General features: G+C 41.0%; 2 protein-coding genes and 2 pseudogenes across 2 annotated transcripts in view; all 4 read left to right on the forward strand.

The window, feature by feature from the left end:
* HPSE (heparanase) overlaps positions 1–7544 on the forward strand; it is a 47714-nt gene extending 40170 nt beyond the window's left edge. Inside the window, exon 12 of the mRNA XM_027854449.1 lies at positions 7131–7544. Coding sequence (XP_027710250.1) covers positions 7131–7290 — 160 coding nt within the window. The 3' untranslated portion in view covers positions 7291–7544. The remainder of the gene's footprint in view (positions 1–7130) is intronic.
* A 10010-nt stretch (positions 7545–17554) lies between these two features.
* On the forward strand, positions 17555–55096 carry COQ2 (coenzyme Q2, polyprenyltransferase). Its single transcript, XM_027854639.1, has 7 exons — positions 17555–17786; positions 32893–33059; positions 37903–38024; positions 42788–42873; positions 47531–47664; positions 51313–51501; positions 54540–55096. The coding sequence occupies exons 1-7, from the start codon at positions 17555–17557 to the stop codon at positions 54702–54704; spliced, it is 1095 nt and encodes a 364-aa protein (XP_027710440.1). The 3' UTR covers positions 54705–55096.
* Positions 55097–61066: 5970 nt separating this feature from the next.
* LOC114037581 lies at positions 61067–61469 on the forward strand (annotated as a pseudogene).
* A 6808-nt stretch (positions 61470–68277) lies between these two features.
* Positions 68278–70498, forward strand: LOC114037635 (annotated as a pseudogene).
* The last annotated feature ends 1591 nt before the right edge of the window (positions 70499–72089 follow it).

The following is a 72089-nucleotide window of genomic DNA, read 5'->3' on the forward strand; positions in this document are numbered from 1 at the left end:
TAGCTCTGGAACGCAGGGTGTCTCCTAAAATCTTGACACATTCATATTCCTCAGCCTGTTTAGAGCCACCCCCTTTAATGGTAACCCATTTTGTTGATTTTTTAAATACATTTTATTGATGCCTTTTGTTTTGACATCAGTCATTTCCAGATATACCTGCCTACCAACAACTAGTCCTCCTTTGTAACAAAGAAAAACAATCAAGGAAAACTATACTTCGTAGTGACTGCATCTGAGAATGTGTGGGATGCTCTGGATCCATCCCCACTGTCTAAATCACATTCACTGATGGACCAAGACTTTTGTAAACTTGCTTTTCCCTCCACCGTTTCTTGCCACTTTTGTGAGTTCATGGTCACTTCCACAGACCAATGAGACATTGAGGTGGACTTTTGTAAAGATTCTGATACTTCGGATTTAACTTTAAATAACAAAAATACTTTATTGAAATCATGTTGCCAGGAAATCCCAATTTCATCTGCTTCTCATAATGGGTCGAGTCAGCAAGCATTTATCATAACAAATAGACACACTCAGTGTGTGCCAGGCACTGGACTAATGTATAATAGAAAATGTCATAAGAGTATGGTGGAAATGGATATATGTATCTTGAACAGATGAGTATACTCATATTTGAAAGTTGGAAAGAATTTTTTTCTATTTTATTCTTATATATTAGGCCATGAAAAATTTAAGCAGCCCACAAGATTCTCTCTAACTTTCCCCTTACCTGAAAATACAGTACCCTAAGTTGACAAGTGGGATGGTAGAGTCACTGTTTCAGATTCTGATCAAGAGTTAGAAAAAAATGTGGCATAGAATTCACTATGCTGCATTTCTTCTTTCTCTCAAAATTCTTGGGAGTATCTTTGGTTTGCTCCTCATGAGGGGCAGTCCCCTAGGTTTTGCTATATATTCCCCACTGTTGGAGAAAAGATACCCAAACTGATCTGTGATCTCCTCTCTGTGCGTAGATTCCCTCAAGCAGTGTTGATCCCAACCCCTTCCTTTTCCCCATCCTATATGATTCTTATTTATTTCTGTCAGTCTTCCCTTGTGGATCCATCCAATGTATTAGAGCCCTTCCTCTATTTTTTTTTTCAATACTTGGAGGTCACCGATGGTGAAGACAATATGACTTCAGTACCTCTGTCCTTTCTTAAATCAAGGAAGCACGTATTCCAGCCCCAGCCCCCAACTTGCTGCCTAGTTTTTGTATCCCCAAATGGTCTTCTCTCACGTCCAGCAAGACGCCGTGCAGCTAAGCCAGACTAATCTACATTACCCCTGGGTAACCCTTAAGTAAACGTCCTTGCCTCAGTCTTGGTTTTATGACAGGATGAATAAATTCTGATACTTTTGTACTTAATGTTCTCTCTTCCTTTAAGAGATGGGAGCCTCTTCTTGAAGACGCACTGTCTCCTACTTGGTTAGCTATTTGTTTCTTTGCTTGCTTTTAAATAACTCTTTGCACAGTCTTCAGGATAAAACAACAAAATGGCTCTTACTCCATTACTCCTTGTTGTCTTTAGGTGGTTCATCTAGTAATTCTCAGTAGTGTTACACAACAGGTTCACCTCCTTTTCCAGCCAAACAGGATCATGGAATCCTAGAGCCAGGGCTGGACGTGGCCTCAGATGTCACCTAGGCCAGGCCCCTCCAACAGATCTTTGATGGTTTCTCCCCCACCCCCATTTCTGGTTTGCATGTCACAGTGGGTAATATGCTACAGCCCACTTAACTTCAACAGGAGCCAATCTGCTGTCCTTCGAGTCACCTGTATTCTGATTCGTCCTAGGTCATGGTGGTTCATGGGACACAGGCATGTACTCACCTTAGGAGAATGAAAGATGGTCTTTTGCAGCAATAGTTAGCTTGGGATCCTCGAAAGCATTGCAGTTTCTGAAATGTCACCCAAGCTGATCTCCTACTCAGTTTTAGACCTGGCTCATTGTCCAGTTGCAGTGTGCCTGTCCAGGACACACATTGATGAACATTGAGATGTGCGTGATAATCTGCCCACTGTGCATTTGTCATCTAGGCTGCAAGCTGCGGCAATAAATAGAGCACTGGACCTGGAGTCAGGAAGACCCAAGTTCAAATCTAGCCTCAGACATTTACCAGCTCTATGACCCTAGACAAGTCACTTAACCACTGTCTGCCTCAATTTCCTCACTTGTAAAATAGGGATAATTAGAGCATCTACTTTCCAGGATTCTTGTGAGGATAAAATAAGACACTTTGCACACCTTCAAGTGCTATATAAATGCTAGCTATGCGTCTACTTTGTTTTTTCCAGTGTGGCAGAGACTGAAACAATATATTGCAACTAGTTATGGATTTAACCAAAGACCCTGAATGAACTGATGAAAGAAATACTTTTTTAAAATATTTTTATGGAATTTTAGAGATGTCTTATAGATTAATTCTTTTTACTATTTTCATCCTCAAGAATCCTTAATGGACTTAAAAGCCTCTGCTTTAGCACCCCATTTAATTGGTAGGCCAATAATTCACAAGGCAAGAATTCTTTTTTTTTTTTTTAAATATACTGAGCCAAATCTTTCTAACTTTGGTTTTTACCTCCAGAGTTTGGTTCTTTCAGGGCAACAAAGAACCAAATTCACTCTCTCTGCTCCGTGACAACCTTTTAAAGACATCCATCATATATCCCCCACCTTCAGGCTAAACATTCCTCCTTCTTACAACTTTCTTCATGTGCAGTATTCTAGACTTTGGTATGCTATGTTCAGTGCACTGTGGTTTTCCAGTTTCATTTTTAAAATGTGACATTCAGAATGAAACTCAGCCCATGGGGTGTGGTCCAACCATGGCCAGGTATGACAGAACTATTATCTGTACCCTGTTTCCGTTAAAGGAGCCTAAGTCTACGCTAGCCTTTTATTTTGTTTTATTTTATTTCTTTTTTCTTTTTTATATTAATTTCTTTTTAGTTTTCAATGATCAGTTCCATATGCTTTTGAGTTTTAAATTTTTCTCCTTCTCCCTCCCCAAAATGGTGTGCAATCTGATATATAGCCTTTTCTTTTTAAAAATATATATATTTTTTCTTTGTTTTTTTGGAGTCAGTTGTGGTTAAGTGACTTGCCCATGGTCACATGGCTGGTAAGTATCCAAGGCTGGACTTGAACTCAAGTCCTTCTGACTTCAGGGCTGGGGCTCTACCCACCGTGTCACCTAGCTGCCTGACTACCAAAAACAAACAAAAATATTTTGTCCATGTCTTCTGCTTTTACGTCACATTTATTTCTGAATACATTCCTCCCTATTACTCAACAAGCCAAAGAGCCCTCCCTTGTAATAAAGATTAAAAAAGAAAGCGGGAGAGGGTAGGGAGCAATTTAGCAAATCAACCCTGTTCTGATTTCATTAGAGGTGTATTCTCCTCCAACCCTGAGGCCCTTGTCCACTGGTCTTTCTTTCATTCCTAGCCTTTTAACTCTAAACTGGAGGCAACCAGGTGGTGCGATAGATCCAAACCAGACCTAGAGTCAGGAAGAAAGATGTGAGTTCAAACCCAGCCTCAAACACTTACTAGCTGCGAGACCCAGGGCAAGTCACTTAACCTCTGTCTGCCTCAGTTTCATCATCTGCAAAATGGAGAGCATAATAGCGACCACCTTCCAGGATTATTGGGAGGATGAGATGTGACGGTATTTGTGCAGACCTTAAGCTACAGATTAATGCTAGCTATTAGGAATAATAATAACAATAACAACTTGAGTAGATAGCATGGTGCAGTGGGTGAAGTATGGCTTTTGCATCAGGTAGCCTAGGGCCTGAATCCCACTTTGGATACTTTCTCTGTGCCCCTAAGGAAGTCACAACTTCTCCAAGCCTGTTTCATTTTATAAATGAGGACATTAATATAATAGCACCTGCTTCAGGTTTGTTGTGAGGAGCAAGTGAGGTGAGATGTGTGAAGTGCTTTACAAGCCTTAAAGAACAATATAAAGGTGAGCGGGTATTATTAGGGGACTGCCATGTGCCTCCCCCGCTCCTCCTCCATAGGAGTAGACCATTGTTGAAGAAAGTTACTGGGTTCACTCAAAATGGATGCTCTTTGATCTCAGCTGAGCAAACCCTGCTACACAATAATCCTTTTATTCATCTCTTATGGACTCTATCACATCCCCCACAGCAGCTATTATTGTTATTATTATTATATGTATTGTAGATACAGTTCTTCACCCAGATGGAAACGCATCTAACTACACTGAGCCCAAATGCTTCAAGTCTTATTGTTTAATTCACCTTTACTGGAAAACTACACAGAAAAATTATGTTTGCCTCTCTGAAATGGAAACTTTTAGCAAAATGCTTTTATCAAGCATTTCTTCTGTGAAGCCACAGGCTGTCATTTCTTTTATAGTGAGATGACATTTAGTACTTGTGGTTTCCTGATGGTGGTCACAGTATTTGCTTTTGCACCTGACCAATAACTAATGGGGTGTAAGTGCTAAAAGCAAACATGGTATCATGGCAGAATTACCATGTCAACCTCAGGATCCCATCTTGGGTCTCGCATGCCACGTAACTGCCATGTCATGTCTTGAAGAGATACTTTTGGATATGGATTCCAAGTTAAACCAGGATTTGTACCAGGAAAGAGCAGGTTTGAGGATTTTCTGTTTACAATGTCAGTCAGAATTTTAAAAATTCTTCCCAAAGAACATACAATTTTTAATTTTACTTCTTACAAAAAAAAAATTGAGGGAGAACATATTCTATTGATTCTTTTAAATACATTTTTTCTAGATCTTGTTAACCTACTCTGTTTCATTGGTCAAGTTTTCTATTTCTTTTTTTTTTATATTTAAACAGCTTTCTTAACAGTCAAGCCGTGATTAACATTCACATCTATTACGTCACATCATACAAATGTAAATACAAAATTACTACAGTACAATATATATTCTCTGCATGATCCAAAATATTTGGTGGTCCCAAAAAGCTTTCTTGAAAATTCAGCAGCTTATCAAAAATTAAAACCACATTCTATTTAAAATGAAGTTCTGTTAGCACAGAGTCAGACTTCAAGGTATATCAATTTAGTACAGGTTGAGAAGTTGCAGGAGGATGTTAGAAGGAAACATTTTAACATTGTGTGGCAGACACAAGAAACATTAGATTTAAAGCTTTTAAGCGTAACTCATACAATCTAAGTTGTCAGCAGAAAGATTCTATTTCTTTAACCAGTGCTTTAATCATGTAGAATTATAAACTAATGAGCTCTGGCTTTATTCTCTTATCCTTTCTAAATGTTTTATTTAAATGTCTTTTTTAAAAAACACTACAATCAACTCCCACTGACTCTACTCCTAACTCCCTCCCTCTCATTTCCAAGAAAATCCTCCATGGTTAGTGACTCTAGGAGGGAAGGAGAAATGAAAGAGCTACATTTGGAAATAAAGATAATATTAAAAAAAAAAAGGATATCAATACATTTTTAAAAGAATCCTTCCATGTAACAAAGAAACATAGTCAAGAAAAACAAACCAAAACATCGGCCAGGCCTGAAAATGTGTACCTCATTCTCCATCTGTAGTGCACCACCTCTCCTCTGAGAGGTGGGGGGCCTGTTTCAGCATCAGTACTCAGAAGTCCCAATAGGCCACTGCATTGATTCAAGTTCTAGGCTTCCAGCGCAGTCCTGATCTTCTGGTGCTCCTCGTGTAAATCGTTCTCCTGGTTCCCCTTACAGTATGTGGCTCTGGATGGATTTTGTTTGGGGTGAAGAATGATACCCACAGCGCATGTTAACCAGCACGGCAGCCCTTTATGTCACATCCTAGGGTTCGACATTTCCATCAGTGATTTTGATGAAGATGTAGAAAGCCGCTGATCAAATTTGCAATTCCACAGATCAATAATTAAAACAGTGGTTATCTATAAAGTATGGAACACAAGAAAAGTTCCTCGAGGTGTCATTGAATCAGGCTCAGGGTAACATGCTGTATTTCGAGTCACTTCAATATAGCAAATATTTATTGAGCATCTGTTTTGTTTGAGGTGGGAGGGAATACTGCATATTGGATAACCTCAGGGTCAGCAAGACCCGGCCTCAGGTCCAAATAAAAATTCCTCTTTTCCCAACCTGAAATAAACTTCCATTATGTTCACATCCCACAGTGTTCAGCCATTTGCTAATCAATGGGCACCCACCTTCCTTCCAATTATTTGCTACTACAAAAAGGGGTTTTCCACATTTTCCCCACCATAGCACCTTTCCTCTCTCTTTGACCTCTGTGGGGATATATGCCCAAAAGCACTAACATTGGGTCAACAAATTACATTATAGCAGCCGCAGCAACAATTGTATAGCATTCACTATGTATCAGGCTAGGTGGTGTGGTGGATAGAGTACCTGGCCTGGAGTCAGGAAGACCTGAGTTCAAATGTGGTCTCAGACACTTACTAGCTGAATGACACTGGGCAAGTGACTTAACCCTGTTTGCCTCAATTTCCTCATCTGTAAAATGGGCTTGAAAAGGAAATGACAAACCACTCCAGTATCTTTGACAAGAAAACCCCAAATGGTGTCAGCCACGACTAAACAAAATGTGTCAGGCATTATGCAAAGTGCTTTACAACAAAAGCTGTCTTATTTGATCCTTACAATCAACCTTGGAGGAAGGTGCTATTATCATCTCCATATTACACATGAGGAAACTAAGGCAAACAGAGATCAACTAATTTATACAGAATCACATCAGGCCATATTTGAACTCAGGTCTTCTTGACTCCCGGCTCAGGTGTGTTATTCATTACCCCACCTAGCTGCCAATATCTGATTTACTATTGATTTGCATTCTTTAGAATTGAATTTGACTTAGAAAATAAAATCAGCTAGATTTTCTTTCCCTATCAATAACAGAAATAACAAACAACTTGATAAAACAACAATCCAGGAATGATAACTAACAATTATATGTGGTTTTTAACATAAAATGCAATGTAGCACATACGTAATTAGATGATATTCATATAATACTTGCTTTCAGAAATATTAATTTGTTGAAGAGAAACCTCCAGATAAAACCTGTTGTGAGTAGATGAAACATAAATTACTTGACTAAATCAGCATCTTTCCCTCCATTTACTTTCAGATCTGTGAAACTGAATGGCCACGTTCTCAAGATGGTGGATAACCAAACATTGCCAGCACTGATTGGCAAACCCCTCTGTCTAGGCTGTCCTTTGACTTTGCCACCTTTCTCATATGGATTTTTTGTTATACTAAATGCTAAAGTTGTCGCTTGCATCTAAAAGGTGAAGACTGATCAATTTAATCCTATGGATGAACTTCAGGAGTAATGACCGAAGGAAAGTACAACTTGAAACGTTATGAAGTCAGGCAAATATATCATCATGTGTCATTGAGTGAAAGCTTCCAAGCAACAAAGACTGGGTCTGAGTGAATACATACCAAAACACGATTCCAATTTCAAAGCTACAAAGAGCCTAAATTTTGTATGTTTTATATTTTCATATTTTTAATAAAGTAATTTATGGACCCTTAATGTTATGATATTGTTATTCTCAAAAAATGAAGCCTTAATTAATTTTATAAAATGCTTATACAAGAAAAGCCTCCAATGGACTAGAGCCTAGATGGCAGAGTAGTAAGAAGTCCAGTGAGTTCTCCCCACCACCACCACCAAAAAAAAAAATTCCTCCAGAAGAGCTAGAAAATGCACCAGACTTAATAATGACCAGGAAATCTAAGGGAAAAATCACAGTGAGCCATTTTTCTGGCCTAGGGAGCCAGAGAGAAGGACCCTGGGGATGGGATGTAGCTGGAGGTACACAATGCAGAGTGTGCCAGTACATGGAAAGGTGATGCACCAGGGCAATCTGAGGTCCCAGATCCAACGTGAAAAAGTTTAAACTTTGTGTAGGGTTCAAGGACAAGTGCCAACTGGCAGCTTTGTTGCTCACTACCCAGTGACAAGGCACAGGTTCAGGGTGAACTAAGAAGATCTCTACCGAGGTACTAAGCAAGCAACAACGTCAAGGAACAAACACAAGTAGCATCTGTGTGGCTTGGACCCCAAGAGCAGAATGGAGTCTGGGTTCCAGCCTCCAGCCCAGACCAAAGCCTGAAAAGCAATAACTAGGTCAGGAATCCTAGACCAAAGGGAAACCTGCAGTTCTGTGGCTTTGAACCATCAGAACTTTCCAGTTGTGACAGTGATGAGTCTAGCAGCAGAGTACTGCAATTCCAAATAGGCAAACCTATATGCCTGTTGCTCGGACACAAACCCAAATCAGGAAACTATAGAGTGGGATGGGGGAAGCAAGCAGACTTTGTCCTGGATCAGACCACTTTTGGAGCACTAAAATATTACACATCCTAGAGTAACACAGCACTCGGTGCCCTCAAAAATCACAACAGCAAACCAGCCCAGATGTTTCCTCCAGAAGTGCACAGAAGTTGACCTTCAAATAAGTCCAAAGTCAAGAAGCAGGCAAGAAGAATCCCCCCATAAAAGTTATGAAGGTGACAGGGATACTTAAGACACAAACCTAGAAGAAAAGACTGACTCCAAAACAACTACGAGCAAACGCTCAAAGCAAAACCCAGATTGGGCACAGATTCAATTAGATCTGAGAGATGAGGTAAGAATTTTAAAATATTTTTGTAAATGAAAAGAGTAATGAAGGGGGAAAAATGAAAAAGAAACAAGAATTATGGAAGAAAGAATTAGAAAAGGAATTAATGGCTTGGCACAAGAGATTCAAAACCTTGTCCAAGCAACAGACTCCCTGAAAACTAGAATGGACCAAATAGAAGACAATGAGTCCATGAGGCAAGAAATATTAAAACAAAGTCCAAAGACAGAAAAAAAAAAAAGAGAAAGTGTAAGGGATCTCATAACAAAAACAACTGACCTGGAAAAATGATTGAGGAGAAAAAAATTTAAGAATTACTAGATCACCTGAAAGCTATGACCAAAAAAAGAGTCTAGAAATCATATTTCAAGAAATCATAAAAGAAAATTGCCCAGATTGCTTAGAACCAGAGGCCAAAGTAGAAATAGAAAGAATTCATTGGTCACCTCCTGAAAGGAACCCCAGAATGAAAACTCCCAGGCCCATTATAGCAAAAATCCAGAGTTTCCAGGTCAAATAAAAAATATTTCAAGCATCCTGAAAGAAAGAATTCAAATACTAAATAGTCAGGATCATACACCATCATATAGCACATATATCACATAACAGACACCATCATAAAGTAATGGAGAACTTGAAATACAAAATTCCCAAAGAAAAAGGATATGAGTTTACAGCCAAGAATCACTTGCCCAGAAAAACTGAGTATAATCCTACAAGGATTATAAAGAATTATAATTATAAAGGATGGGTCTTTAATGAAATAGAGGACTTTCAAGCATTCCTGTGGATGAAAAGACTAGCACTACATAGAAACTTTGAAATGCAAATATAGGAGTTAAGACAAACCAAAAAGGTAAACTTTAGTGAAACTAAACAAGGTTAAAGTACTTATGTTCTAATATGGGGAAATATTACAGGTGTCCCTTCTGAATCTTATCATCATCAGGGGTCATAGAAGTAGGCTAATTTCATATAAAACCTGGAAGTGGTTCTGTTATGTCTTGATGATCTAAAAAGAAGAATGAGAAGGAAGGGAAAGGGAAATATACTAGGCTGAAGAAGCAAAAGGAAGGGTGGGGGCAATTATCTCACATAATCTGTGGTGTGTAAGTAGAAGTCTATAGCAGGAGTAGGGGTGGGGAATCTATGGCCTTCAGGCCACATTGGCCCTCTAGGTCCTCAAGTGCAGCCCTTTGACTGGATCCAAATTTCACAGAAGAAATCCTTTTATTAAGGATAGACTTTATACAAATAAAGAGGTGAAGGAATAGCTGACACCTGAATTTTACTCTCATTGTAACTGGTCAAAGGAGGGACTCTATACAACTACAGAGTAGGATACAAAAATTCATGTTTCTCAACAAGGAAATAGGAAGAATCGGACAGAAGGCAGATTAAAAGAGTGATTAGTACTAAGCAAAGCAAACTCTAAGGATGTACACAAATACTTATAGAACTTTTCATAGTGGCAAAGAGTAGAAATCTGAGGGGGTACCCATCAATTGGGGAATGGCTGAACAAGTTATGGCATATAAATGTGATAATACTATTGTGCTATAAGAAATGATGAAGGGAATTGTTTCAGTGAAACTTGAGAAGATTCGTATGAACTGAGATTCAGCATAAAACAAGCAGAACCAGAAAAACAATTTACACAATGACAACAATATTATAAAGACAAACAACTTTGAAAGACTTAAGTCTTAATCATTGTAATGACCAACCACAATTACAGAGGACTAATGATGAAACATGCTCCCCACCTCCTGGTACAGAGGCAAAAGACTCAGAGTGCAGAAGGTTTTTTTTTTGTTGTTGTTGTTTTTTTACATAGTCAATGTGGGAATGTATTACTTGACTATACATGTTTGCAAAGGGAGTTTTGCTTTTCTTTGTTTTTTTAATTAGGGTGGAGTGGGAGGGAGAACAGGTATATTTTTGCTGATTAAAAAAAATGAAATAAAAAAACCACAAAGCAAAAAAAAAAAGCAAATTTTTTTTTTATTGAAAAATTTCCAAGATATGTCTCATATCTTGGACAGTCATCTGTTTCTTTTGTTTTAATCAAAACTATTCTAAATAAACTGGTTTCACATTTTTATTACTTCTTTAACCACTTTTATAATTTTTAATGAGTTCACATAATCATTTGAGGAACTTTAATAAACTTAAATAACTTTATTTAAACTACTATTTATTAAATAACTTTAATAAAGTCTAAAACCTCTACAAAACCTCTTCTATTACAACTACTTTTGCAGCTAGGTGGCAGAGTTAGTTAGGATAAGTTTTGAATTTGGAGTCAAAAGAACTAAATCCATCCTCAGATGTTTAAAATAACATTTTAAAATACAAATTAATACGTAATTAAATAATATTTAAAGTGCTAGCTATTAAAAACATCTTATACAGTTTCTTGGTAGGAATCCAGATTTGTATTAAAAGTTATGTTTTAAATTTTATTTAGCAACTAAGGCTGATGCTTGGACTAGTGTTCTTTGGATGGGAAATTATTATTAATAATAATGCGTATAATTTGGGGAGTTTTACGAAGCACTTCACTTGTACTATTTGAACCTCAAAACCACCCTGTGACACAGGTGATGTAAGTACCACCTCCAATTTACAGATGAAGAAGTTAACACTTAGAAACTTAAATGATTTGCTCACACTTACACAGCAGGTGTCTGAGTTCAGAATCTGACTTGGAATCCAACATACTTCACCATAGGCTATAGCTACAAAAATTAAAAATTGCTTTTGTGTCCAGTGAAAACTCAAAAATGAGTACTTGAATTTATTTTTATGAAATCATTTCCATCCCTTTCACTCTTAATCTTAGAACCTTCTCTCTGAGAATCCCACCAAGACTATCTCCCATTTATCCTGTGTTTATCATATTTATATATAGTTGCTTGCATGTTTCCCCCCATCATCCTTAACAACAGAGGATATCTCTTGCCTTTTTTTTTCGTATTCCCAGCATTTAGAACAGTGCCTGACATATAGTAGGTATATAATGAATTCTCATTAACTTGACTTGATTCAGCAAAGGAGAAAATCTAGCTGACAGAATAAACATAAACCTATCTTCACTGCTCCCCACCACCACCGTCAAGTCACTATAGTTCATAACACTCTTAAATCATTTATGAAAATTGTATGTTAACTATAGCAAAGCATTTGAGACTTGGTATATTTGGATATTTTGGATTTCTAAAGTAATTTGAAAATAGACACACTAATCTGAATTCATTCCTGGATTTGTAGAATATAATAATGCTACCACATTACAGAGAAAACCTTGAAAGGCACACTTATTTGAGCAACTGGAAGGGACTGTATGCCTATGCAGTACCAACATTCTAATGGGAAAGATGAAACAATTGTCCCTTCAGAACCTTAATGCCTTGAAAGAGTCTAAATAAGAAAAGCAGATAAGCGGATGGCTCGCTTCTGTTCTGAGCATTTTAAGAGAAATAAGAGAAAGAAGGGTAAATGAAAGAAGAGAATAGTGAAGAAAGGAGGAAGAAAGGGGTGAAACTTGATATTTCTTTTAAGTGAGGTATCCAAGGAGAAAATTATGGAAAAAGGGGGAAGTAGATGTCAAATGAGCCTCACTCTTACCTGAAATGGATGAAAGAGAAAATTGAACTCACATACAAAGAGTTTGGTGTAAAAATATATTAAACTCCATAGGGGAACAGGTGGGGAAGGAAGGAGGGAGATAAGTAAAAGGGAAAATGGCAGGGAGGGAACAGTCTCAAGCAAAACAAAATTTGCTTCTCCTGAAAAGGGAATTAAAAGGGAAAAAAAGAACTGGAAACTAAAGGAGTGCCTGTGTGTCTTAGACTACTGGGGAATGGCTAAACAAATTGTAATATATGAATATAACGGAACAATACTGTGCCATAAAAAAAATGATAAAACAATTTCAGAGAATCCTTAGTAGCGTGAATGACAAAGAATGAAATAAATAGAAGCAGAATAACAATTTATAGAATGACTATAACACTGCAACACAGTAGATAGAGCACTGGGCTCGGAAACAGGAAGACTCATCTTCCTGAGTTCAAGTCCAGCCTCAGACACTTGCTAGCTCTGCGACCCTGGGAAAGTCATTTAACCCTGTTTGCCTCAGTTTCCTCATCTGTAAAATGAGCTGGAGGAGGAAATGGCCAACCACTCCAGTATCTTTGCCAAGAAACCCCCAAAATGGCATCATGGAGAGTCAGACATGGCTGAAATGGATGAATAACAATAACTACATCCATAGATCATAAAAGTAATTTCTTCTTTGCTCCTCTAATTTGCTTATAACCCTTTGTGTCTAAGACATATACCCATTTGGAACTTATTCTGGTATATGGTGTTAGATATTGGTCTACACCTCATTTCTGCCAGATTGCTTTCCAGTTTTCCCAACAATTTTTTTGTTGAATAGGGAGTTGTTGCTCCGATATCTGGGATTTTTGAGATCTTTGAGCTACCGTACTCAATTATATTTGTATTTTGTATGCCTAATCTAGTCCACCAATACACTTCCTTATTTCTTAACCAGCACCAAATTGTTTTCATGATACAGTTCGATATCTGCTACTGATAGGTTCCCTTCCTTCTCCCCAACTCTTTTCAAAATTTCCTTGGTAGTCTTGACCTTTTATTCCTCCAGATGAATTTTGCTATTATTTTTTTCTGCTTCCATAACGTAATCCTTTGGTAGTTTAGTATTGTACCGAATAAGCACAATAAGCAAATTTAAGTCGTACTGTCATTGTTATTACATTGGCTTGGTCTATACAAGAGCAATTAATATTTCTTCAGTTATTTAAATCTGTCTTTATTTGTGTGAAGAGTGTTTTGCAATCATGTTCATACAGTTACTGCGTGTGGAACCGTGGCAGGTAAACTCCCAAGTATTTTATATTATCTGTATTTATTTTAAATGGAATTTCTATCTCTTCCTGATGGATTTTGTTGGTTATATGCTAATGATTTGTGTGGGTTTATTTTATATTCTACTACTTTGCTGAAGTTGTTAATCACATCAATTAATTTTTTATTTGACGCTTTCAGGTTCTCTAAGAAAACCATCATATTATACACAAAAGAGTGATAACTTTGTTTCTTCCGTGTCTATCTTTATTAATTTCTTTTCCTTGCCATTGCTATATCTGATATTTCCAGCATTATAGCACATGGAAATGAGGATAATGGACATTTTTGGAAAGGTCTCTAATTTATTCCCATTACAGATAATTCTGGCTTTTGATTTTAGATATATACTACTTACCATATTAAGGAAAGATCTGTTCATTCCTATGTTTTCTAGTGTTTTTTACCAGGATAGGTATTATATCTTGTTGAAAGCTATTGCTGCATCTATCATCATATATCTGTCATTATTAATATAGTCAATTATATTTATAGTTTTCCTAATATTGAACCAGCCCTGCCTACCCAGTATAACTCAAACTTGGTCATGGTTAATGATCTTTACGATATGTTGGCTGTAGTCTCCTTGCTCCTGTTTTATTTAAATTCTTTGCATTAATTAATATTCACTGGGGATATTGGTCGATAGTTTCCTCCTCTGTTTTCACTCCATCTGGTTTGAATATCAAGATCATATTTATGATATATAAGGAATTTGGTTGTACCCCTTCTTTTCTTGTTTTTTTTTTCAATTTATGTAGTATTAGAATTAATCATTCTTTAAATGTTTGATAGAATTCATTTACAAATCTATTTGGTCCTGGATTTTATTTTTCCTTTGGGAGTTCTTTTATGGTTTCAGTTTTCTCTTGGTCAGAGCCTTCTTGTCAGCTCAGCTCCTACCAGCTTCTATATTCTGTCTGATGAGTTTCTCGTCACCTCTTGTGACTTCTGTCCCCAACTCTTCCTAGGCTCTGATTCTCCTCCTTCTACTTCATCTGGTCACTTTCATACCTCCCCCCACCAAAGCTTTTTTTTTTCAATCAACAACAAGAATTTATTAAAGACTTATTGTGCACCTAGAGCTGCAGGGGATGCAAGAATAAAGAAAAAAAACCAATTTCTGCTTGCCGAAATTATATTCTACTGGAGGAAACCAAAAAAGCAAATGTACTGACAACTTTTGAAAATCAATGTATCATCATAATGTTAGGCAGTACATGGCTTTGCCAAAATTTTGCTCAAGTTCCTTATAAAACAAATATGTCCCATGTACTCACTATGCATAAATAGGGAGAGATGTCATTTTCATATTTGTTCTACAGCAGAGAAATCAGTGTACCACAAGGAAATCTGTACTCCTTCACAGCGTTGCCATAAAGAAGTCTAATCTTTACTGACCAGGGGTCAGTAAGATAAGAAAAATATTAAGATTCAGTAAGATAAGAAAAGATTATCTCCAATCATTGTGCAATTTCCACTCAAGGAAATGATTAAAATAAAATTTATAAAGTGCTTAGCACAGCGCCTGGCCCATGGGCAGGGAACCTGCGGCCTCAAGGCCACAAGTGGTCCTCCAGGCCCTCAAGGGCCACCCTCTGACTGAAAGGATTCCGTCAAAGAGCCTCAGTCTCAAGTCTAATGACTCTAACCAGACCCTCCTCATAACTCAAAAAATTCCACTTTTCTGTCAGATTGTTAAATAATTGTCCCAAAGTCCCCAAACTTCTATTTGATTTATGATTTCTCAGTTATAACCTTCAAACTTTAAAGATAGACATTGACAAATGAAATGTTCAGTCATGTCTGACTCTTCATGACCCCATTTGGGGTTTTCTTGGCAAAGTACTGGAGCAGTTTGCCATTTCCATCTCCAGCTTATTTTACAGGTGAAGAAACTGAGGCAAACAGGGTTAAGTGACTTGCTTAGGGTCACATAGCTAGTAAGTTATCTGTGAGGACAGATATGAACTCAAGTCCTGTTGACCCTAGGCTCAACGCTTTGGCTGCTGCGCCACCTAGCTGCCAAACGGTAGAATACAAATACCTGCAGTCAGTCATCTATAATTCAAATAGTGCTTTACCTTCAAACAGGTCCTGATCTAAGGGACAGTTTATTCTTAGGTCCTCAAGACAGTTTAGACCCCTCAGCATTTTTATCTGAGGGGCTGAATTTCTTTTTAATCTAATTCTATAAGTAATCCATTCACAAATGTTCTTTTTCTGCCCCATTAACCAAAGCGTTAATCACAAATAAAAGGGTCAGTAACTTACAAAAGATAAAGTAGCCTGATGAGGTATTAATTTCCTCTGTAATGGAAGTCTGGTACATGTGAAGACCCCATCAGCTTGCTAATGGTATCTCCATATGGAAGATGCTTCCAGGGAATTTAAGGAACTGCTTCCTGGAGATTGGCAAGCAAAGTGCCTAGGAGAGAACACTCCAAATCTAGTTCACCTAAGAGGATTGGCTGTGAGGTATTCAAAAGACTTATTTACTTCAACTAGGGGCCCTTTGCCTGATTCATTTCTGCAGGCTCTTGGATCTTAGTGACTCTTTTCTTTGCATATGGTGTCCGACGAAGGAAGCAAAGTCTCCAATCTTGGGAACAAGCCACAGGAAGGGCAGAAATCACAGCATCATCCAAGTTTCTCATCCAGCCCAGCGTTGATGAGCCGGGGAACAAGGAGTAATCTTCAGGAGAACCCATGCACGCCTCTAGCCTGGCAGAAGGATCCATCCTTTGGCTATGCAACATCCAGGTGTGAATGTGGTGGGACTGCTGCTATGGAGGAATTGAGCTGTTTTCAGCCCAACCTTCTGTGCCTTACTCTCCTCTATCAGATTGAGGTTTAAAAGAAATGTTTGTGTGTTTGTTCTTGTTATATCTGTGAAGTAAATATTCCTTCAGGTAAAAGCTGATGTTAAGTGGCTAAAGAAAACTGGAGTGCTAGTCACAAGCCCCTAAAATGGGGAGAACACTATTAGACTCAAGTCAGTCGTAGAGAAAAGAGATCTCCCAACCCTCTTAGGGTGTCTAAGAACCTTGAGAAGGTGATATAATGGGCATGAATGAATTAATAAAGCATTCATTAAGTATTTACTATACCCCAAAGCTAGATGGTACAGTGGATAGAGCACCAGGCCTGAATTCAGGTAAGATCTGAGTTCAAATTCAGCCTCAGACACTTATTAGCTGTGTGATCCTGGGCAAGTCACTTACCCCGTTTGCCTCAGTTTCCTCATTTGTAAAATGAGCTGGAGGAGGAAATGGCAAACTGCTCCAGTATCTCTGCCAAGAAAACCCTAAAAGGGTCATGAATAATCAGACAGGACTGAACCGCTATAATTATTTGCATATGCCATAATTTGTCCAGTCATTCCCTAGTCCCTGGGGAATATTTTCATATTTGTTTCTAGCTTTTTAAGTCACAAATAATGCAGCCTCAGTGACCATTTTTGTACAGAGGGGTCTTACTCTATCCTTTCCTTGGAATCTCTTGGTCAAAGGGGGTTGCACAGTTCCAGACTGTTTTTCAGGAGTATTGTGGCCGCCTACAACATCTTTTATAAACGCCCTGGAGGGAAGCTTGGCAGAAGCTGCGGTCCAGGCCATCCGTGCTGGAGTCTTCGAGGACACTGAAGAATAAGTGAGGCGGGGGTGCACTGGCCTGGGGGACAAAGGCTGGGAGGCAGGAGATGACGGCGATGCATGCAGGGCCAGCCTGTTGCAATCCTCCTGGGCACGGATGCCGGGCGGGGGAGGCAGCTTAATGTTCAGACGATCCCTCTGGCCATAGTTGGGGCGGGCCGTGGGCAGCTCCAGCCAAGGCACAGCAAGCGCAGGTCACGATGCCAGAGGACCAAAGGCACGCTGACAGCATCCCCCGCACCCGGCAGCGAAGCCGCGATGCGCACGCGCACCACGCCCGCTGACGTCATGCGCCGCTCAGGCTCCGGGGTGGCTGCGCGCTCGCCATGATGGCCGCGGGCCGCCTCTGGCTGGCCCGGGGCGTCCTGGCGGGGCTGCGGCGGCAGGCGCTGGTCGTGTGCGCGGCCCGCGCCGCCTCGAGCCTCCGCCGCCCTCCCCCGCCCGTCCCCGGGCCCAGCCGCGGGCGCTCACTGACCCTGTCGGCGGCCGCCATCGTGGACGCGGCGCCCCGCCCCCTGCAGCCCTATCTGCGCCTCATGCGGCTGGACAAGCCCATCGGTGAGCCCGGGGAGCGGGGCGGGCGCGCGGGTGGGAGCCATGATTGGGCAATCCCGCCGGAGTGACACCGCGGGACGGAGAGGGCGGGGCAGAGAGGGGAGCAGCCTAGCTGGGAGTGAAAAGCAGTGTGGAACGTGAGCAGCAGAGCGGAGCTGAGGGTTTAGAGATGAAAGGGGAGAACCTGGACCCCCGAGTCCCCTCCCCAGCCGCTGTTTTTACAGATCAGTCAAGGGCCTGCGATGTGTCACGATTTAAAGACGATAGCGAAAAGTCGTGGCATCTCCCCTTCTGAAGTCTACCTTAAAGGAGAGGGATGAGATGCAAAGACAACTGTAGTGGCCAACGTTTTTATGTGATACATGAATTAGAAAATTACCAAATTAAGTGCATTGTACTTGGATGAATTAGGAAAGGTTTCATGGAGGAAGGGTGTGTGGATTAGGAAAGGTCTCCTGGAAGAAATAAGTGACGTTGGCGTTGCGTTTGAAGGGATGCCAAAGGGGCGTGGGAGCATTACAGGCATAGTAACTATGGGGAGTTCTGGTGGGATAGGTGCCAAGAGTGGGGGGCTTCCATTAGCTCGAGAGGCATTTCAGTGATGCCACAAAAGTGGATTTAGCTTTCAGGTTGATTGTCAGTGTGGCTTCTGAAAAGCTGGGGGAAACAGCTTTGGCCAATTCAGCAGTAAGAGCAGGTGGATCTTTCTTAGCCATTACTTCTTCTGTCTAGGCTTTGAGTCCTAAGGGGGTGACCAAGCCACATGGTATTAAATGGAGCAGTGGATAGACTGCTGGACCGGAAGTCGAGAAGACCTGAATTCAAATCCAGCTTCACGCGTTTACTAGTTTTGTGACCCCACAAGTTGTTGTTTAGCCCTGTCCCCACTCTTCAGTGGCCCCAGTTGGTGTTTTCTTGGTGATTTGCTGTTTCCTTCTCCAGTTCATTTTACAGATGAGGAAAATGAGGCAAACAGGGCAAAGTGACTTGCCCAGGGCTACACAGTATGTCTGAGGTCAGATTTGAACTCAGTGAGTCTTCCTGATTCCAGGCCCTGAGCTCTACCCACTGCACCACCTAACTGCCCTTCTAGGCAGATCACTTCACCTCTGTTTGCCTCAGTTTCCTCATCTGTAAAATGGAGATAATAATAGTACCTATTGCCTCCCAGGGTTTTGCTGAGGATAAAATGAAATAGTATTTTTAAAGCACTTTATAAACCTTAAGGCACTATAGAAATGCTAGCTTTAATTCTTTTGGAGACCTGGAACAGGGCTAGACTAGATGCATTAAAAGCAGCTTTTCAGTGAATGCTATAAACCCATATTGAGAAGAAAGTATAGCTCTTTGGACCTTACAGACTTCCTAATTCCCATATGTGCTGTTGTGGAGTATATCCCCACAGGAGGAAAACTTCACCTGGAGAAAACTTTTCACCTGGAAAACTGCACCTGTAAATGAATATCCTTGCTGAGTGTTAGTTTAGCAAACAAGGGTGGCAAACTCTGGTCAAATGGGTATCTCAGAATTAGTCTCTATCATTTGAGAGTGTAGGAATTGTGGGCTCTGTGGAATGTGTTCCACTAAGGGCATAAGTTTGGAGACTCCTGCCAAGCCAGAAGGGTTGACCTGCTACATGCAACTAAGGAGGAATCCATTGAACCATACCTCAGCCATTGCTACTTGCTATTGAGAAGCTGGCTGCTGAACTGATTAGAGTGAGACTGAAGGAAACCTTGGTAGATATGTGGACAGAGGGCCAATTAATTGGTGGCATTTTGATGGTCCATTTGAAAGTGGAAAGAGAAGTAACTTCAGAAGCTGATGCTAATTTGATTGTCCACTTTAGGCAATGTGAGCTGTTGGAGTTGAGGTTCTGGAAGAGGGCAGAGAGTAGAGTGAGGATAGCTCCCTCTGCTATGAATCCTCCAGTTATCTGTTTTTGTTTTGGGGGTTTTTTTGTGAGTCAGTTGGAGTTAAGTGGCTTGCCTAGGGTCACACAGCTAGTAAGTGTCAAGTGTCTGGTCTGAGACTGGATTTGAACTCGGGTCCTCCTGAATCCAGGGCCATTGCTGTATCCACTGTGCCACCTAGCTGCCCCTCTTCCCAGTTATCTTGGCCCTAGATCCTCCCTGCCTGGGTAGAAGGGTGGGCCTCTTTGATACCAAACAGTCCATAATGGTGCTGCCTTCCCAGGCTGCCTCCCCTTTAGGATGAAGAGACAAAAGAAAAGGGAGTTATTAATCTTATTATTAAAACATGGAATTGATAAGAAGGGAGTTGACAGCCAGCCTCCACCTCCACTAACTCACTTGTAGTCTGATTGAAGATTTTCAGGGTCAAGTTTCCCAAATCTATTTCATTTTTACCATTTGACCAACAGGCATCAAGCCTGAGTGACAGTTCATCAGGGGGGAAGTAGGGTGCGGACATTGAGAGGTTTGTTAAACACAGGAAGGCAAGTGACCGTCATCCCTGGTGGCCCCACTCAGGTGAGCCGTGGAACCCCTGAAGAGGTGGGAGGTTTGAGGGGAGCAGCTGGATAAAAGTGGAAGGATGCCATAAACCAGCCTGAACTGATACTGAGGATGGATTTGTTGGGTTGAGGGGGGCAAAGTGGTCCTGGTTTGGATTATAGCATCCTCGGCCATTACGTTCACTGGCAGCCCCTGTATTGGCCCAGGTCATTCCACATGTTAAAAATCAGGCAGTCATACCTCTGGGGGCCCCAGGGCCCAGAAGTGTGCCAAGCCTGGGCTGATGGGTACCAGCATTTTCCACCAAGGATTCACCGATCTCCCTAAAGGTGATGTATGCATTGTGCCCCTTCTCCATTATTCTGAGATAGGCAGTGATTCAGGCAGTGAGCCTCATGTGGACTTTATGATATAATAAAAACACATTTAATCATGAGATGGGAACAAAGGATACAAGTCCTAACATTTAAAATATGGTACTTTAGATAAAATGCCTACTCCCCTTTCCCACCCATTTACCGTGGCAACCTGCCGTGCTGGGTGAGGAAGGTGTTCCCACTGGGCAGGAGGACCTCCAAGTCCCTTTAGACTGAATTTTTCATATGCTTCAGGAGACAAGGAAAACAAATCCGTGATGATGAACTTGAGAATAGCCTCTCTGTCCCCTACAAGGCATTGAGGCCAACGTACACAAAACAGATGACCTCTCCTACTAACCTCACCACTGCCAGCTCTGGCCAATCGGGTGCCCCCTTGTGAGGATGTGGACACTTCAGATGGCCCTCGTGTCTGGTTTGTTTACCTTCCCCCATTGTGGGAGTCAGGTCCCCCAGCGCTGCTAGTTCTCTGCCCCCCTTGGTCAGTTTCATCTTGTCTCTGTTGAATGGCGAACTGGGACAGTCTTCTTGGTGGGCTGGGTTTGGGTCCTATGAGACTGAGGGAGAGGGAGCGAGTCATCATTGATAGAGATTCTTAGACTGTTGTTATGGGCCTTGCTGAGTGGTTAGGATACTGGACGCTTAATAGTTAAACTATTAAGGGACCCCTTCTGTGGAAGAAGAATCAATGGTGGACCTTTGTTGATACAGGCAACTGGGTTTTATAATCAGATGGGCAATGTCAGCACACTCACTAACCCCAGCATAATCCTTTGGCCAAATGCAGTAATGCTGTAGATAGACTCCTTCCTTCCAGCCACCCTCCCTTCATTTTTTCTGATCAAGGGACACGTTTTATCTTCAGTATCGTGCAGGTTGGGTTAAATCCCATAATACCATATGGTGTTTTTATTTGGTTTATCATTCTCAGGCAGTGGGCCCCATTAAGCATTGGAGTAGGCTTTTCAAAGTCCAGCTTTTGTGGACCTTTCCATTTGCTAAATGGGCTGATTTTCTTGTGGACAAGGTGCCTATATACATTCATCCTTACCTTACCGAATGGGGTCATTTTTCCACTTGGCGCTTTCTTAATATCAGCTATAAAGATGTAGGGGTATTTGATTAGAGTGAGAGTACTGTACTATTCATTCTAACACCAGTATAACATCAGGAAAAGTGTTCTGTCCCTAGCCTGGCTCTCTCTGGAGCCATAGGCCTGATACCGAAAACATGAGATATAGATGGTACCTTTTACCCCCCAGGAAAAATTGAGACTATTTCCTGCCAATCTCAAGTGTAGCTTTCCTCTGGATAGTAAGTGGGAAAATCGTCATCTTGGCAGTAGAGGGAGGGATAATGGACCTTGACCTTTGAGAAATGTAAGTAACTGCATAGCTTGGGTAAGGAATAAGTCAGGTAGAGGAGGGGGAAGGTGTTGCCCAGCTGATCCTTCTGTCTAGCCCAGGTTTAAAAGTGGAGGGACAGACAGTAAGATGAGTGAAATGAACGAAGCCTTTATTAAGTGCTTTCTGTGTGCAAAGGACTGGAGAAACAAACAGGTAGGACAGCCCCTCCCCGCTCTCTATGAGCTCACCTTCTAATGGGGAGACCACACATAATAACAATGATGTTGGTCAGTTGTGTCTGACTCTTCGTGACCCCATTTGGGGTTTTCTTGTCAGAGATACTGGAGAGGTTTCCCATTTCTTCTCCACCTCATTTTACAGATGAGGAAACCGAGGCAGACAGGTTAAGTGACGTGCCCAGGGTCACACAGCTAGTTAAGTGTTTAGGTCACATTTGAACTCAGAACTTCCCAACTGCAGGCCCCACGCTCCATCCACTGTGCCGTTTGTTTTCAGGGACATTTTAGCTGTCGTTAGGGTGCAGTGGCACAAAGCAGGTGTTCTTTTCTCTTCTCCACTGCCCTCTTCCCTAACCGACTCCTGTTCGTGCCGCGTATCCAGGGGCCGCTGCATCATGAGAAGAGCCCTGCTTTGGTTCTTCGCCAAGGGCATCTCAGTCTCAGGGGCTGCTCTCTTTATGCAGACTCTTCACAAAAGTAACAGAGTGTTCCATGGAAAGTATTTCTTGGGGGCCTTTCCCAACTTTTCTATTCTTCTTTTTAGCACCTTTCTCTCTTCTAGGATCCACTCTCATCTTCGGAAGACATTCTCCTCTGGGTGGAAGGGCTTTCCAGAACAATAGCACAGAGATCTTCCAGGGGCTTTTTGGAGTCAAGCCTTCTTGCCTGGCAGGAGACAGCCCGAGACGCCCAACCAGCCTCTCGGCCCGGGTGTGGGTGACCTGCCCCGACCCAGCCGTGGCTGCAGCTTCAGCTCTGTCGATGGCTTCAGCAGTCTGGTTCCCTGCTCAGGCTGGTGCCTCGTGCCTACCACTAGTGGGGATTCTCCCTCATTCCCTACCTAACTCTTTATAGAGACAGGCCTGTAATAAAATTTTATGTCATGGAAATCATGGAAAAAAATAGTTGTAATACTGAGGCCCAGTAGGGATTGGCAGCCTATGGTTTCCAGATTAAATCCTGGCCCTTTCTTCATGTTGGATGACTTGGAAATATATATGTCAAGTCTACAGGTTGTGGCTGGGCCATGTCTGTTTCTGATTTGGCCACATTCTTGACCCTGTGCCTAGTTTTGAATTTTTAAAATGGCCTAGAGTTGCATTGGCAAGATATAGGCCTTCCCCATCCCCCACTGGTCTGCAAAAACTGAGTATCAGGACAGACTAATTAATTATGGATTCAGTCAAACCATCCATGTAGGAAAAAACAGGTGGATGAAGAATGCCATTTGTCCAGCTTGTGACATGCAGTTAGATGGGCAACCTGTGGGGCTCCCCCACAAGCATACATACCTTGGAAAGACACTCTCAGATGGGCAATTTGGTCCTAGAATTAAAGAGGAGGGGAAGGAGGGACAGGAGGAGGAGGAGGAGAGCGGCCTAGATGGCCCTGAACCAATATTCTGCCATGAGTATCATTCCTCCTACCATTAAAACACCATACAATTTAAGTCCAAGTCTGTGAATTCACAGGGGAGAGAGTTAGTTCCTTTGGAACACCCTGGTCAAGATGGAAATAAAGGTAGACTAAGGCAGCGAAGACCTGAGCACCATCCATTTATTAGTTAGGCTAACCAATAAATGGGGTCCACGACTCCTCCTAGGCCCATCTCTGGTTATCCTGATCCATGTCTTGCCACTGGACCCAGATGGCTCCGGAGGAAAGTGAGTGAGGCTGGTGACTTTGGGCGGCCCTCCCTCCCTTCCTCCAATTCACATGCATGTCATGGCATCACCTCCATGATGGCATGGTCCCCTTGGAGAATGAAGGACGACCCACAATGGGATGTAGGAACAAAATCTCTAGCAACATAGGGGTATCTTCTTCTGATTGGCCAGAAGGTTAAAAAAAAAAAAGCCCAAACTCTCCAATATCAGTTGGAGATTAGGTTATTTGGACCTCCCCTTCTGAAACTTCCTTAATTACAAACAAGAATAGGTCACAGGACAAAGGTAAGACAATCCTCATTGGTGGACATTTCAATGAAGAGTTAAGATAAATGTCATCTCAGCTCCTCCACTGGGGATGAGATTGGTCATCAGGTGCAGGGAGTAGTCCTCAAGTGATAAAATCAGCCTTCTGATTTAGATTGATGGGATTAACCTTTAGGCAATTGTAGTTGCCTCAGAATGTGGGTGGTGTTGAAGTTACAAATGTGGAGATGCAAGTTTTCATGCGGTGGGTGGAGATACTAGGGACAAGATAAGATAAGGACTGTGGCCTGGATTTACCCGAATCCCAACAGTAGCATTGTGAGCCAAATGACTTGAGGTTACCTGAGGTAACTTGAGGTTACCTAATTCCCCTTATAGCTGAAGGGGAATTATTAAATCTAGCTTGACTGAGTCTTAACAAAATAGAATTAAAAATCAGTTTTCAATTCCACACTCCTAATCCAGTGGATCAGTTTGGATCATTTAGAAGCCTTGGCCGGTCTCATCTAGGATGGATCCGTTTGGGTCTTTGGCTGCTGACCTGCCTGCAGCTACCTGGCAATATTTGCAAATTGTGTCCCTGTTGAGCCTAATGTAGCTCTACCCCAACGTGTGTGTGTGTCTGTGTGTGTGTCTGTGTGTTTGTGTGTGTTCACCCCTCATTTGTCCATTTCGAATGAGTAATGTTTGCCTGCCACCCACTGCCCAACCGCTTCCTCCATATTTGAATACTCTTCTCAGGAACCCCACTTAGGAGAAATAATAGCAAGTCTTTCCCTTCTCCTTTCTACACTTGGTCATTCTTCTTACCCTCCCTTTTCTTTTGTTTACTCTGAGGGTTTTAAAACCCTCAGAACAGAATCAATCTACCTCTACATCTGTTTTTTTCTTACTTAACTCCCTCAAAACATCCTGTGAAAACATTAAGGTATTGAAGGGACTCTGTCTTAGAATGTTAGCACCATGTCATTGTACAGCTCTTTTCAGTTGCTCAAATACCTTTCTAAGTTTTTCTGTGCCTTTGGGTTTGCATTTTAAAGTTCTTACCCAGATCTTTCAATCAGATGTGCTTGAAAGTCTTTTATACTACTAAAGATCCATTTCCCCCACCCCAACAGGATTATACTCATCTTTGCAAGATAAGTTATATTTGGTTGTAAGCCTATACCTTTTGCCTTTCGAAACACTTCAGAGAGCTCTTGTTTCTAGTAGAAATTGCTAGGTCTTATATAATCTGACTGTGGCGAACGAACTCTTTCTGGCTGCGTGAAGTATATTTTCTTTGATGAGGGAGCTCTTTCAGGGGCTGATCTGTGAATTCTGCCTATCTTCACCTGGCCTTCTGGTTCTGATATATCTGGGCAGTTTTTATGATTTCTTAAAATATAGAATCCAGGCTGTTTTGTTTTGTTTTGTTTTGTTTTTTCCAGTTATGTCTGACTCTTCATGCCCCATTCGGGGCTTTCTTGGCAGAGATACTGGAGTGGTTTGCTATTTCCTTCTCCGCTTCATTTTATAGATGAGGAAACTGAGGCAAACGGGGTTAAGTGACTCGTCCAGGATCACACAGCTAGTAAGTGTCTGAGGCCAGATTTGATGGAGTCTTCCTGACTCCGGCACTCTGTCCACTGTGCCATCTAGCTGCCCTAACCCCCTTTTTTTTAATGATTCTTAAATGATTTCTCCTTGCCCTATCTTTCAGGCCAATTAATTTTTATAGTAGATTTTCTTCTATTTTCCCAATCTTTTAATTTTATTCTAATATTTCTTGCTGTGTCTGATTTATTCCCATATTTAGGAAATTCATTATTTGGGTATAGTTTACCACTTTCTGCTTTAAGCTACTTATTCTCCTTCCAGTTGTTTCCTGTAGAGCTTTTTGTGGGTTTAAGGTTTTGTTTTTGTTTTTGTTTTTTCATTTTTTATCTCTTGCTTAATTTCTTCAGGTTTTCATACTGTCCTTGTGGACTCTTCTCTCCTTCGAGGTTAGAGCTTTGGATCTCTTATGATTCTTTACAGGGATCAGTACCTGATTCTGTTTGTTCGTTTTTCCACTTTTAGTTCCTGAACTGGGACTTTGTGCCAGAGCCATGCTTTATCCCCTGCTACATCTTTGGGTTGGGGGCTAGCCTGTTTGGTTTCATCCCTGGTCCCCTTGGTTCCTCAGCTGATCTCCTTCTCCCGAGTTACCCCTCACTTCCTCCCCGAAAAACCCTTTGAGATTCAGAGTATTAGGCCTTGAGGGCCTTTCTGGTGTCCTAGGACAGAGTGCTATGTACCTGCTAGCCCCTTGGGCCATTCCTGACTCAGGGCTTCTGCCCTGCTCTTGGAATTCTGAGGCAGGGAGCCCTTGAGTTCTACCACCACCAGACCCAGAGCTCTCTGGCTACCCCCTGGTTGAGCTGGAAGACTGCCCTCTTGTTTACCTTCACTGGCACTGAGAGGGTAGGTAGGCCCTTTTGTTAGAAAGTTGTTTTCCATTTGATGAACTGGAACCGTCCCTGAAACCTCCACCTTTGGAACCAAAGCTTACTCCTCTTTCACAGGATCCCTCAGATGAGAGAGAGAGAGAGAGATTGCTGTTCAGAGAGGTTCACCATTATGAGGCTGACTGGTGATAGATTTTTTGACCGCAGCCCTTATAAAACTCCACCTAAGGCCTGGAGGCCGTGTGTTGGAGTGATGCCTGATTAAATCACAGGTGATTTGAAAACAAGTGTTTGTGTGTATGTCATCACCCTCCTGAATTCTAAGCTCCTCTGGGGCACAGATTGGATCTTGTTTGCATCTCAGATGCCTAGCACAGAGCCTGGCCAAAGTCAGTGATTATTGAATTGAATTGAATTGGATTGGATTGGATGATAGGGTTGGTGGAACATGGTTTGAGGTCATGAACCTAGCAATCCTGCGCTGTTCTCTCTGTGCATCATCCGTCTTGCTGGACCTGGGACGTCATTGCTCACTTCTGGTCTTAGTGCCTGCTCCTCATGCTACCTGCACATCCCTTGGTCCAAGCTTAGAATCATGGTGAGCTGACCGGATGTCACTGCAGGGCCTCTGCATGTCTGTCCTCTGCTCAGCCCTTATTGTCTCTGAATTCATCACAGACATTTGACGTTGTTGAACGTTTTCTTCTTAATTTTCTCTACTCCTTTCCCTTCCTTGACACTGTTTCCAGGTTGTCCTCTTGCAAAAATACAGTGTGCCTTTAAAAATCTCTAGGGGTGATATGCCTGAAGACCACAAGATGGAGATAGATCCCATGAAAGGAAACCTTGTACTTTGTACATTGAGATATGGACTTAGCATTTTCCAGAATGTGAAGCTAGGACTTTATACAGTAAAATGTGGAGAAAGAGTGTTTCATACATGCATGTGATTCTAAAATGTAGGTAGAAGTTAAAATGCTTTTTATAAATTATCCATTAAAAAAACTGGAGATTTATATCTTTTTTTGTTTAAATTCTCTATTTTGTAATTTAGTTTTATTTTTAATTTATAGAATAAAACAATCATGTCCATAAAATAGCATAATAAAAAAAAGATGATTGCACATGAAACTGCAAATCTATTATGTACAACTTGCTATTCCTTTTAAATGTATAATGAAGTTATCATGTAAATTTCTTTTTTTTCTTCCCTCACCGCCCCCCCCCGCCCTAGAGATGCCTACCATTAGACATAAGTAGGTACATATGTGTAAAATTATTCTATATATACTTCTACTTATCAGTTCTTTCTCTGGATGCAGATAGTGTCTTTCTTCATATGTCCTTTATAGTTAATTTAGGTATTTATGATAGTCAAAATGACTTATTTACTCAAAGTCATTCTTAAGATTTATATAATTTTTTTAAAAATCCTTTTATTAGAAGACAAGTTACATATTTACCTGAGTTCAAATCCAACCTCAGATATTGACTGACTGTGTCATCCTGGGCAAATCACTTAATTTTTGTGTGCCTCAGTTTCCTGATCTATAAAATGAGGATAAGAATTGCACCCCCCCCCCCCAGGGTTGTTGTGTCATGGGTGTAACTGTCCTTGGAGGGGGAGTGGGGCTTCTCTCTAGACAGTCCAACCTCCAGCTTAGAAGGTCCACTTGACCCTTAGGGAGGAGGCAGGGGCCAAGGAGGGACAGCCCAGCAAAGGGAACATTAGTTCAGATGTTGTCTCCATGTGGTGTTGTGTCCAGAAAACCAAAACCAATCACCTGGTGACCAGAATGAATGAGCAAATGAATGAAGTCAATCACCAAGTGTTTCCTAAGTCTGTTACATGCGAGGCACCTTGCTAAGTGAGGGAATCACAAACACAAAAGTGACTAGCCCCTGCCCGCAAGGAGCTTATATTCTACTGAGAGTTGTGGCATATTCACATGTCATTAAATACAGGCTCTCTAAGAAATAAGTATGCAGTGATTGGGGGGGGACAGAAAATTAAGAAAGCTCTTCGGGAGGAAGTAGCCCTTGAGCTGATGCTCCAAGAGAGCTCGGGGTTCCCAGAAGTGCAGGTGAGGAGGATGAACGCTTCAGGAGGGACAGGTACCTGTGCAGAGGTACGAGGTGGGAGACGGGACGTTGTGTCTGGGGAACAGCCAGTGTGGCCAGAGTTTAGGGCACATGAGGGGAGTGGTGTGCCGTTAGCCTGCTGGGGTCAAGCGGTATTTGTTTCCTCCGAAGGTCAGAGCAGCTGCCCTCAGAATATGGTTGCTCAAGAGAACTAGAGCTTGGACCACTGGCATGGCCTCCTTGTTGCCTGAGGCATAAAGAGCCCAGAAGGTGGGCAGTTGGTGCCCTGGAGGGCTGGCAGAATTCCTGCTGCCTTTTCTGCCTTTTTCTAGCTTTTCTGCCCTGGCACATTCAGAGGTGACAGGGAGCAGCATCGGGGTAAATTGTGTACTTTGTTCATTCCGTGCCTGGAAAAGCAGGTCGGGGCCAGACCCCAGAGAAGAGCCTGTATTTTGTCCCAAAGCTTCTGAACAGCCGAAGCCGTCGTCTGGAGGACGGAGAGGGGGCGAGGCTGGACAGAAGCAGGAGCTGGTCACCATAATCCAGGAGAGACTGGACGGCTCTTTCAGCTGACGAGGATGGTTCTTAGGGGATTTCCGTGTTCTTCAGCAGCTCCTTCTCCCCGTGAACTTGCGGGAAAGAACCCGGCTAAAATGTTTATGCTTAGTTTCCTGAAATTCAGTTAAATGTTTTTTTGTGGTGAAGACTTATGTAAGGAGAGAGGCTGTTTGGTGTGGAAAGAATCCTACAGACTTTGGAGTTCCTTTTCTTACTTGCCATGAAACTTGGAGAAAGTCACTTAACATCTCAGCCTTGGCTCTTTAATCTATAAAATAGGGGTGATAATAGGTAGGCTAGTTACTTCACCTGGTTATTGTATAGAAAGGATTTCAGAGCAGTGTATAGATGGTCATGTGAGCGGTTATTATTAAGGATAAATCATAGAATCATAGACTTCAGTTATAAAGGCCCTCAGGAGTCATCTAGCTTAAGTATTTTGGCAATAATTGTGAATTATTCCTTCACACACCTTTGGGGTGACTGTTAGGTGGAGTTTGTTGCCATGGAGAACAATGAAGGCTCTCTGAAGCCAAAAAGAAATTGAAAGAAAGTCACCGAGTAGGGCCAACCTCCTAAAGCTAATCATAAAAACATATGGTAAACAAACACACAGTTTGGGATGGTCAGTATGGATATTTGCTTTGCTCAACTATGTATATTTATTATAAGGATTTTGGTTTTTCTTCCCCTGGGGGAATGGGAAGGAGAAAAAAAATAAATGCTTGAATTAAAATTTTTTTTTAATTTAAAAAAGCATAGTGTATTCAGCAAATTGGAATATTATTTTGTCAAGTGAGATATCTTGCTTCTTGTCAATTGGCTTCACAGAAGGAATTTTTAAGCGCCTACCCTTGGGGAGCTTTATTTGCGTGCCTGAAATAAAAGAGGATACAGAGCATATTCTGGGTCAGGCCTAACTCAGGACAATCCAATAATTCAGACTCGGGATTATGAAGCATTCAGGGACCTTAAAATAGAATAAAAACAACTTTACTGATGATAAAAGATTAAAAAAGATACAATTCCTTTTTGAAGGAATTTCAAAGAGTTGAAAAGATAATAATTTAAATAAAAAACAGTTTTGTCTTCACATTGACAACCAGACATGCCAAATCAAGATATTCCCTAAGGGGTGATAAGAGTGCTGGTAAAATCTTCAACTTCCCCAGGCTGGGTCTTTTATACATCTTGTGATGGGGAAGCAAAACAGCCTTCCTCTTACCTCATAAAGGAACAGCCTAGCTAACAGAAGATATGGACTGCTTCTACTACTAAGAGAAAGAGTTCTCTAGCTAGAGACAATTAGAGTAGAATGAGGTCTTTGGGTATAGAAATGCAATGCTAAGTTTTAGAAGTGTTTTCTATGGTAGTAGGCATACAGCATCCATCCAGCAACAGAACTTTAGGCTTAAGTGTTTTCTCATTCCTCCTATTTTTGCTTATGTGATTTTTTTTTCTTTTGTTTTGTTCTCTACTTTCTGTTGGCCCTATGAGGATAAACTAAGATGAAAAGCTAGATTTGAATTGTAGAGAAATACAGGCTTAGAAAAACCAATCAACAAGCATTTATTAAGCACCTATTATGTTCTGAGCACTAAGAATACAAATACAATGAATGAAACAGTCCCCATTCACAAAGAACTTACATTCTAGTAGAGAAGACAATGTGTAAGTATAAACAGAATAAATATAAAGAGAATAAATTGTTGTGTCATTTCAGTGGTATCTGACTCTTCATAACCCCATTTTGGGGTTTTCTTGGCAAAGATATTGGAACGATGTGCCATTTCCTTCTCCACCTCATTTTACAGATGAGGAAACTGAGGCAAACAGGGTTAAGTGACTTGCCCAGGGTCACACAGCTCAAAAGTGTCTAAGGCCGAATTTGAACTCAAGAAGATGAATCTTCTTGATTCCAAGCCCAGTGCTCTATCCACTGCACCACCTAACAGCCCAAAAAGAGAATAAATACAAAAGAATTAAATCCAAGGAAGTTTAGAGGGGAGGGCAATAGCAGTTGTACTAATAATGTAGGAGGTGGTACTTAAGCTGGAAGAGAGGAATTCTGTGAGGAAAGGGTGCATTCCAGGCACGGGGCATACTGTAAAGTGCAGGTTTCAAATTATTCAGGTACTATAGAACAAGGTAGCCCTAACCTTTCAAATAATAGAGACAGTGCAATGATGCAACTTTCATATGTCAAAGGGACTTTCGAAAATAGCTAGTAATTGGGCCTGTGCAAGTAAGTTTGGAAAGTAAATTTCTAAATTCTTCATATGTGCGTAGGAAAATCTTTCACAAAACCAGGAGGAGAGAAAGCTGAAAAAGAAAAATGTGGGTCAATAATGAATAGTGATACCAAAAAATTTACTAAAATAGTAACAAAGGGGGTAGCTAGGTGGCGCACTGGATAAAGCACCGTCCCTGAAGTCAGGAGGATCTGAGTTCAAATCCGGCCTCAGACCAAACACTTGACACTTACTAGCTGTGTGACCCTGGGCAAGTCACTTAACCCCAATTGCCTAAAAGCAAACAAACAAAAAATAAAATAAAATAGTAACAAAGAGGATGTAGCAGTATTTTCAGATTATTGTGGCTACCTTAAATTTATATCAGGCAGGTAGTAATGATTCAATGTTTGGGAAACTAAAAAAGTAATAACTGATCATATTGATGACAATAAAACCATATGATTATGTCAGTACAAGGATGCTTCATTTTATTGTGCTTTGCAGATACTGCTTTTTTTGTGGTTTTTGTTTTTTTACAAATTTAAGATTTGTGGCAACCTTACGTTGAGTAAGTATTGTGCCATTTTTCCAACAGCATATGCTTACATCATGTCTCTGTATCATATTTTGGTAATTCTTACAATATTTCAAACTTTTTCATTATTATTATTATATGTCATATTATCATTGTAATTGTTTTGGGGCTCCATGTAGAACACCAATAATAAGATTGCTTTCTTATTTTAAGAAATTACCACTACCACCCCAGCCATCAGTAAGCACCACCCTGAGTAGTCAGCAACCATCAACATCAAGGCAAGACCCTCCACCAGTAAAAAAAATTACAACTTGTTGGAGGCTCAGATTATGGTTAGCATTTTTTAGCAATAAAGTATTTTTTAATTAAGGTAAACATTGTTTTTTAGACACAATACTATTGCACACTTAATACACTACAGTGTAGGGTAAACATAACTTTTATATGCACTGGAAAACCAAAAAATTCATGTGACTGGCTTTCCTGCAATATTTGCTTTACTGGTACAGGTCTAGAACCAAACCTGTAATATCTCCAAGGTGTGATTGTAAAAATAGAAAACTCCTTCTTACACTAAAACACTCATTTATGTTGAAAAGGAAATTACTAGCAATAAGTAAAACAGACCTTTGCGTATTATGACACAAAGTATTTGTCTAAAGCCAAGAGCTGGCATTGTTTCTAATAAAGAAATATTAGATACCTTTCTAAGAAGACCAGAGTTAAAGCGACGATGTCCATTGTCACCAGTATTATGCCATACGGCTCTAGAAATGCTTCTGCCACCATAATGGAGGAAGTGCCCACAGCAGTGAAATCAGAGTCTGTGCAAAGTATCAGAATAATGTAGCGACTCATTTTAATTTCTAATTTTTGCCTCTGTGACTTGTTTTAGGAACCTGGCTGTTGTATTTGCCATGTACCTGGAGTATTGGCATGGCAGCAGAGCCAGGCTGTTTTCCAGATTGGTATATGTTGTCCCTTTTTGGCACTGGCGCGATTCTGATGCGGGGAGCTGGCTGTACAATTAATGACATGTGGGATCAGGACTATGACAAAAAGGTAAAGAAAGCCTTCCTAAATATTATGATAATACCAATAGCTTTAACTAAATTTTATAGATTAAATTATAAAGCAATTTACATATGTGGAATATTCATTAATGCTATAATTATAGAATGACTTCAGAGCCCTAGCTATGTATGAAAGAGGAAACACTCAAAAATGCAATATTTTAAAACATATTTTCCTTCTCTGTAATCTGATAAAAATCAACCAGAGTTTGTTTTATTTTCCCAAAAATGTGCAAATTCAGAAAAGGTCTGTTTTGATGTCCATTTTTGATGTGAAATGTGAAATTCACAAACTGGTCTTGGTAAGGTTCTTTAGTACTTTTTTCCCTGGCATCCTCTGTCTTTTGACTCAGCAAACCTCCAACCTTTTGGCTGATACAAAAAGTACTGAGCATGGAACAATATTTAAATGTGATTTAAATATGATCATTTAAATGATGCAAATCATACCTTTTCTTGCACAGATCATGCCTATTTTAAGTCCCTACTCCAGTATGACTCCTTTTTCTATTTAAAATGACTTCTATTGGCTATCTTGCTTTTCCCTCGCAAGAGGCACCAAGGTTCATTAAAACATATAGGATCATAAAAATTAGAGCTTGAAGGGACTTAACTATTTAAGTAGGTTTTACTCTGGTAGATTTTAAAGAAATTTATTAAAGTGCTTTTGAGAGATCTTGACTAAGGGCACGGAGCCAAGAGGGCAGGGACTCCCCAGAGCTCTCCCCCAAACCACTCTAAATACCTGTAAAAAATGACTCTCAACAAGTTCTAGAGCAGCAGAACCCACAAAAAGACAGAGGGGAACACATTTCCAGCCAAAGACAACCTGGAAGGTCTGTCACACCAAGGTAAGAGAGGAGCACAGTCCACTCAGGCTGCACCAGCACAGACCAGCCCCAGCAAACCCAGAGCCTGCCTTGGGACCACTGAATCACTGGCAGCAGTGGCAGTTTTCAGACCTCTCAGACCTCAGACACCAAACACGACTTAGAAGGTCAGCAGGAAAGGTCTGTTGCACCTGGGAGAAAGAGGGGCACAGTCCAGCATAGGCGGGACTCTGTTGCTTTGCCCGTACTGTGATATAGGTCAGAGTCCTGGGTGGTAGTCCCAGGGTGAGGAGGAGCACTGACATAGCAGAGCTTGTGGCCGCAATGGAGGAGGGACCCTCCTCACGGTTCTAGGGCAGAAAAGAGTGCTTGTGGTCACTCACAGGCCAGAGCAGAGGCCTAAAGAGGAGTAAACACCTCTCCTTAGATACCGTCTTGGAAGAACTGAAAACTTACAGGTTCCTAGAAGTATCTCTTAAAACAGCTACTCAAAACCCCTGAAGCTTGGGACCATGCACCCTCCATCCTGGAAGCAGAGCCCTACCTTAACAAAGAGTTAAATGAGCAAACAGTGACTAGAGAAACTTACTTTGGTGACAAGGAAGATCAAAACACACACTCAGAAGAAGATAACAAAGTCAAAGCTCCTACATCCAAAGCCTCCAAGAAAAATATGAATTGGTCTCAGGCCATGGAAGAGCTCAAAAAGGATTTTGAAAATCAAGTAAAAGAAGTAGAGGAAAAATTGGGAAGAGAAATGAGAGTGATGCAAGAAAATCATGAAAAATGAGTCAACAGACACAAAAAATACTGAAGAAAACAACACCTTAAAAAACAGACTAGTCCAAATGGTAAAAGAGGTCCAAAAAGCCAATGAGGGGAAGAATGCCTTCAAAAGCAGTATTGGCCAAATGAAAAAGGAAGTCCAAAAGCTCACTGAAGAAAATAATTCCTTAAAAATTAGATTGGAGCAAATGGAAGCTAATGACTTTATGAGAAATCAAAAAACCATAAAACAAAACCAAAAGAATGAAAAAATAGAAGACAATGTGAAATATCTCATTGGAGAAAGAATTGACCTGGAAAATAGATCCAAGAGAGAGAATTTTAAAATTATTGGACTACCTTAAAGCCATGATCAGAAAAAGAGCCCTAAACATCATCTTTCAAGAAATTATCAAGGAAAACTGCCCTAATGTTCTAGAACCAGAGGGTAAAATAGAAATGGAGAGAATCCACCGATCACCTCCCGAAAGAGATCCCAAAATGAAAACTACCAGGAATATTATAGCCAAATTCGAGTTCCCATGTCAAGGAGAAAATATTGCAAACAACCAGAAAGAAACAATTCAAGTGTTATGGAAACACAATCAGGATAACACAAGATCTAGCAACTTCTATGTCAAGGGCTTGGAGGGCTTGGAATATAATATTCTGGAGGTCAAAGAAGCTAGGATTACAACCAAGAATCACCCACCCAGCAAAACTGAGTATAATCCTTCAGAGGAAAAAATGGTCATTCAGTGAAATAGAGGACTTTCAAGCATTCTTGATGAAAAGACCAGAGCTGAATAGAAAATTTGACTTTCAAATACAAGACTCAAGAGAAGCATGAAGAGGTAAACAGGAAAGAGAAATCATAAGGGACTTATTAAAGTTGAACTGTTTACATTCCTGCATGGAAAGATGATATTTGTAACTCAGTAACTCTAATACTCAGTATTAGAGTAGTAGGAGGGAATATATATATATAGACAGAGGTCACAGGGTGAGTTGAATATGAAGAGATGATATCTAAAAAATAAAATTAAAGGGTGAGAGAGGATTGTACTGGGAGAAGGAGAAAGGGAGAGGTAGAATGGGGTAAATTATCTCCCATAAAAGAGGCAAGAAAAATCTTTTATAGTTGAGGGGAAGAGGGGGGAGGTGAGGGGGAGTGAGTGAACCTTACTCTCATCAGAATTGGCTGGAAGAGGGAATAACACTCTCAATTGGGTATAGAAATCTATCTTACCCTACAGGAAAGTAGGAGGGGAAGGGGATAAGAGAGCATGGTGGGGGGGTGATGGCGGGTGGTAGAGGGGTGGGCAGATTGGGGGAGGGGGTAGTCAGAAGCAAAACACTTTTGAGGAAGGATAGAGTTAAAGGAGAGAGAGAATGGAATAAACAGAGAAGGAACAGGATAGAGGAAAATAGTCTTTCACAACATGACTATTATGGAAGTGTTTTGCATGACTACACATATATAATCTGTATCAAATTGCTTGCCTTCTCAATTATGGGGGGTGGAGAGGGAGGAAGGGAGAGAATTTGGACCTGAAAGTTTTAAAAATAAATGTTAAAAATAGTTTTTACATGTAACTGGGGGAAAATACTAAATAAATAAATTAATTTAAATAAATAAATAAGTTGCGGCAAGTCCCCCCCCCAAAAAAAGAGATCTTGACTAATACCATTATAAAATTACAAAACCAAATTTTAATATTTTCTTTGATTTTTCTTTTTAAGCCTGTAAGTGTTCATGATCAAGTTGGGGAGAATTGAATTTCATGTTTATTCTGCAAGAGCACAACTATTAAATCCTGTTTGCCCACGTGACAGTTGTGTCCATACACCTTTCTCCTCCCCAGGATTTTGATGTCATTTTTTGTTAATCTGATCTTGACACATATCAGCAAGTCTGAACATTTCCATGTACAAAGAAAAACAGTAAAAGGAGATCGTATGTGAAGTCACAGATCTGTTTGTGCCTACACAGAGAGTTATTTTGTTACCATCCGTGTTGAGTTTGAGAATTGGAAGGGACCCCACCACCCATCCGGACCAAAGCGTACGCTTTAAGGTATCTGAGAAGCGGTCATCCCCTCTCTACCTGAAGACTACAAAGGAGGGGACACCACCTTTTCTTGAGACAAACCACTCGGCTCTTGGGCAGCAGCAGTTGTGAAGGGTTGTTTGTGGGCATCGAGCTTCGATTTGTGTCTTTGCCCCTTCTACCCATTGCTCCTGCATCTTCCCTCTAGGGCCGAACTGAGCTAGACTAATCGCTCCTTCTGATGTCCACCATTGATGTCCCTGTGAGTCTTTCTCCACACCAAACATTCCCAGTTCCTCAACTGATCCTTGTAAGTCCAGAACACAAGACCCTTGACCATCCTGGCTGCCCTCCTCTGGACACGCCTCAGCACATCCTCAGCTCATCGCACTCCTCAATCCTCCCTAAACAATGGTGCTCAGAATTGAGCACAGTGCTCCTGGGACGGTTTGGCATTTGACCCACAGGGGTCATCGTGACTGACCAACTTCAGATAAAACTGTTTGCTAACTCAGAAAGAAAAGATTAGCAAGTAGTGATGTTAACATGGATGTAGTCAATGTCTTTGGTTATACTGGGAAGAATAATTTTTAAATTTTTTAGTTTTTAGGAGAAAAACAGCTAAATTCTGTTTGCCTATAACATCTGTGTCTCTCTTTTACACTTACAGTCACTTTGCAACTTCTTCTTAGGTATAGATTTGGGTTAGTGTAATTAGACTTAGTCAAAGATTGTTCTCAGGTAGCCTCGCCGAAATCCTCTTACTGCATATTCATATCAACAATATCTTCCTCACTCACCCTTACCCTTGCAGGAGTCATTATTGTAACACTAGTTTTGTGCACTCCTTGCTCCAAAACCTTGTTAGTATGATAGCAGTTTAATCCAAATTCCATTCCATCTTCCTATATCCAAGTGTTCCCAGTGTCTTTAACCCACTTACTTTCTGTCTCCTGCTTCCTGTATGGGAGTTGGACTGTGTGCATGATAAAATGAGTGACTAAGTATATAAGTTTTATTGTGGAGAGGGGAGAGATGGAGTCATGTTTGTTTTTTTATAAGTTTCTTAATTGTGTTTTTTCCAAGCTTGTTCAAATCTGAATTACTGGTTCTTGGCCATATCTCAAATATTGGGTTTTATCTTTGCATGAGGCTTTTAGTAAAGAATCTGATTTTTCTGTGTAAAGGTTACAAGGACAGCAAATCGACCAATCGCTGCTGGAGATATTTCAACTTTTCAGTCTTTGGTTTTCCTTGGAGGACAGCTGAGCTTGGCGCTGTGTGTACTCCTGTGTCTGAATTATTACAGGTACATTTCATACGCGTTTCCCAGTATGAATGAAAAACCTGTCATTTTAAATTTGAAAAATAGTGACATAAAGTTGCTTTATTTCTGCCCCTAAATATGCTTATTGGACACATAACCAGTGTACAGACATTGTTGTTCTTCTTGAAAATGACCTCAGGTACAGTGAGAATTAAACTCATAGCATTTCATAGCCCTCGTGGTTATTTGATATGGTTAGAATTGCTAGCTATAGCAGTTAGACAAGGAAGAAAAGCACTTGAGGGAACAAGCATCAGAAAAGAGGAGACAGAATTCTGTCTGCAGGTGATATGGTTTCCCTAGAAACTCCTAGAAATTCAATGAAAAACTTAATTGCAATGATAACTTTAATAAAGTAACAGGATTAAAAATAAACTGACAAAAATAATTGGCTGTTTTGTATATTACAAAACTCAGCAGAAGGAGATAGATGGAGAAATTGCATTTAGGATTGTAGGACACAAAATAACCGGAAGTTAACCTACCAAGACATACTCAGGACTTACAGTGATGTAACTACCATGCAACCTTTGCAGAATAAAAGAAAACTTAAATAATTGAAGAGCTATTCGTTGTTTGTTGTTGGGCCATGCCAATAAAATTAAAATGATACTACCTAAATTCATGTGCAGTTTTAGCAGTATACTAATGAAACTTCAAAGATAAATGTTTAAAGAATTGGACAAAATAAAAACAGAATTATTCAAAGAATGGCTCTCATATATGTGTATCCATTCATTACAAGTCTTAGACTTTTGTCAGATATTTTCTGTAAAAATGTTTCCCACTCAACAGCTTTTCTTCTTATTCAGGATACATTGATTTTGTTCTTGCAAAAGTTTTTTAATTTTATGTAAGTGGAGGTATCTATTTTATCTTTTATGATTACCTTTATCCTTTGTGAGGAAAACCACGTGCTTGGGGTAACTCAAAACGCTGGAAATGTAAATTTTGGTGCCCTCCTTCATGTATAATGGCTGTCCATAAAAGTTGCTTGACGCACATAGCTTTTGTGTTAAACAGATACTAACTGCTAAGCTGAGTTGTTCCCTGCTGTGCTTTACTCGGTATGACTTTTCAACCAAACTAAGCAATCTGATGGGTGACTTCTCTAATTCTCTGTTTCCAAGATGCTCCTCCGCTTAGCTGGAATTACTCCTCAGTAACAACGTAGCATCATCACTTCCGTGTTTCAAACTTAGGTGATAGCGTCCTGAAATCTGTCCTTTTACCTCTCTCTCCTCTTATCTTTCTGGGTTCTCTTTGCAAATGACCACACCTCACCTCGTGACTATTGATTCATTTCTCGTTTCCTGTCTATAAATATAAATTACATTTGTGTAGTTCTAGTGTTCCTATCTCTCCAGTATTTTACAGATGGTCCCATTCAAAATGAATAATAGTCTCATAACTTCAAGAAAAAGTCATTGCTTCAGTAACTTTTTGTCTTAGAATTCTAGGCAGACTTAACTCAGCCATAAACTGCCCCATATGAAAAGACAGTACAATAAAGGCACAGCGCGGCACCATTTTGATTTCCAGTGTCTTAGAAGGTAGCCTTCATTTGCATGACTATTCTGGTTCTGCTTTCTTTTTTTCTGTATCAATCTTTTTTTTTTTTAATTAATTTATTTATTTTTAGTTTTCAACAATCACTTCCGTAAGTTTTTAAGTTTTAAATTTTTCTCCTCTTCCCTTCCCACCTCCCTCCCAAAACAGTGTGCAATCTGATATAGGCTCTACATATACATTCCTATTAAACATATTTTCATATTGGTCATGTTGTAAAGAATAATTAGAACCAATAGGAGGAACCACAAGAAAAAAAGAAACAAAACAAAACAGGAAAAAAAAAAGAGCAAATAGTATGCTTCTATCTGCATTCAAACTCCATAGTTCAATGAAAAGAAATGCTAGGGAAGGTGGCCTAGCCATTCCAGATCTTAAATTGTATTATAAAGCAGCAATCATCAAAACTACTTGGTACTGCCTAAGAAATAGACTGGTGGATCAGTGGAATAGGTTTGGTCCACAAGACACAGTAGTCAGTGACTATAGTAATCTATTATTTGATAAACCCAAAGACCCTAACTTCTGGGATAAGAACTCCCTGTTTGACAAACCTGCTGAGAAAACTGGGAAAGAATGTGGCAGAAACTAGGCATAGACCAAAATCTTACACCATATACCAAGTCAAAATGGGTTCATGATTTAGATATAAAGGCTGATACTATAAGCAAACTGGGAGAGCAATGAATAGTTCACCTGTCAGATTTATGGAGAACAGAAGAATTTATGACCAAACAGGAGATAGAGAACATTATGAAATGCAAAATGGATAATTTTGATTACATTAAATTGAAAAGCTTTTGCACAAACAAAGCCAATGCAACCAAGATTAGGAGGGAAGTAGAAAACTAGGAAAGAATTTTTACAGCCAGTATCTCTGATAAGGGCCTCATCTATGAAATATATAGAGAACTAAGTCAAATTTATAAGAATACAAGTCATTCCCCAATTGATAAATGGTCAAAAGATATGAACAGGCAGTTTTCAGATGAAGAAATTAAAGCCATCTATAGTTATTTGAAAAAAATGCTCTAAATCACTATTGATTAGAGAAATGCAAATCAAAACAACTCTGAGTACCACATTACACCTATCAGATTGGCCAAGATGACAAAACAGGAAAATGATAAATGTTGGAGAAGATATGGGAAAATTGGAACACTAATGCATCATTGGTAGAGTTGTGAAGTGATCCAGCCATTTTGGAGAACAATTTGGAACTATGCCCAAAGGGCTGTAAAATTGTGCATACCCTTTGACCCAGCAGTAGTATTTCTAGGGCTGTATCCCAAAGAGATCATAAAAATGGGAAAAGGACCCACATGTACAAAAATATTTATAGCAGCTCTTTCTGTGGTGTCAAAGAATTGGAAATTGAGGGGATGCCCATCAATTGGGGAATGGCTGAACAGGTTGTGGTATATGAATGTAATGGAATACTATTGTGCTATAAGAAATGATGAGCAGGCAGACTTCAGAAAAACCTGGAAACACTTGTATGATCTGATGCTGAGTGAAGTGAGCAGAACCAGGAGAACATTGTACACAGTAATAGCCATGTTGTGTGATGACTAATATTGATAGACTTAACCCTTCCTGGCAATACAAGGATCTAAGACATCTCCAGAGGCCTCGTGATGGAAAATGCTATCCACATCCAGAGAAAGAATTACAGAGTTTGAATGCAGATCGAAGAAGACTGTTTGCTCTTTTTTTTCTTGTGTTGAGTTTTGTTTCCTCTTTCTGGTGGTTCCTCCTATTGGTTCTAATTCTTCCTTATAACATGACTAATGTGGAAAAAAAAACAAAACTCCACAGTTCTTTCTCTGGATGTGGATATTATTTTGCATCATGAGACTTTTGGGGATGTCTTAGATCCTTGCATTTATTGATCTTTTTTCAATATAGAAAGCACCTATCCTTCTAAGGTCTCAGTACTTTTATACCTTCTATTTATAGTAACCATCACTGAAGAGTAAACAGAAGAAGAAATGGTTTCTTTTTCTTCTAGTAGATAAGTAAGGCTAAGGCACAGAGAAATTTAGGGACTTGCCCTCTCATCTCTTTGTTAAAGATTGGCTGCAGAGATAGAACTTAGGCCTTGACTCAGTTTCCTTAACGAATGAGAAAGCAACTTGCTTTCAACAATGACAAAAAAGGGTAAATAAATCCAAAGGAATCAGTTTTTTTGTGGTACATTTTAGAAAACAGCCATTTTGTCTGCACGGCCTGCAGGATATTCATTAACAAAACGAAAACCACGTTCTGCAAAGTGCTTCCTGATCATTATGTTCCCCCATAAATCAAAGATTCTTTAGCTTGTTTTGTTCAGGGACCTCTCTGGCAGGTAATAAAGCCCGTGGGGGGACTCCTCAGAATCGTGTCTTTCAGGGCAAAAAATAAAACACAGAGGATGATAGAGGAAATCAAAGGTTAATGAAGATAACGGTGTCATTTTTTTCCCCATCCAAGTTCACAGACTGCCTGAAATCTATCTCTGAACTCCTGGGTGATCTGCAGACCGTGGTTCAGAACCTCTGCTAAGATGTAATAATAACAATAATAATAATAGCTAGTGTTTATACAGTGCCTATTCTGTACCACATTCTGTGCTAAGTGCTTTACAAGTATTATCTCATCTTACAACCTTATAACAACCCTAGGAGGTAGGTGCCTTTATTAATAATCCCCATTTTACATTTGAGGAAACTGAGGAAGACACAGATTAAGTGACTTGCCTGGGGTCTCTCAGCAAATAAGTGTCTGAAGCAGGATTTGAACTCAGGTCTTCCCAAATCCAGACCCAGTGGTCTAATCACTGCACTACCAGCTGCCTACATAGAGATGTCTTCCTTTTGATTCTTCTTTACAGACCTCTCGGTTACCATAAATTTGAGTTTAGCTTATGTTCAGCCATGGTGACTTAATGCAAAAGAAGGGCTGTGTGATTTTCCAGCTCTTCAGTGGCATCTTCAGTCACCTCCAGTGCCGTAGGAAAACTCAGGCACTAGGAAGAGCACTCCACATGCTTGAAAATCAGAGTTAGGAAGGAAATGTTTCTGTGTTATCTCATGACTGCACCTCTTCCCTCTAAGTCCATTAGAGTATTTATCAGTTTCTAAGGAGCTGTATCAGATGGTACATATTTGACCTCTTTCATTTCCTTTTCATTTCAGTATAGCACTGGGAGCTGCATCATTGTCTCTGGTGGTCATTTACCCTCTGATGAAAAGAATTACTTATTGGCCGCAGTTAGCGTTGGGTGAGCTTGAAATTACTATGTTATTACCCATCATCTCTTAAAAATGTTTTATTGATGCGCTTCCTTTGTTCCTTCCTTTCTTTTCTTTCCTTCTTTCTTTTCTTCCCTTTCCTCCTTCCTTCCTTCTCTTTCCTTCCTTTTTCCTTTTCCTGTCTTCTTTCTTTCCTTCTCTTTCTCTCTCTCTCTCTCTCTTTCTCTTTCTTTCTCTCCTTCTGTTCCTTCTTTCCTTCTTTCTAGCACAACCTACTAACTCATTCCCATCTTCTACAAATGAAAACCTTCCTGCATAAAGAGTAGATTTAGTTGAGTAAAACCAATAGTGCATTTGCCACGTGTGAAAACGCATCTCATTCTGCCCCTCTTATCTTCCTCTTCTTTAGTAAGAGTTGGTTCACGTGTTTCATCATGTCTTCTGAAGTCCTCACTGGTTATTGTGTTGATCTGAGTTCTGTAGACTTTCAGAGTTGCTTTCCTTCATGTTATGGTGGGCCTCGTAAATTGTTTTCCTGGTTCTGCTTATTTCACTCTGTATCTGTTCATATAAGTCTTCTCAGCTTTCTCTGTAGCCATCATTTTTGTCATTTCTTACAGCACATCTTACATAGGATCCTAAGGTCATAGATTTAATTAAAGCTGAAAGAGAGCTAACGGCCATCTCATTTTACCAATGAGGAAACTGAGTCCTAGAGATGTTGAGTAACTTGCCAAGGTCACTCAAGTGGTAAGTGACATAGGCAGGATTTGAATCCAAATCCTCTGACCCTATTATACCAGGTTGTCTCAATATTTCATTACATTCATATAACAATTTATAATGGATCCAAAGATAAGGAAATTGCCCCAAACTAAAAGCAAAGTATTTTTTAAAATAAGTTTTTTTTATTTATTTGTTTCTAAAGAGTGATTCGCAAGATTTGTTAAATAATTAAAAATGCCCTAGACGAGGGATTCTTAATCTTCTTTTGTCATGGGCCCCTTTAGCAGTCTGGTTAAACCTATGAATGCCTTCTCAGAACAATGTTTTTAAATGCATAAATTAAAACATATTTTGGATTACAAAATAAATCAGTTACACCGAAATACATTTATCAAGGTCTAAACATTAAAAATCAACAAGTTTATGGACCCCCAAGTTAAAAATCCCTATTAGTGCACCCAAGTTTTCAAATGGATTTTCTAAAAAATTCAAAATGTTGGAATATATTGAAAAAAAGTTACAGATCTGAACTCACCTCCTTCAACAGATTTCTTATATTTCTTCAGCCACCCTGGAAAATAGGGAAATTAGGACACCATTACCCTGGTATTCCCAGGTGGATCTTGCCACTTGTATGGTCTTGTCTAGGTATGAAGGTCTGGACCCTAAGGGTAATCCCAAAGGAGCCCTCACAGGAATGCCTTCTTCAGTGGCCTGTCCCTACATGTCACTTCGAGAAAACAGAGGCTTGCAAGGCTATGCTGCTGGGATCTAAGACACAAGCAGTTTAGGGCAGGAAGCATGTTTGTGTCTTTTAGCCTTGTCAATAGAGGGCTTTCTTTGGAGAATTCTATATGAATACAGTGCATAAGACATTTTCAATATCTTTCCATTTATTTTTCCCCTTTCTCTCCCAGAGTGAGCCATCACTCTGGCATGGCTTGGTCATTTTCCATCAGAATGAATGGTAGCATGTTATAGTGGAAAGTCCCCTGACCCTGGACCTAAGCCCTGGGAGTTCACCTTGTGGCGCCGTCATGTATTAGTTGTATGACTTTGGACAAGTCATTTTATCTCTAAACCTTAGTTCGCTTTAAAGTAGGGATTAATAATATTGATACTGCTGACCTGGGAGGATTTTAAGGGCCATAAACTCGGTATAACTGGGAGTTAGCATCACAGTCAGCATTTAACCATAGATTAATCATTAGTCACAGTTTAATTGCTCTTTAGGATCATTTCCATTTACATTTTTGTCATAATTGTGCATATTATTTTCTTGGTTCTGCTAACTCACCACCATTTCATTTAAATCTTAGCATTTTTCTATAATTCCTCATATCCGTTATTTCTTATTATGTAAGTAATATTCTGTTACATTCATGTACTACAATTGTTTAGCCATTCCTCAAACAATATGGCCCATTGTTTTTTTCTATCTTCTTTCCAGTTTTTGCTATCACCAAAAAAAAAATGTGATTAAAACAGTACCTTGGCATATATGAGAACTCTCTGTCTTTAACTTCTTTAGGGTACCCACCTAATAATGGTTTAATGGTGCATGAGTTTAATAAATTTTATCACATAATTTCTGGTGTAATTTTTTACATTTAGATCTTTTATCCATTGATAATAAAGTTCTTTCTTCAGTTTAAATACTTCTTGATTAGATCTGCAAGACTTCAGGAAAATAGTTTTTCATTTAATATTGATGCCTTTTATTTTTAACACCACAGTGATCTCCCAAAATGTGCCATCTGCCCTGCCCCAATAACAAAGAGAAGTTAGCAAAACAGACCAACGAAGCAACTGTTTTTGATGGTCTTTGTGGCACTCCATGCCTGCAAAGCCCATGTTTTTGCCAGTATTTTTAGGTGTACTGTATCCCTGGCCAAGAGCCCAGCATTTCTATGTTTAAAACCAACTTTTGGAAATGCAGATCTCATTCTTAGAAACCAGTGTTCTTAGTCAGCTTCTCTTTACCTTGACAGGACCACGTCTTTCTCTTTCAAACCTCATGCTCTCAATTTATATAGTCATGAAAGCAATGTTGGTGCCTGTGAGGCCTTCAGTTTTTTGCGTAGGACTTCATAATCTTTAGCATTTGGTTCCTCTAGGGCCATCACTTGTCTCAAAATGAATCATCAGAAGTGAGCAGTGATTACCAAGTTTGTGTTCACGTAGCGTTCGTTCATTGTACTTGTGACCCCAGTGCCTCAGACAGTGACACAAAACAATTACTTTAGGAATACTTATTGATTAATTAACATTATTTGGAGATTTCCCATCACACCCTGGATACTTTCCTTTGGGAAGACTGACCAACTTCCCTGTTTATATCCAATTGATTACAAGTTATGTCAGTATCCCCCCCAACAGAAAGTCTTCTTTCTTTAACCATTATTGGATAAAGCCTTGACCGATGGCACCTGGGAATTTGCATCATCATTCCTTGGAGCACAAGAATCTGCTTCCCTCTGTAAGAAGATTTATGCCTGTTAAGAAGCTCCAATAGTCCATGGTCCCTCTCCTACTCCTTTGGGACATACTCTTTCACCCTCCACCCTCCTGACACAGGCAAAAATTCTCCTCTGATTATTTACGACCTTTTTCTTTTTTGTTTCCTCCTTGAAATACTTCCTACATTCTTTCTAGGAACACTTTGCTTTCCTTCATGCCCTCAACAGTAGAGTGGCCTTTCTCAAGCCCTTCTGCTTTTTCCTCTAAGACTGAGATCTCTGTGTTTTGTATACACGTAGGTGATCCATATTACTGGTGGAAACCAAAGCAAAGCACAGTCTCAAAGATCACTGCGAGTTCTCCTTGTCCGCCATATTTGATTGAAAGACCACGGTTCTTTGTTTTCATTCTAGTGGCTCTCTTCTCTAACCCTTGTGGCTAATTACTTTGTCAAGTCATGTCTTGGCAAGACAGAGTTTGAGGTGTGAGTATGCCATGGTCATCTACCTGGCTTCACCTTACTACTGACCTCTTGATACCTCCATGTCCTCCCTTGGGCATTAGCCCCTTTGTCTCCACTCGAGAGATATGGTTTAATTTTTTTAGCCCCTAGAAGCATACAGGACAGAATTCAGCTATCTCATGAGCTTCCTCCCCTGGCTGCTGCTCTGCAGATACTTCCAGTGACATTGGGGGGTTGAGGGTTAATTTATTTACTGTACAGAGGCCAGCAAGGGCAGGTGACAAAATGCACCTACATGAGACCTTTATGTCTCCTCCTTCCCTTGCCCCTCTTGTCTAGAACTTCCCCTTTGCCCGGGTTCTCTGGTAAGTGCGTGACAAGTGGTATATGCCTGTGACGGGGGTGCCTAGGGTCCTGAGTTGAAGACACCTGTCTCAGTGGGAATCGGACTTTTTTACACTGTTCACTAGTCAGATGAGAGAGATAGCCCAGCCAGCACTGCCATCTTTGTTTGTATGTTTGTCTTTTGAATTAGAGCCTGTGTTGTATGGTGCCAGGTTATTGTCATTTTTTAAAAGCTGGGCCTCCCCGCTGCCGCTTTCCTGAAGTCTGTAGCCAAAAGGCCTCCTCTCGGGCTTCCTGCTTTGTGACCCTCTTCTCTCATTCCCCTCAGTTCTGTGAACCTCTCATTCTCTTTACGCTCCCCGCAAACAGCGCAAAACGTACCAGATAGCCCTAGTGGTCAGGCCGGATGGAGTGATATCATGTCAGTGTTTCTGGGAGGCTCAGTCACATAGCACCTTTATCCTGTTTCTTCTTTCCAGCTTGGAACAATAATGGAAGCTTCTATTCCTGTGATTTCTGCTGCTGTTTTGGCAAGAGTCTGGTAAAATGCCATGGCCTCCAAAGTAGATTTAAATATGTAAAGCATAACACAGTGTACTTGTAATTAGCTTGGCCCTTGTCTACAACTTAGAATTCTGAAATAAATTCAGTGGTTTTTACCCCCTTCCTTCCTTCTCTTTTATCAATCCTAGGACTGACCTTTAACTGGGGAGCATTACTGGGATGGTCCGCCATCAAAGGCTCCTGTGATGTGTCTGTGTGCCTACCCCTTTATCTCTCTGGAGTTATGTGGACGTTAATATACGACACTATCTATGCCCATCAGGTAACGTACTCCCTTCAAACCTGTTCTTTGGCTTTTCTCTGCGCCTCTTTCTTTGACATCTGTTGCATTAAGCTTTGTGGGCTTCCAGTTGGCAGCTTTCTTTTTAATGTCATTGCACAGAGATGGCTCAGGCACTTGAAGCCCTTCCTTGAATGACGGTCACCTGCCCAGCTCAAAAAACTGCAGTATGTTCCTGTTAACTGTAGGTAAAAATATGAGGTTCTGCGCCTGATGTTCAAGGCTGTCCATGGTCCACCTCCAGCCTGTCTTTTCACCTCATTCACATTATCTCCTTTCACTGACTCCGTGTTCCAGCCAAACTGAGCTCTCATGGCTGTTCCTGAAGGTCAGCGGCCCATCTCTGATCTCCGTGCATTCATGCAGGCTGACCGTCTGCCTGGAGAGTGCGCCCTCGTCACCCCCTCCTCCACTTCAGGCTCAGCTCAGTTACCCCTTCCTCCGCGAACCCTTCTCTGATTTCCCCAGCTCTTGGTTTCCTCTCCTTCCTCAGATGCTTTTCTTCTCTGTGTACAAAGTCTAGGAGAATGGAGGCTCCTCAGAGGGCAGAAGTGATCTCTCTGCACCTCCAGGACTTCCCATGACACCCTGCACACAGTAGGCACTTAATTCATGTGTGCTGAATTGAATTGAAATCGAAGGGGTATTCATGCTCAAACTACTCATAACTCTTAGTTTTCTAGCCACAATTTTATGCTCTCACCTTCTGTACCATGCCTTGGGGTATATATCTGTGCACCTTGAGGAAGGTGGCCATATCCTAAAACAGGTGGGAAGTGTCTGAGGCCAGATTCAAACTCAGATCCTTCTGACTCCAGGCCCAGTGCTCTGTGTACTATGGCACCACCTAACTGCCTGCTTCTAATACCCCAGTGGGGACGCCTTCAGTGTGAGTGTAGATCATTCACATAAAACTTTGTACGTATGGGAAAGCAGGCAGATAAATCAGTAATTGTTCATATTCTCACCAGTCTTTTTTTTTTAAATTAACAAAGTCTAAGTTTGGTATACATATGTGCTGAATTGAATTGAAGTCAAAGGGATTAAGAAAGATGATCAAAGAGTTAAGAAGGATGGGGTATTAAGAAGGATGGGGTATACCCATCCTTCTGATACCTGTGGGTCATTCACTCAGTACTCTCCCAATTTTGTCACCCACCACACAGGGCCCTTCTGTGTGCCCTTGGTCTGATCCAGCTGCTTTTTCCTTGTTGTTCTCTTTTGAGAACATTCCTCCCTCGAGCACGTGTAGTACTATGACAGTAAAAAAGAAAAATGGTGCCCTCTAGCCATCAGCCATTTTCATCTTTAAACATCCCCAGTATGACTTTGTTGAGTTGGGTCTGTTGCCAAATTTTCATTAAACTGGATATCCCCTGTCCTTCTTTCTGTTTGTGAGGCTGTATTCCATTGTCTTTCTCGATTGTGATTTACAAATGGCTCTATGTTCTAATCTGGTGTTACCTCTGCCGAGCGTGTCAAGTGTTTGATGACCCACTGGGCCTTTTGAGCATCTGTGACCATGGATTTATAGTAGTTAAACTTCTATGTGAAATGACTCTAGTCTGCGTCTGTCCCTTTTCCATCCGCATCCCATTTTCCATCATCAGTGACTTTAATAGGTCGAGATGGAATAGTTTTAATTACCTCTCGTGCTTTTTATTTTTATTCTTCTAACTTTGTAGACCCTCACAAGTCTGTGGTCTGTGTTAATTCAGAGATGGCTCCCACATCAATAGCAAGAAGAATCAGTTTCACTTTTTCTGAAACTATTGCTGTGAATGTGGTTGTTTTGGTGAAACCGATGTTATTGGGTGCCTGCCATATCTAGTACCTGGTTCTTTTTTTCCAGGAAAGTATTCCTGAGGCATCCAGATAGTCAACAATTTGGCCCCTCTTCTCTTGCATTCCTAATCGTAGATTTAGAACCGAAAGGGACCTTCAGAGGCTAGCCTCTTGATTCACAGATGAGGAAACTGAGTCCCGTGGCGCTTGAGTGACTTGCCCAGGATCGCTCAGATGGTGTCAGAGGCAGGGTTTGAACCCAGGGCCTGTAGCTCAGAAGCCACTGTTCTTTCCAGAGTACTTTGCTTGTTCCTGTTCTCCATTGTCTTTCTTGCCACCTCTCCGCATTCCCGCCTTTCCTTTGAAGTTAACCAGTGAACACGATATGTTGATATGATTTGGAGTTTCTTCATGAGTGCTTCAGAGAATTTCTCTACCTCTCCATCCCACGTGACACACGTCGGTGCATCAGCTATAATTATTTTCAAAGTGGTCTTTTTTACAGATATGTATGACTCCTGCAATTCAGGATGATGGGGTGGCCCAGTGGCTAGTGGCTAGAGTGCCGAGCCTGGAGTCAGGAGGACCTGAGTTCAAATCTGCCTCAGACATTTCCTAGCTGTGTGACCCTGGGCAAGTCACTGAACCCTGTTTGCCTCAGTTTCCTCATCTGTTATGTGAGCTGGAGGAGGAAATGGCAAACCACTCCAGTATCTCTGCCAAGAAAACCCCAAATGGGGTCACAAAGAGTTGGTCACGCCTGAAACAACTGAACAATAACAATAACTGTGGTAAATGCACATGTGAAGGGGACTTGAACCCAGTGGAATCAGTCCTTGTCAAATATGCTTTCCGTGCTATTGCTAAATAAGCTTCTTCTGTTAAAAGTCATGTGATCCACGAGGGTCTCATTTCATCTCAATCCCAACTGCTGGAACTGCTGGCCTGCCCAAAACGATGCACATCATTCAGGGAGAGCTGCCACGTCTGTGGACAAATGAAAAACAAATTATGCTTCACTGAGAACGGTTTCACAGAGGAAGCCAGAGAAAAATTGTGTTATAAATGAAACACGCACTGGATGTGTGTCCTGGCCAGTTAGCATCGTTAAACCTTCAAGAACGCATGAAAAGTGGGTGCTTTAATGAGAAGGAGGGATGTCCAAAGTAGACCTTCCATGAGCACGAGCAACAGGCCATGAAAGACTCCTCTCACGTGGATGCAGATCCTCCCATCGGCCTCCAGAAGGCTCTGCAGACTGGAAGAACGGGCCCTCACAGGAAACGCCCGGGTGCTTAGGTAGCTTTCGTGCTCCCTGCATTTATCGCTCACCCCAGATGCAGCCAGCTGTTACTCAGATCATTCAGGGCGCCCCACCGGAGTGTGCGGGAGTCGGGCCTCCGGTTTTGCTTTCACCTTAGAGATGGTGCTTACCTCGTACACACACATTTAGAGAGCGCTGACTGCTCAGTGTTGGTGAATTGGTCTGGTGACCCTCTAACCCAGTGGTGGGAAACCTGCGGCCTGCAGGCCACACATGGCCTTCTAGATCCCGAATGGATTCAGTCAGAAGGCTGCAGGTTCCCCACCCTTGTTCTGACCCTTCACCTCTTGTGTCGAGGGCAGGTTGGATTGCCTTTAAGACAGGAACCAGAATGCTGACATTCAAGGATCTGTGAAGCTCATCGCCGTGATCTCAGCTGACCTTTAAAAGTCTCTTTTTCAGCCCTGGGCAGACTTCTGAGATCTGGAAAATTAGGCTGTGGGCTTTTGCCAAGCTCATTTTCTTCTTCATAGTTCACAAATCACCAGCGTGTCATTTAAAACAAAATTTCTCTTTGCCAGGACAAAAGAGACGATGCCCTGATTGGTCTCAAATCCACTGCGCTTCGGTTCAAGGAAGACACCAAGCAATGGCTAAGCGGCTTCGGCGTTGTCATGCTGGGCGGCCTGACTCTGGCCGGACTAAATTGTGACCAGACCGCGCCCTACTACGCTGCCGTGGCTGCCATAGGGGCTCACTTGGCTCGCCAGGTTTGTCATGGTACTGCTCGAGAGCGCCGTGTTACTGCAATGACGCATTAAGATTAGACAACTCCTTAATAAGCACAGCCCATTTTGCTCTGAACATGCAGCCCTATCTACCCCTCTTGACATGGGAAGAGGCCAGTAACCATTAGAACTAATGTGTAGACTAGCTGATAGTGTCTCTATAGGTACTGATTTTCCTGGAATGCCCTTCAGAAAGACTAGCTCTTGCAGAGTTGATATAGAATCCTATATTCTTGGTGTTTGAAGGGATCCCAGAGGCCAAGTTCTACCCGTACCTCAAGCATGAGCCCTTACTCCAACATCTCCGACAAATGACCCACTTGTGCTTGAACACCTCCGTGGTGGGAAACTTAGCGCCTCTTGAAGCAGTCCACTTTATTTTTAGACAGTTTTGCTTGTGATCTTGTTCCTTCTAGTTAACTGAATTCTATCTCCCTGTAGCCTCCACCCACCGATCCTACTTTTTACTGCCTTCTGGAGCCAAGCCAAATGCCTCATCCCCTGCTCGATGACAACCCTTCACGTGTTTCAAGTTTTATTTTCTCACGTTAAACACTCTCAGTTACTTCATTACAACTTTATATGATAGATTCTGAGTCACTCCAAGAAAGGGAGTCCCTCCCCAGTGGCAAACAGACCAGTGCTAGTAACTTAACCGTCCCAAGGGTGGGGTCTCATTTGAGACAATGAGGGGTCAATAGCCTCATACTCCTATGCCATGCAGTTACTGTAAATATGCCATGATACTAGCCAATCAGTGACAGTCTGACATTTGTTCCGGGGCAGCCCTCCCTATCTTGCCAGTCAGGTGGCCTCTATAAAATGAGCAGCCTAAATGAATGAGTCATCACAAAATTGTCCATAATGTTGTCTCACCAGCTTTGTCATGGTAGCAGTGAAAAGCGCACTTTATTGCAATGATGCATTAAGATTGCACAACTCCTTAATAAGCACAGCCCATTTTGCTCCGAGTTTTTTTTTTTCTTCACTTAAAAAGGCTAAAGATTGGACTGAATCTCTGTTTTTAGTTTAGTCAGTTTACAAAAGGTCATTTGTCAATCTGGGGAAATCAAATCTGTGGAAACACCATCTAAAGACAACCACATCTACTTTTAAGTGAATCAGCTGACCAGACTAATATTTCACTCTCATTTTTATCCTCATTGCAAAGGGGAGAAAAACTTTAAGATACAAATTCCCAATTACTCTCTCGTATTAGGGAAAAAGAGGTGACGTTGCCATGGACATCTAGGTTAATAGTATTGTCCCCCTCCCCCCCCATAGGGTGGAGCTAACACGTGCAAAGGAAGAGTGAGTGGCTGAGGTCACATTTCTTTTTTCTCCCCATTTATTTATTTATTTTTGGTTTTCAGCATTCATTTCCATAAGATTTTGAGTTCTAAATTTTCTTCCCCTCCCTCTTTTCCCACCTCCCCAAGATGGCGTGCAATCTGATATAGGCTCTATATATACATTCACATTAAACGTATTTCCACATTAGTCATGTCATAAAGAAGAATTAGATTAGGTCACATCTCTTGCATTATAATCAAAGGGCAGGCTGTGTGATGCAATTTCCTTCTTAATTTATATCCCCTCCACACCAATGAATCTCTTTTAGCTGAGAATTTTCATTTTTCTAACCCGTTGGGGCTTGTTTCTTGTCTCTGAGAACAAGGCCTCCATTTTAGAAGATGCCTTCCTGTATGAGGCACTTTCCACTAGGGCTGCCTTCAAACCCCCCCTCCCCCAGTAGACTCTCATTCTTGCCTCCTGACACAGCCCCAACCACCACCACATCTTAGAATGGATCCTCTCAAAGTGGACAAGGAATAGCTCTTCTCTTTTACGAAGAAGCTTCTGAAGAGTCATTGAGTATTAAATGCTCCTCCTCTAGCAACCTGCTCATTCTGCCTCATATTTTCATCAGTAGAAGGCCTTATTCCATGGCACCTTCCATCAGCCTTGGGAAAAGAATTTTTTAGAATAAAAGAAAATTTAGAAGGAAGCATAGAAAGCAGAGTAGCCATGTAGCCCTTATTAGGTAGTTTTTTTAAAAAAGGTATATACAGCGTGAAATGTGACCTTTCCACTGTACACGGCAGTCTAGTCAGACCACACTGGAGTTTTTTTGGTCACTTATTGGCACTACCTTTAAAGAGAGGCATTGACTAACTAGAACATATCTAGAAAATGGTGATGGGGATAAAATAGAGACATGAAATCATGTCCTGAAGAATGGTTAAAGGAATGAGAAGTGTTCAGCCTAGAAAAGAGAAAATTGGGAGTGGGGGGAAGGGATAGATAAACTGGGTCTGTAACTAATTAAAGGGCAGTCCTGGAGAAGAGCCGACGACGTGTTGTGAGAATAGATTGAGGGCCAGTGGTTCAGAATTTCAGGATCTGACTCAACCTAAGAAAGAACTTTATAACAATTGGAGTTGCCTATTAAGTTTTGAAAAATAGTGAGCTCCCATCACTAGAAGTGTTGCGGTCAGTCTACAAGCACTGATTAGATGCTCTATGCCAGGCATTGTGCTAAGCTTTGGGAATACAACCACAAGAAGAAAGAGACACAGTCCCTGCCCTCAAGGAGCTTACTTTCCTTTGAGTGGAGGAAGATAAGCTGTCTAAGGAAGCTATAAGAGGTGGGGCTAGGAGATGAAGGGACCCAGCTCAGGGGCATTGTAAGTAAAGTCCAGGAGAAAAGGCAGGAGGAAAGAAGTCATGAGTGGCCTGGGCATCCTTCTTAAAATGGAGGTGCAGAGAGGAAGCAGCCAGTGAAAGGGAGAGGATGCAGAGTTGATGTCAGGGATCAGTTACTGCATTTGGCAGGATATTGGACTGGCTATTAGGCCAGTTATTCCAGTTTTATTGGTTCTTTCCAGTTTCACAATTCCATAATAAGATGTTCTATTCTCAGTGCTGACCCTGTTCTTCATTGGTGGCAAATGAATCATGTACCAAGAAAAAGCAGCTCCTGTGTTGTATTCATAATACGCTATATTCTGCCATTACAGATTTACACCCTGGACATCCATAAACCTGAGGATTGTTGGGACAAGTTTACTTCCAACCGAACAATAGGAATCGTGCTGTTCATAGGGATTATGCTCGGAAACTTATGGAAAGAAAAGAAACCAAAGGGGTCAAAGGAGAATGGAGACCTTGATTTAGGAAATTAACAAGTGAAGTTTAGGAACGCTTCAGACCAAGAACTACAACACTTTCTCTAGTTTTGTTACCAGAAAACTGGTTTGAGTAGTCTGTCAAAGTGAGAATGATTGGCAGATGACTATTTGAGGCATGGTCACCCAGGAATTCCCAGGTTAAACTCTTTCGCCAGTAAAATTCACTCCATCTCAGGTATTAGCAGGTTCTCAACTCTTTTGAAGCTGGGCATAGCCCTGAATTTTTAGATGAACCTGTTACATGAGAATTCACCTTTAAAAATCATTGGAATTATACAAGCTTTAGCACCTTTTTAGAACTGTGATGAGTATCTCATCCAAGAGGAATGTATTTTGGGAAATGTATTCTTTTTAGAGAAAACTCAAATAAAAGCTGCTATGGAAAACTCGGTGTCATTGTGTTTTGACAACAGTTCACTGACAGAATATTTAGTTCAGGAAGTTATTTGGCATTTATCTTCATGAACAGCACTGAAACATGCCTGTACATCTGTCCCTCCTCCTTATAACAGGTTAACAGCTACTGGAAGCCAATCTTTGCAAGCCCACTGACCTAAACAGACCCGGCAAGCCGGTGTGTGTTCAGTGCTATGCAGTATCTTAAGTTTGATGAAAATAGATGTGGCCCTGCCCTCAAATAACTTCTGGTTTTATAGAAGAAACTAATTTTCTCAGAAGTAATTATGAATAGCATAAGCTAGCACAGATAGGCAGTTCCTAATTATGAACTTAAGACTGTTTGCCATGGATAAATAATGTTATGAGTGGGTTGCCACGCAGCCTTGCAAAAGCTCATGATTTAACCTATGGTATTATTGAATATATTGAATTTTATAGTTGAATATTATAGTATTATTGAATACTATAATACTAATGGTAGTAGGTTCAGAGCAAGGACTTAGACAAAACCTTTCCTGGGCCCTGAGCAATTTTTTTTTCCTCAAGCATCTTCCTGTCTGCCCATCTGTAGATCTCTTTCCCCTTCTCCCACCTCAGTCTCCTGGCCCTTCATGATACCTGAAGTCCTTCTTTCCAGTATTTTGCTCTTTTTTGCATCCCCAGTGCTTAGGACAGTACCTGGTACAAAGTAGGTGCTTAATAATTGCTTCTTGAATTGACTCATTGCTTGTTAAGTTACACCATCAAAAAATCATGCCCTCCCTACCAAGTACCACACTTAGGTCAATACACCACTGGGATGAATCCTGTCCAAACCTGTCCAATGCAGTAGGTGTTCATGCCTTTCCCAGCATGAGAAGAACAGTACCATTTCCAAGTGAAAGAAGAACCCAGAGGTCATCTAGAGTGACCCTCGCTTGAATGGGAATCTCCTCTCTACAATATCCCGGAAAAAAGACCCTCTAGGTTCTACCTCTAATGAAAGATAACACACTCGCAACGGGGATAGTCTATTTGGTTTGTATGTAACCAGCCAAAACTTCCCTCTCTGGGACTTCTATCTCCTAGCTATGCCTTCTGGGAAAAACAAAAAGTGTAAGTAAGAAAAAAAAAAACTTGTGTTGCTGTCTTTTACAATTTTGGGTTTTGGTTTTTTGTTCTTTTTTTAAACCACAGACATTAAGTAGCAAACATCCACCGAACACCATTTCCCCCCTTTTCAGCAAAGAAAAACAGTTCAGTCAAACCACAATCACATCTTTACCACAATCACTTCTTTTGACACCAGACACCTGTAGTTCCCCACCTATTTACCAAGAGTAGAGAATCACAGAGTCATAAGGGAACTCAGCAGCCAACAAGTCTAAGCCATACTTGAAAAAGAATTCCCATTTTTGTTTCAAGTTTCAAATTGGTGAACTTTTCTGTATCAGTTATGTCAAGCAACTTTTCATAGTTTGGTTACCGCTAAAATAATTTAGCTATGGTTGGTTATTGTTTTAATGTGTAAACTAGCCAAAAAGTTTGTTTGGGTTATGTATGACTTGCTGAGAATTTGCAAGTGTATAGAAATCTCTAATGATTGGCTTTTTACACCAGGACAAGTTTAAGTTTGAGATGTAAATACTGGAAAAGTTTTTCCTAAGCTGTGATTAGTAAAACTTGCTGTTTGAGGTAAAAGCGCATAGGATTTTATTTTGAGTTGTCTGATGGGTCATAATCCATCGATAATCAATAATCCACCATCTGAGAGAAATGCCACAAGCTACTCAGAGAAGATGATACTGGTGGGAAGTCAGCATTGGGAAAAGCTGAGAGGACAATTTTAGCCTCAGTCTAAGATGGGATCCTCCTAGCTCAGTTTCCCCATTATGTTCCTTTGAAAGGGAATGTTACCCACCTAGCTATCCCTGAGTCTGGCTCTGAGATGGATTTGATGGTTGGAAAACTGAATTATCTGAATCCAAATAGAGCTAAGGATGTTTTATGCTTTCAAAGTTGGGCCCTAAATCTAGTCCCTGCTTTATATCTGAACCCTGCAGTTTTTTCTGTCAGATTTATGTCTTCCAGATTACAGGCCATTCGCCTACAGTTGGTAGCAAACAGAGAGTACCAGCCAATGTCCCAACATTGTTCCCTGGATGCAGCCTGTGCTGGTTCCAGTCAACCTTCTCTTTGGGACCCCCTCGAGGCAGGGACAGCGCTACACCCCTTGCCAGCAGGAAGCAGTTTCAGAAGCCGAGACCTTCGCCCCTTACTCCAAAAGAATTTGGGTCCCATTTGTTTGAGGGGGGAATGATGGGGTTGGGATCTGGGTCCCAGAAAGGAAAAACCCTGGACTTTCCCACATGGCCAAATCTCTGGAGGTTGCCTGAGGCTATAATCCCATCAACTGGCCTTTCATTGTGGCTACACCTAATCTCCCCTCCATTGTCTTCTCCTTAGGCCCCCTCCTCCCCGCACCCCAAACTACTTGGCCACTCCTAGATCCCTCCCACAGGCTTTCTGTATATAAAGTCCATCTTGTCTCCATTAAGATGCTGGGATTCTTATGATCTAGCCACTGCTCAGATTCCTAAAATCTAGCCACTGTTTAGATAAGCCAATAGCTTTCTAATGTTCAGATTCCTTAAGAGTCTGCCCAATATGAAGGATGTTCTAATAAACCTTATCTTTGGCTGGAAAAAGAATTCCCATTACGAAATACTAGGTGATGAGATGGATACAGTTCTAGACTTGGAGTCAGAAAATCATAACATTTACTCTCCTTAGACATTTGCGAGCTATGTAGTCACTTCAACTGTCTGCCTCACTTTTCTCATCTGAAAAATGGGGATAAGAATAGCACCTACCTTCCAGAGTTGTTATGAGGATTAAAACCTTAATAAATAAATGTTAGCTCTTAGTGTAACCAAGGGCTTAAACCACCTGCATTAGACTCTGTTCTTTGGACACTTGATTATTTGATTCTCCATGCCTGCCCTGGGGGCAGAGTTGGTGAAAACTTAGCAGAGGAGAGATCCTTGATCTTCTGGCGTCCAGATTTAAGAGGGGAGATATGTTTCCAGATTCTTTTCCGGGAGAGGTCCCTGAAGGTAGACAAAGGCTCCATGAAGATGCCAAGATGTAGAATAGTTGGATGCTCAATCACATCCCCATTTCCAGCTTCCCATGCCAGAGACTTCAAGAAATTTTCCCTTGGGTGAGATTGGGAACGGCCTCAATCTCTGTCTGTCTCTCTGTCTCCTCTCTGTCTCTCTCTCTCTCTCCAATGGAAGATTTCATTCACTGTGTGGCTTTTGCTAATCTATATAACTTCTCTGGTTTCTCTTTGCTATCTAAGCCTGGATAAATGGGTTTATTTTCTAATCACCATATGTCTTTGTGTAATCAGCATTTGATAGGAAGGGAGTCAAGTCTTTGGATATGTAACTTAGGGCACTACTTCCCTGTTAAGGGAAGCAATCAGGAATGTGGCCTGAGCCTAAAAAGGTATTTCCTTTAACTAACAATATTGGGGGTGGGAGAAGAGATAATTCTCACCCAGTATCCCCTCTCTGAGGAGAGAAGAGTGCCTGGTGTCCCTAATCTCCTGCTCCCCCGTGGGTAGGCTTCAGTCTCCCTTGGACACACCCAGGAGTACCCATCTCGCCTCAGATGTCATTGACAATGGATTCTGTTGCTGCACAGATATGATGACATTGGATGCACTTGGGTCATGTGCCAATCCTGGCCCAATCTCCCCAGTGCAGTTTTTATTGCATTCTCAGGATCCACAGCCTTCCCAGGGCTTCCAGCATTCTTCTTCTGGGGGCACACGGTTCACGTCCAGAGAAATTGCCCATTTGGGGCCTATGGTCTCTGTCACCACCTCTGGGCTTTCTCTGGCTTACCAAGGTCCCACCTTCACCCTGCTGCCCAGTTTAAACATCATACACCCCATGTCCTCTGACTGTGGCTGACCATAGCAGAAGTATCATATCACTTCCCTCATTCCTAAAAGTGAGCTATGCTTCTCTCTCTTTCTCTCTGTCTCTCTGTCTCTCTGTCTCTCTCGGTGAGGCAATTGGGGTTGAGTGACTTGCCCAGGGTCACACAGCTAGTGAGTATCATGTGTCTGAGGCCAGATTTGAGCTCAAGTCCTCCTGACTCTAGGGCCAGTACTCTATCCACTGTGCCACCCAGCTGCCCCTATGCCTCTCTTAACACACAGACATTGCCTTACATTTTTTGTGTATCCTGTCACATTGTTGACTCATACCAAGTCTGCAGTCCACTTGAAAAAAACAAACCCCAACAGCTTTTGTGGACAAGATGCTGCTTTAGCCATTTAATTCCTTCATCTTGTACTGGTGAAGTTGTTTTGGTTTGGTTTTTTCTGAACCAACCATAAAATTTTACATTTATCTCTATTAAATCTCAGAGTATTAGATTCACCCAATGTTCGGGTTCTTTTTGCGCCCTATTTCTTGCATCTGGCGTGAGCTTTGTTACAGCTCTCATTTGTTAAGGGATGATACCATTAAAGACAAAATGTCACGCAGCCTGGGGCTGAGCAGATCCCCAGAGCACTCCAGAGTGTGTGGTTCGTATTCTGTTCTCAGGGAATAAGATTGGTCCGTGCAATTAACCTGAGGTCAGCTGCCTTTTCACGGTGTTTTCATAGAAATGCCTCTGTTTGTCATCTAAAGCTCTTTGCAATCTGGCTCCGACTTCATTATTTATTCCTGTTCTGCTCCTCATATATGGCATTCTCTCTCTTCTCTTCATCTAGTGCTTACCGTGCCAGGCATCATATTAAGCACTTTACAGTCATCTCATTGATTCTTACAAAAACCCTGGGAGGTGGGTTTTTAAATCCTATTATTATCCCCATTTTACAGATGAGGAAATTGAGGCAGAAAGAGGTTAAGTGACTTGTACAGGGTCACACAGCTAAGAAGTGTCTGAGGCTAGATTTGAACTCAGGTCTTCCTGACTCCAGACCTGGTCCTCCATTCACTATAGCACCACCTGGCTACTATGGTAAAAAACAACCCATACATACAAAAAAATTAAAAGGGAATGTTGCAAAATTATAAAAAACAAGCCTGGCTCCAAAAAAGAAACAGAAGAAGACATTCCCAACTCATCCCTTCACAGAGATGGAACGTCTATAGGCATACACTTGTTTTGGGATTTTTCCAATGTGTCAAGCAATTGTGCAGATTTTTTCCTGTTCTTTTTCTTTTTTGTCTTTAAAAATATTATTTGTTTTGCTTACCATTATAGGAAGAGGGGAGAGGAGGGAGAAAAATTTGGCATTCAAAATCTTGTAAAAATGAATGCTAAAAATTGTCTTTACATGTAATTGGGGGGAAATAAAATACTATTTATATTATTTGTTACATGGGTTAGATCTTTGAGAGGAAGAAGGGTAGGAATAATAATTTAAAAAAAAAAGAAGTCCATAAAAAAAATTAAAAAGAAAAGTAACTTCACAGCTGCAACTAATTATGAGTTAGGTTAATGGGCCATTTTTCAGTGCTTGGAATTCTATGCAATTCAGTTCATACCACAAATGGCAAGAAATTACTATACATACGTGTTCGAACCATTTAAATGAAGAGATACCAGATTCAATACTATTCAATATCACATCAAATGAGACGTCTGTAAAGTGCCTGGAGAGTGGACACCTCGTGGCTGTGTTGTGCGCGCGAGCCGGTAGGGTCACGGAGGTACCAGTTGCCCTGCGGGGAGGACTCTGGGCCCCTCTGTACGCATGAGTATGAATGACCAGGGGAAAGGGAGGCCGGCCTACCTGGGCTGGCCCGGCTCCTGGGTTGGACCGAGCAGGTGTGAGAAAAGAGATCGCCTCCCCACGCCTCTCCAGCCGCCCCGTATAATCAGTTTTGGGCTGGACCCTTCAGAGCACCTAGAGATGAGGAGTCAGGCGAAAAGAAGCACATGCCAGGATGCCGAAATGGATTAGTTAGGACCTTAGCTATGTGTCCCGAGCCCCTCCAGCCCAGTGTCCTGCAGGTCTAGTTCATTGGCAAGCCACACTTATAGGACCTAGACAGTTGGCTGTGTTTTCTCTTTGACAATTCATTTCCCTACAGACTACCACCTAAGGTTGTATTTACGACAAATATTTATCATCCGAACATTAACATAACGGCAGGATTGGTCTCCAGCCTAAGATCACAGTGGTCTCCTGCTTTAACTATTTCTAAAGTTCTTTTATCCATTTGTTCACTGCTATGAGATCCAAACCCTGATGACCAGAGATTAGTGCCAGAGATTGCACTGATCTATAAAAAAAGAGACAAGTAAAACAGAATATCTCAAGAATAGACTCAGAAGTACAGCGTGTGACTACCTTAAAGTCAAAATAACCGGCATTATAGCTGGAATAAACTAATATCCTTTTTAAAAATTTTTTTATCCAGCCGATCTCCTATCAGACGTCATCTTTTTTAATTTTATTTTTGTTTGCCTCCCTCCATTCATGTTTATCTGAGAAGACTCACACTCTTCCTACTTTAGACAATAACTGCTTCTGGAAACGGCAGTCACAAGGGAACAATTACCCAGAGTTAAAAAAAGAGTGGAGCATGTGTATTACGTGGCCAACGTCTTCACTCTAACTTGGTTAAAAGACTAAAACCATTCCTCACTGCTCTGACAGATGCTGAAGAGACCATCTGAGGGGGAGGCGGATGGACACGCAATTGTGGTATCAAAGGAAACAAGATTTCTGCAGCAGCATCCATCTTGTTTAAGTCTTCCATTGTTAGAGATCTGAGGTGTCATGATATACTTGATGCTCATAACCGATGTAATTGGAGAGTTGGTACTGAATTGATAGCATCAGCAGAACAGAAAATGTGATGTATTGTATGCAATAAAGGAATGTTCTGTTCTTGTTTTCCAGCGAATGGAAATTGGAAGGCAAACACCCCTTGTATTCCAAGATAGGGTCTTGAACTTTGATTTTCATTTAAATTTTGCTAGGAGGCTTGGAGCTATTAGTTAATCTGTCTTCCGAAACACTGTTTAATATAACATTGAATAAATGATGCAAGTTGTCAATGGATGAGTGATCAACCTTAGCGCTGCTAGTAATTGATTTTCTTCTATAAAGCTGCATAAACCAAACAAATAAATAAATGAAGTGCTTAGCACACTCCCTGGTGCATAGTAGGCACTACAAAAATGCTTATTTCCTTCCCTTCACCATTTAACCATATAATGGGGCAACGAGGTGGTACTGCAATGGATAGAGTGCTGGGCCCAGAGTTAGGAAGACGTTGGTTCAAATCTGACCTCAGACACTTACTATCTGTGTGACCAAGTCTCTTAACCCTTTTTGCCTCAGTTTCCTCATCTGTAAATTGAACTGGAGAAGGAAATGGCAAACCACTTCAGTATCTTTGCCAAGAAAACCCCAAACGGGCTCATGAAGAGTCAGACATGACTAAAAAACGACTGAGTGACCATATAATGAATTCAGTTTTATATGTCCTCTGTTACTGGTTTCAGCTGTTTTTTCATTCTTTTCATTGAAGGGGCCCTCAGCTTGTTCTCGGGGCAATGGAAATCTACAAACTTGACTTTCACCTATAGGAGTATGTACAGACCTAGGAAGTTCTACAGTGAACACCCATTTCTCTGGGAACACAAACAGGACAATCTAATCTTGGTCAATGATTAACATAAGCCTAATCTTGTAAAATTGTCATGTTGCAGATCAAAGGCCAGAAACAAACAGTTCTTAAAAAAAAAAATTGTAAAGTTATTAAGAGACATGTGAAAGATTGCTCCAAATTCCTACTACTAATAAAAATACGATCGCAAAAAATGAAAAGAGTCGGTGTTGGTGAGGCTGTGGGTATGGAATTTAGTCAGAGGTCTCTAGTGTAGTGCCATAGGAATATAGGTTGACCCTGTGCTAGTTAACATTTTTTCAATGACATGGCAAGTTCATCAGATTTGCAGATGACGTAAAACTGGGAGAGGTACTTAACACATTTCCAGATGACTAAGAATTCTAAAAGATTTTGACAGGCTACAGCATTGGAATGAATCTCCTAGTTCTGTTCACTTCACTCTTAATCAGTTCATTTAAGTCTTCCCAGGTTTCTCTAAATCCACCTGCATTTCTTATGGAACAATAATATTCCACTAAATTCGTACACCATAATTTCTTCAGCCATTCCTCAAATGATGAATTCCTGCTTTGTTTCCAGTTCTTTGTTGTAATGACATTGTATGGAATCTAATAAAATGAAATTTTATTAAAAAATACATAAAGTCTAACAGGTTCAAAAAATAAATCTCAGAAGTATAGAATAGGGGAAAACATGGTTATACAGCAATCTAAGATTGCATTATCTTGCTACCACATCACACTACTAATACATTGAGCTTGCAGTCTGCCAAAAACCCTAGATCTTTTTTCAGACAAACTGTTGTCTCTGAGAGGCATAAGATCCAGGAATAAGGAGGTAATAGGCTCTGGGTATTCTTCCCTAGCCAGACCACACTTTGAGTATTGTGTTCAGTTCTGGACTTTTAGGAAGGCCATTGGAGAGCACCAAGAAAAGTTCAACCATGACAGTCAAGGACTGTCTGAGTCTTTAGGAAGGCCATTGGAGAGCACCAAGAAAAGTTCAACCATGATAGTCAAGGACCTCCAGTCCAAGTCATCTGAGGAACATTTGAAGGAAGCAAGTGTGTTTAGCCTGGAGAAGACTAAGAACACATGGCAGCTGTCTCCACATATCTAAAGGGCTGTCCTGGGGACGTGGTACTGGAGTTGTTCTCTTTGGCCCCAGAAGGAAGAAGCAGAAGCAATGCAAAGAAGTTTCAAAGAGACAAATTGAGGCATGATGGGCATCTTTGTAAGGATGAGAGCTGTACGAAGGAGGAATGGGCAGGCATGAGGGATGGTGGCTTCCCTTTGCCTTGATGGCCACTGGTGACATCTGGTTCTGTAGAGATTCCTTTTTATTATGGGGGAGACTAGAATGAGCTCCCACCTCAAACCTATACAATGATTTCATTTTTATGGATGAAGAAACTGAGGCTCACATAGGTGAGGTCACACAACTGTTAAGTGGAGGAACAGGGGCTTGAACTTGGGGCTCTTTACAACGCCATAATGCCAGATGGACAGGGCAGAAATACACTTCCCTACTTCCCCTAGACACTTCTCCCTTTCCAACAGTATCATTTTCTTCTTACCTTAAGTGTGTCTCATGTGGGTATTCCATATCCCCAAAAGGAGGAACATATTAAGGTTATATAGAAACCACATGCCCCTGATCTGTTGATGAAACACACTATTGAACATGGGTTGAGTGATGAAATCACCAAGAGACATCAGGAGCCCTACAGCACTGAAGGTATAAATATACATGTGTCCTTCTATGTGTGTGCCCTAGTCACACAGGTATGCTATATTTGTCTTTCCAGGCCCTGATCACATCTGTTCACCGTACTGGTACCTCTCCATGTGTGTGACCTGGACACACACATTCCCCTCCATCAATGCCACATCTGACCACATCTGCTCTTTCTGTGTGCTCCTCTCCACTCATGTCCCTAAGTATGTCTACTCTCCCTACTAAAAGTGTATGTATTCATGAGACCCTATGCCCCAAGTGACACGACATCAGAAGATGAGCCAGAGCCTGGTGTGCTACCGTGCACAGGGTCTCCAAGAGTCAGACGCAACTGAACAACAGCACCAACAATGCCCCAAACCAGTGATTGTCTCCCCTCCCCTCCCAGGAGAATGTTTTATTGTTACTTTTCTTTTCTTTTTCTTTCTTTTTTTTAAAGGCTGAGCAAGTTGTGGTATATGACTGTGATGGAATTCTACTGTGCTGGGAGAAATGATGAGCTGAATGATTTTAGAAAAACTTGGAAGGACTTGCAGGAAATAATGAAGGGCAAAATGAGTAGAACCCAAAGAACATTGTGTACAGTACCAGCAGTATTGTTTTATGAATATATGAGGCTATAAAGAAAACATAAAGAAAGATGCTATCTGCATCCAGAGAAAGAACTGATAAATAGAAGTATGCATAGAATAATTTTACATATATATATATATATTTATTTGGGTCTAATGGTAGCCATCTCTGGAGGGTAGGGGAAGAAAAAACAAGAAATTTACATGACAATTTTATTGTGTATTTGAAAGAAATAGCAAGTTGTGCATATAAATTTGCTGTTTCATGTGCAATCATCTTTTTTTATTATATTATGTTATGGAAATGCTTGTTTTCTTCCATAAATTAAAAAATAAACAAAAGCAAAAAGCATTTCATCAAATGACATGGTTAAGCGCTTCTTTTACAGACCACAATGCAATAAAAAATATATATTTAATAAGGGACCATGGAAGCACAGAAAATAATTAATTGGAGACTAAACAACCTAATCTTAAAGAATGTATGGGTTAAAGAACGACGAATAGAAACATTAAAGAAAATGACAATAATGAAACAACATATCAAAACCTACGGGATACAGCAGAAGCAGGAATCAGAGGAAAATTTACATCTCTAAGTGCTTATATCAGTTAAGAAAGAGAAAAAGAAGACCAAGGCATTGGGTATGCAGTAAAAAAAAAAAAAACAAATTAAAAATTCCCAATTAAACACTAAATTGGAAATTCTAAAAGTTAAAGGTGAAATTAATAAAATTAGGTGTAAGAAACTCATTGAATGAATGAATAAAACTAAGAGCATTACAAAAAAATCAATAAAATTGACAAACCATTGGTTAGTGTGATTAAAAGAGAGAGAGGAGAAAACAAAATTGCTAGTATCAAAAATGGAAAAGGTAAATATACCACCAAAGAAGATGGGCAGCTTTGAAAACAATGTCTAGTATTTATTATATAGGTTTTCTTGAAATGGAAATTTATTATTTTATATTGAATCCTCTTATGATCTGCTACATACATGGCAATTTTTTTTCTCATTTTGTATTTAAGTGTAAAATTTTAAAAATTGCCAAAAAAAAAAAAAAGAGGGGGTAGGATAAGTGAATCTGCAAATTATAATCTAGTTAGCTTGATTTCAACTTCTGGCAAAAAAAATTTAACACATGATTAAAAAGGTAGTAAATGTACTTCTGGGTCACATAATAGACAAGATGGAGGACTAGACATTTTATCTAATCCTCATCACTCTCAACCCTATCCAAAATAAGAATAAGACAAAAGCAACCGTAGCACTCTTCACAATCTAAGACACCAAGGATCCCAACAACGTAACAACTCAATGAACTAACAGCCGAGAAGAGTGATGGCTAATCCCTAATGCCTAATGCACTCACTCAGTATTCCTTGCCCCTCCGACCCCCACAGTCTACAACAAGCAAGCGAACTCAGCCTTGCCCCTCCCCTCCTCACTCCTTTGCAGAGCAAGGAAATTTGGAGCTGAATTTTAGATGAAACGTCATAGGGAAAACTTAAAAGTCTTGCGTTTGGGTTTAAGAAATCAATTTCACATGTACGAGATAGGGGAGTGGGTGGATTTTGTTAGAAAAAATACCCAGGAATTTTAGTGAATTATAAGCTCAATATGAGTTCACAAGGTAACCAACAGCAATAACAAAAGCTCATGAAATTACGACCGTGGAATGGACAACATTTGCACTTGGGAAGTGTCCTGGGGTACTGGGGTTCTGAATATAAGTAGCACATGTAGGCTTGGTTTTGATTTCTCTAAATCTATAGAAAACAGCTCAAAAGGGTGGATGATGCATAGTTTGCCCACCATCCTGTCTTTCTTCAAATTTAACTAAAATTCCATCTTCTACAAAATGCCTTTTTCCTATCCTCTTTAATTCCAGTTTCTTTTTCTATTGATTATTTCCAATTTATTCTATCTATAGCTTGTTTGCTATAGACAGTTGTTTGCATATTGTGTCCTCCATTAGATTGTGAGCTCCTTGAGAGCAGGGACTGTCTTGCCTTTCTTTGTATCCATAATCCTTGGTTCAGTGCCTGACACATAGTAGGACCTTCATAAATATTTATTGACTGACTGACACCAGCCAAGTGGTTTTATCAAAAACTGACCTCCCTTTGGGTGCACACACATCTGCCACCTAAAAAAGCTGCAGTATCTTACCAGCGGGTGCTCACTGGGAAACTCTTCCACTAGGCATAGGGTGAGTCCACATACACGGTCCTCATAGGTCATCTCTGTCCTCCTAATATTACAGATGAAGAAACCAAGGCTCAGAGAAGATCTTGCCAATGGTCCTGCCAATAGCAAATGTCAGAGGAGGGACTGGAAGCCAGATCTTCCAGACTCCAAGTCCAGTTCTCTATCCACTGACACATACTGTTTCTCTACTGCCTTCCCACCCCTTGGAGCACCCCACCAGCCCTCAGGCACAAAGGGCATTGGCCTTATGTGTACTATCGATCTAGGGCTATGAAAATAAAATGCTGCTTTAAATTCCTTTTCCAAATACTGAAAAAAAAATTATTTTGAAAACCTATTCTAGAAGTTTGGCTAGTCAAAATCCAGTTGACTAGCTTACAGTTAGAAGGAAAACCAGGACGTTTTTCCCTGTCCCCATTTCTGTGGCAATTCTCCCATTAACCCCAATATTTCTAATATTTTTTTTATTTTTTTCTTTAGTATTTTATTTTCCCCCATTATCATGTAAAAACAAATTTTAACATTTGTTTTAAAAATCCTAATATAAGTTCAAAATAACTTTTTTTCCCTAATAATTCCTAATCAGCAATTGAACAATCCCGTCTGTGTGTGCGTTATTTCAGAATCGCTTCCTTTCTAGGTTTCCATAATTTCTCTTTCAAAATCAGGTTCTCCTTTGCACCAGAACCATGACCAGAATAGCAATTCTCCTCGTGGCTTCCTCCACCCTTTGAAAAAAGGAAATCGGGGATGGATGCAGGATGACCGCCCGGGCCCAGTGAAGGGGAAACTGGCGGAGGAGAGGCGAGCGGGCACCGGCCCCAGCTGGGGACCCCAGCCCGCCAGCCCGCAGCGGTACCGAGTGCGCTCCTTCCTCCCTCTCCGCATCGCATCGCATTTTGGGCAGTTAGGACTCCTGCCCGCAGCCTCCGGAGGAAGGGAGAGAGGAGGAGGAGGAGGGGTCCGCGGCGGGTGGGGGGGAGGGGCGGGAGGATACTTTTTATTACTGACAAGAAAATACTCATCTAGGGAATAATGCTCTTCTCCACCATCTATGTTTTTGAAGCTGTCATTGGGCAACTTTTACTGTTGAGAGTCTGCGCCTGCTTCTTGCTACGCAGTTAATTGTCATCTAGAAGTGATACGAAGATGACAGCATCTCTTGATGATCCTGGGGGAATGAGAAAGGGCTTTCTTTGCCCTCTATGCTTAAAAGATCGCTTCAATCACATTGTGAAGAAAAATACTCCAGTGAGGACAGGGATGTCAAAGGGCAGATAACAAGTCTGCTCCAGAAGGCTAAGAAAGCAAAGAATAAGTTGTCGAAAAGAGAAGATGATCGGTCAGGGTCTGGGACACAAGGATATGAATCTTTCAGCTATGGAAGGGTAGATCCATACATGTGGAAACCACAAGAACTTGGTGCTGTGAGAAGTTATCTTTCTGACTTCAAAAAACACGAAGTTTCCCGGACTGACCGCTATGTTGTCGAAGTCAATAAATGAATAATCACGTTGGAAAAACTTTTGACAGAGCAAAGTGCTGGGTCTGCTAAAGTAAGAGCAGTAGAGAAGCTGGTTGTGCCATGGGTCAACGATCAGGACGTTCCTTTCTGCCATAACTGTAGGAATGTCCAGCATCCGCAATCGCCGTCACCTTTGCCGACTTTGTGGATCAATTCTGTGCAAGAAGTGTATGGAGCTGATCAGCCTTCCCCTGGTAAGCAAGCTCACCAGTGCCAACAAAGAGACCTCCCCTACGAGTCCCAACCAGTCACCAATAGCGTTCGTGGTTCTCCATCAGCAGCGTGAGCAGTGTTAGCTCTGCATGGAATGAGAAGGACATGAGCGGATCAGCTGCTGTGGACATTGTAAAGATGCCTTGCTTAAGAGAGAGCAGCAGATTGATGGGAAGGAATACACTCCTGACATTGTGAAGCTTTACCAGGTGGAACATTGTCCACTTTCTTGGGGCTGGTCGAGGGCCAGAAACATGGCTGGACAGAGTGGGAAGAGACTGAAGAACATTAGGCCAGAGGACTGATTATGAAATGTTGGGGTGGTCATGTTTAAGGTGGCCCACACACCTCATTATTAATGTTATTAAGGTTATTAATGATTCCAGTAGCAGACAAGCATGTAGTATGATCTTCCCCATTTGTCCCACCCTTTGCTGCAGGGAGAGCTGAAGCCCATCAGCCAATAGTTGCACTTCTGCTTCTAGGGTCAATGTTTTTGTATGGAAAACATTTTGAAATCATTGTGGGTGAAAATGCTATATTAATCACTGTACTGAGCTGCGGATTTCCTTTTTTTTTTTTTGCAGCCCAAGACAATTGGTCAGTCCTTATCTCTTGTCATGGACTTTATTACTTGTTACTTTTTAACCCAACTCTTTTTTTTCCTGTAAATAACCACTCAGATTTTTGCTCTCCTCTAGGAAAAAAAAAAGGTGAACTGGGATTCCATAATTTATTTCTGGGATCTTCCTGCTTCAGGGGAGGGCACTGGGAACGCTTACTGTCAAGGAACAGCGAAAGAATCAGCTTTTCCATAATGCTGAACAAACTGGTTTATCACCTGACTCATTTCCGCTTTACTCAGGGACATAAATCCCCTCCCTTTCTCTTTTCCTCCCATGTCGAATCAGTTGATAAAGAAATGGACTTTGCATTCCCACGTGGGTAAAATCGGCATGTCTTAGCCTCTTATTCTAGATCTGTTTGTAAATAATTTTGTCTTGAAATGGAAAAATCCCATTCCACCTCCCTTTTCCCCTCTTTCAAAAACTACAAGTTTGTATGGAAAAAGTTGACCAGAAAGCTCCCAAGTACATTAAAATGGCAGCATCACTGAAGTAAGTCACTTTCCTATCTATTTTCCATGTTGGTAAGGTGGTAGGTACATTTTGAGTTTGATAAAATTCAATACCTGAAAAATAAAAACTTTGTTAGATCAGTTAATGAGGATAATAATAAAAATATTGTGTACAACAAAAAAAAGGAAATCATCAGTACCTATGTCAAATTAAGAACTGAGCAGTTTGTTGAGTTTTGACTGAGCGGTCAGGGAGATGGTCAAAGAAAAGATTCCCCTCGCTCTCCCATGCCAGATTTGTGATCTATTTCTTGAGCTCATCATATATTTACTGTTCTGACTAATTGGTCAGTAGTATATTCCCATGATAATCTCACTTTTTGTTCCCTCCATTAATCTATCCTCACCCAGACGTGTGCTGGTAAATGTTTAACAATTGGCTTTCAAAAAAAATGTATATACAATACACTCAAATTTCATCTGCATTATTAACATTTCTTCCATAATTTTTAAGTTTAGATAATCATCAAAACAATAAACCAAGCCCTGACTTGTAGCATTTGCCAATTTCCAAGACACAAATGTTCACATTGAAAATTTAACAATTGGGGTAGAGCCAAGATGGCGGAGTGAAAGCAGTGACTTGCTAGAGCTCTCCCCCAAACCCCTCCAAATACCTGTTTAAAAATGGCTCTAAACAAATTCTAAAGCAGCAGAACCCACAAAAAGACAGTGAAACAAATTTCCAGCCCAACACAGCCTGGATGGTTGATCGGAAAGGTATATCGCGTCAGGCAGGAAGAGGAGCGCAGTTCGGTGTGGGTACGCAAGCTGCAGCGACCCTGGAGCAGGCCTCAGAGGACTGAATCAGGGCAGCTGTGGCAGTTTCCAGACTTCTTAACCCATGAACGCCAAAGACAACTTGGAAGGTCAGTGGGAAAAGTCTATGACTGAGGTGAGAGAAGAAGCTAGGTCTCAGACACAAGTCCCTAGCGAGGGCTGAGGCTGCCTCCTAAACTTCTGGCCCACAGACTGGGGGGGAATCGAGTGGCTGATCAGAGGGGGATTGCAGGGATCCCTTTGAAACTGCTGAGGCAGGAAGCTCTTGCTTTACCTGTGCTTGGATCTGGGTCACAGTTCTGAGGGGCAGTCCTGGGGCTAGGAGGAATGCTGGTGCGGTGAAGCTTGTTGTGGCGGTGGAGAGGAAACACCTCACCCCTTATCATACCACCTTGGAAGAACTGAAAATTTATAGGTCTCTAGAAGTACCTCTGAAAACAGCAGTACAAACCCCCAAAGCTTGGGACAGTACACTCTTCACATTGGAAGCAGACTCTTACCTTAACAAAGAGTTTAAAACTCAAGTAATTGGCCAGGATCATGAGTAAGCAGCGCAAAAAGAGTCAGACTGTATTATCTTACTTTGGTAACAAAGAAGATCAAAACATACAACCAGAAGAAGAAAACAAAGTCAAAGCTCCTACATCCAAAGCCTCCAAGAAAAATATGAATCAGTCCCAGGCCTTGGAAGACCTCAAAAGGGATTTTGAGAAGCAAGTAAGAGAAGTAGAGGAAAAACTGGGAAGAGAAATGAGAGTGATGCAAGAAAATCATGAAAAGCAAGTTAACAGCTTGCTAAAGGAGACCCAGAAAAATACTGAAGAAAATAACACCTTAAAAAATAGCCTAACCCAAATGGCAAAAGAGGTCCAAAAAGCCAGTGAGGAGAAGAATGTCCTAAAAAAGCAAAATTGGCCAAATGGGAAAGGAAGTCCAAAAGATTACTGAAGAAAATACTTCCTTAAAAATTAGAATAGAGCAATTGGAAGCTAGTGACCTTAAGAGAAATCAAGACACTGTAAAACAAATCCAAAAGAATGAAAAATTAGAAAACAATGTGAAATATCTCATTGGAAAAACAACTGACCTGGAAAATAGATCCAGGAAAAAGAATTTAAAAATTATTGGACTATCTGAAAGCCATGATC

The sequence above is a fragment of the Vombatus ursinus genome, unplaced genomic scaffold, assembly GCF_900497805.2.
Source record: "Vombatus ursinus unplaced genomic scaffold, bare-nosed wombat genome assembly UNPS02010461.1, whole genome shotgun sequence".
Lineage (NCBI taxonomy): Eukaryota > Metazoa > Chordata > Mammalia > Diprotodontia > Vombatidae > Vombatus > Vombatus ursinus.

Excerpts from the sequence above, each read along its gene's own strand:
- COQ2 (XM_027854639.1), top strand. The coding sequence starts at position 17,555 with ATGATGGCCGCGGGCCGCCTCTGGCTGGCCCGGGGCGTCCTGGCGGGG. Across the intron at positions 17,787-32,892 it reads GCGGCTGGACAAGCCCATCG|GAACCTGGCTGTTGTATTTG; the intron begins GTGAGCCCGGGG and ends GACTTGTTTTAG. Across the intron at positions 38,025-42,787 it reads CTGTGTCTGAATTATTACAG|TATAGCACTGGGAGCTGCAT; the intron begins GTACATTTCATA and ends TTTTCATTTCAG.